The 60948-nt window shown below is 43.1% G+C and overlaps 3 protein-coding genes across 13 annotated transcripts; 1 reads left to right on the top strand and 2 right to left on the bottom strand.

Moving 5' to 3' along the window:
• Positions 1-2390: 2390 nt before the first annotated feature.
• LOC139413382 (death-inducer obliterator 1-like) lies at positions 2391-31219 on the top strand. Of its 11 annotated transcripts, none has more exons than XM_071160696.1 (16): positions 2420-2646; positions 6581-6694; positions 7578-7693; positions 7977-9207; positions 9466-9784; positions 10252-10458; positions 15203-15419; positions 18487-19009; positions 20881-21040; positions 21778-21894; positions 22114-22269; positions 22674-22827; positions 22994-23667; positions 24908-24997; positions 25103-25298; positions 26850-31219. In XM_071160696.1, exons 3-16 carry the CDS (start codon positions 7612-7614, stop codon positions 30545-30547), a joined length of 7824 nt encoding a protein of 2607 aa, XP_071016797.1. In that variant the 5' UTR covers positions 2420-2646; positions 6581-6694; positions 7578-7611; the 3' UTR covers positions 30548-31219. The 11 variants fall into 11 exon arrangements, with proteins under 11 accessions (XP_071016805.1, XP_071016797.1, XP_071016802.1 ...); XM_071160698.1 differs by lacking the exon at positions 2420-2646 and adding an exon at positions 3911-4030 and having other exon boundaries at positions 22114-22221; XM_071160694.1 differs by lacking the exon at positions 2420-2646 and adding an exon at positions 3911-4030.
• A 2-nt stretch (positions 31220-31221) lies between these two features.
• Positions 31222-37110, bottom strand: LOC139413383 (opioid growth factor receptor-like protein 1). The gene is made up of 8 exons (XM_071160706.1): positions 36453-37110; positions 33720-33785; positions 33537-33575; positions 33328-33382; positions 33166-33244; positions 33029-33095; positions 32734-32882; positions 31222-32560 (listed from the first exon to the last, which is right to left on the bottom strand). Exons 1-8 carry the CDS (start codon positions 36879-36881, stop codon positions 31939-31941), a joined length of 1506 nt encoding a protein of 501 aa, XP_071016807.1. The 5' UTR covers positions 36882-37110; the 3' UTR covers positions 31222-31938.
• A 6646-nt stretch (positions 37111-43756) lies between these two features.
• Positions 43757-45836, bottom strand: LOC139412604 (opioid growth factor receptor-like). The gene is made up of 9 exons (XM_071159305.1): positions 45811-45836; positions 45471-45537; positions 45288-45326; positions 45080-45134; positions 44918-44996; positions 44781-44847; positions 44486-44634; positions 43912-44318; positions 43757-43761 (listed from the first exon to the last, which is right to left on the bottom strand). Exons 1-9 carry the CDS (start codon positions 45834-45836, stop codon positions 43757-43759), a joined length of 894 nt encoding a protein of 297 aa, XP_071015406.1.
• Between the last annotated feature and the right edge of the window lie 15112 nt (positions 45837-60948).

Genomic DNA, 60948 nt, shown 5'->3' with positions numbered 1-60948 from the left:
TATTAATCACCAACATTTTTTGGGAGCTAGATATTTATTTATGGCAATCCTCTCTCCCTGCAATTTGACGAGTGCCCTGCACCTGATGCTATAGATGTACAGCAAATCTGCAATCTGTTCACAAGTGCTTTCTGGTCACAAATCTTTCGATACGGGCGTTTGCCTTTGCGCGCAAATGCTGTTGACTGGTCATTGGTCAACAATCAAGACAATCAACTTTTTGGTTCTGAAGCACAGATGAGATGATTTTGAGACAAAGGTATAAAATACAAATGGTAGGCTATATGTAGTTTATTAAAATATCTAAGAAAAACATTAATTTTCACACATGCGACCCGACAAAAGAACCACTATGCTAGCTCACCTGACCTGGGTTGATTGACAGTTTACTGGTCCAATCAGAGGGCCAAGTGTGCGTTTCACTAGCCAATCTGTTGCACGTTTTTTTGCAAGTCGATTCTGCAGCTAGTGTCTGGCTGCGTGGAGAGTAATCATGGAGACTGTTCCACAAAATGAGTGACAATGTTACAAAACCTAACCAGATCATTTAAAGTAATCAGTCTTAAGTTAAAGTCGAGTCCCAAGTTTTGAGGCTCCAATTTCAAGTCAAGTCTCAAGTTATTTAAATTTCTATCAAGTTAAGTCTTCATGAATATGCATATACATCTTTTTTTATTTAACTAGGCAAGTCAGTTAAGAACGAATTCTTACTTACAATGACGGCCTATCCCGGCCAAAAATCTCAAGACAACTCCTATATTAAGTGTTTTTTTTTTCTCAAAGTTACCTGGATAGACAGTATATCCGTACACGAATAACAACTAAGGTATTACGAAACTTCTATTTGATCAATAACCCATTTTTGGTTGACCACTCTCATTGACCTCCATACAAAAAGTATTTTCTCTGCAAAACAAGGAAAAAACTTCACCTGCTGGAAGGAGACAGATTTTCCTGCGAGTTGGGCTTCTCTCTTCCTCTTTGTCCACACCTCTGCCATTCAGTGCTTTCAGAGTGTTCATTGTCATTATGACAATTGCAAATAATACTTAAATGTAGGCTACATGTAGGCCTAATGAAAAATAATATATTAACTGATATTTAAAGGTAGCAATTAAACAACAAACGCTGTTTAGTCTGCGCATCTATTACAACATGTCATTGTCTCCTTGCTCAAGTGGTTTACAATTGATTTCCATTTTTGTAATGGTTGCCAATTCCTATGGATATTTTTTTTCACTGTGCTCATCTTTCTGTCTGTCCTGTGCAACTATTTGCAATGCATCAGTGCAATAATGTGATCATAACCGGCCAAAAGTGATAACACCAATGCACTTTTTCTCCACAACATTACCGGACATGCATTTTCTATGCTTCTTTCCTTGAATAGGCTATTAGGCCTACATTTTTAGACAAGAAAATGATTATCCCTCGGCTACAACAATGCAGTGCAATGAGGAATGTATTATTGTTATCAAGTGAGGTCACCATTATTGTTCATTGGCTGTAAACTGTAGTGATGTAGGGTAATTTGAACAGGGGTGCAACTTTCTATTTATTTTTTGTCCTCCCCCTCCCCAGTTTTATCATTGTACTGTGATACAAAATGTGGCATCCGGGGGCCGAGGGGTTCGTGCTGATTGTATGGAGATTGTGCAGCAGTGTGTAAGAGGGAGGTTACTAGGTGTGAGAAGTGTGCAGAACGGCATGAGACAAAAGAATGTGTAGCATTGGGGAAAGAAGTGGTATGTGTTAATTGTAGGGGTGCTCATGGGGCTGGGGATCAGAAATGTCCCGTAAGAGAGTGGCAGGTTGAGGTTTCCTGGGTTAGAGTAGTGCAGTAGTTGTCATATGCTGAGGCAGTGAAGAAAGTAGAGGAAGATGGGTCAAGGGGGAGGGATCCTGAGAGGAATGGTGTGAGTAGTAGATCTGTACCAGTACAGAGATAAACCAGCAAGTGATATATGTTTCAGTAAGATTGGACTGTACTGCAGGGATGGAACGTAAGTCACAAAAAAAATTAGATTGTGATGGCAGCTGCAGAGAGGTATTTGGGTGTGTGAGACTTTGTCAGAAGAGTAGCAGGGTGTGTTAAGTGGTGGTGTCCCATCCTTTCAAGTTGTTGGCCTGCGGTAGGACTAAATAGATGTAAATAGTGGAGTAGGGTGATGTTTATTTATTATTATGTATATTTTTTTTTTGTGAGTGTAGTGTTAAATGGTAGGGTATTTGTTTATTTATTTTTCAAGCAAAGTATAAGGGAGTTATACTCCAGTCTAGTAGGTGGCGGTAATGCAAAATGGATTGGATGCCAATAGCCGTTAAACCTCATCGAATAATACAATTTAGCATCGGTGTGTTTTAGGACCATGCAGACCCGTCGGGTAGGCTGTTTGGTGGTTTCAGCTGGCTGAATTACAGTGCACTCTGAATCATGAGCCCCACCGTCTGCACAGTTGAAACATGGACACGTATTTTACATTTCTTACAGTGGTTTGCGGACAAACGCGCTTAAAATGTATCTTACATAACCAAGTTTCACATGCGTAGGTAGTTTCTTTAAAACAGGACAGACATACTTTTATTTTTCTCCATTCACCCTGCGGGTCAGACGCCGGCCACAAACACACCAGGAATTCTCTTCAGGTAGGCTGCTCAACCTGAACATCCGTCTTCACCTTTGAGATGACTCCTTTGACGAGTGCTCTACTCCTAGATGCAAAGCACGAAACTTGACTACACTTTTCCCAGCTCATCGGCAGCTTCACAATTTGACAACTCAAAATGGGTCTCCCACATATGCATGCTTACTCAACCAACGCATCCCAACACAAAACAAGTATCATTCATACACGTATCCTCCATTCAAGTTTTAGGCAACTTCCTTTTTGATCCAGTTTTCGACAATACTGTTATCCATTCAGGACGTTCATCTAAACCAACTTTGCTCGACGCACTGCTTAATTCGAACTCATCATCCACTTCCACCATCTCTCCCCCGGAAAATGTTGCTATTGCTGCGTACAAAACAAACTGGCAACTCGGAAAGATACAGGTCAAATCATTACGTCAGCGACCTTCAGGTCGGAGCTCTAGAAAGAGGCCCGATTCAGTTAAGAACAAACTCGTATTTACAATGACTGCCAAAACCTGACGACGCTGAGCCAATTGTGCGCCGCCCTATGGGACTCAATCATGGCCGGATGTCATACCGCCTGGATTCGAACCAGGGACTGCAGTTACGCCTCTTGCAATGAAATGCAGTGCCTTAGACCGCTGCTCCACTCCGTTCTCGAGTTGTATGACCGTTCAAATAGATGTTTCCCAGTCACCTCGTTTTATTTCGAGTTCCAAATTGTTTGTACTTATGTTTTTATAGAGGATGAGTCGGTTAGTTAACACAACTACTTGTACATTTTTTGTTATAAAACGAAGAAAATATATTGGTGATGGGTGTACACCTCCTTCAAGCGTGTGATTGCTGTAACTGTCATGCTGATATTGGCTACCTAGAGGTAGCTACTTCCCACGCCATTGCTGGACAGTTGTCAACATATTTTGGTATTACTTGTCAAGCGGGAGCTAAGGGCACTTTGTCCTCGTTGTTGCCGTTCATGCCCTTCCCATTGAGTGGTAGACTGTATGTCTGTATCAATGTGTAGGCTGCTATCTTGAAATAAAGTAATGTGAGAGGAAAATGGCCACGTAACTACCATCGCCGACACGACCATGATACACAGTACGAAGCACTTCAAATCCGTAGGCACAACACCAGAGGTAAGTTTACTATCCACCAATAGTGAAGCCCAGTCAGTCAAGCGAAACGGTCTTGAGTGGCAAGAAACATACCCAATTAGCGGATTCACTTTACATACACCCATTCTTTTCGACACACCCACTCCCCGGTCGCCATTGGGCTGCAGTTACCCATACTTGAACTAGCGCGAGTCAACCAACACTACATGAAAATGGAGGACTGAACGTGGACCGTGCAAGAACATAACGTCGAGGTTTACAAGTGGGTCGAATTGTACGTTATTTATCCAAACGATACTTGGTTAGCATTATTTGTAAATTACAAGCTATGGTTCAATAATGTTTGTTTGAAAGTATTGGATAGCTAACTAGTTGAAAGCTAGCGTCAGCTATCTAGGCGAAGCGCATGGTTGTGGCCTAGCTTGTTCGGGTACGTTACGCGTTTTGTAGTGACGTCAGTTACGGGTGATACAGCACGCTAATTAGTTAACTATATGTTCGTAAAGGTATCGTTTAAAGCTAAATCATTGTTTGTGTGTGCATTAATAACGCATGTTGTCTTGTGGCACGAGTTAATGTTGAGGTCACTGGTGATAGTTAGCTAATCCCAGCAAATGTCTACTAACGGTAACGTTAGGTTAATTTACCGTGTGACTCTGACTAGTTGCGCCATCCACCACAAGTCTCGTCGTTAGCTAGCATGGTAGCATGCCGTTTGATTTACCCACCGCGACCTAGCTATAGTAGCTCGCAATCTATGGTGTCGAAGTTCTCAGTGCACGCAGACTCCTTGCGACGTATTGGCGTTTCTTCCGTGTGGCAGCCACATTACGACGGTCAGGATTCTGTGCGGCCTGAAGAGCTATCCGGCATCTAGTTAGCACAGTCGGAATGAAATTACGTTAGGTATTTGTTTAAATAACAATTCCACACGCTTTAGAATAACATTGTAACTCACCTAACGTTAGCTAGTTAACAATGTTGCATTGACCACCCCTCCCCCACACGACAACTGGGGTGGGTCTGGGAGTGTTTCCCCGCTTTCTCACGTGGCTGTGTGCGGTGACCATAGTCAGGGAACAATCTGTGGTGGACCTCTCTTTCTCTCACCCCAACATCGTAGTTCTTAAATAGTTTATGTTGAGTCACTGCTTCTTCAAATCCAGACATTTCAAATTCCATCTTGTTTTATTTTTTATAACGATGTTTCCAAATGGTATGGACGGTAGGAATGATCAGAAGGCCTGAAGTTACCTCTCTGCCTTTTGTTTGCGCCCCATCTATTGGTGAGTTGTAATAATGTGGTGGGCCATTTTGCACTGCGTTTGCAAACCATCAATGTGTTGCTTTGGAGAAAAATATACCGTTTCTATTCAAAGATGAGCAGTGAATATGAAAAAGATCAGACCAATTATTGAATGTTCAGTGAAAGTAAATGTCAATGTTTCCCTGCATGTGTGTTTGTCTGTCATTGAAACATGGATCAGGGTACACATTTAAAACTGAAGAACTGTTGTGTATTGTGCTACTTCGATTGAATCAAAAGCCAGCCCCAGAGCTGTACTAATGTAATCAAGTGGATTTTGACTTGACGTTTTTGGTGTGAAGTGTTTATTTGGTGTGGAAAGCGTTCAGTAGGATTTTACAATCTAGTTCACTGTGTCATTGTGCACATTATGGTGCAATGTTTCTTAATGTACCAATTCACAAAATAAAAATATGACCTACTTGTATTCCAAACAACCCCAACAAAAACTGCATAAATGGTGTCTCCATTTCTTGCCATAGTTGTATATCCCCAATCCCCCCTTTTCATTGGGATATTATCATGCTGCATTGATATATTTGAATCACTCTTGCTGTAGAAGGTTAGTACCCATGTTTTGGTTATGTTTGTAAAAATCCATGCTCTTACCACAATTCTACAATTGCAACAGTTGGTTCTATTTATTCTCAGACATGTTTTCAAGATTGTGGTGTTGTCAGTGGGATTCAGGCCAGACTGCTCTTCTGAAAGTTGTACATGTATAGCAAGCTGCTTTGATCATGGGGAACATGTTCCACTTTGTTTATTTGAATAGGTAAAAAGTTACTTTAGATACACTACTAGGAATGTTTTATTGAGCTGTGGATTGATACTTTAGCTAATTGTTTATCATGCTACAGAGTTATTGCTCAAAATAATGATTGAAATGCTACCTTTAGCTGTTTTCAGTTCAACTGCTCTGATTTTTAAGCAGGCCAGAATTATATTATTTTTTGGCAACATTTGTCACATACTGCATTCTGTTACTCAGGGGAAAGAGCATGCATGGTTTGTAACATGTAGATCTACTTGTTGTGTTTTGTGTGATTTGATAGTGTAAACTACAATGTGGGATTTATGTTAGTTGGGATTGGGACACATTTTTTGTTACTCTGAATGAAGTTAGGTGGGGCTGATAATGATTACCTAGCCTCTTTCTTGAGTACTCCCAAAATCTTTTCTGATAAGTTGACTTTGTCTACCTTACATTGAACATAATTTGCAGTTGCAACTATTATTTTGCAACCCATTTATTTAAATATATCTGATTGAAGGGAACTATCATGAGACTAAAGGAAGTCAATCTGATAATGGCAAATTGTCAGTGATGACATACTGTTTCAGCAGCGTCTTGAATTTTTAATCGGTGACCTATGATCTGAAGTCCCAGACATTGAACAAAGTTAGGAGTTGGCTGGGTGCCAATATGTTGTGATGTATTGTGCTTTTCAAGGCTGCATACTGTTGCAATTTCCAACCCCTCAAATACTTAACAGTTTTATTCTGACTTATCTACAGGTCCAAGATCCCACTACCAGGCCTGTGATGATTACTGATCAGAACCTGCTGTGTGCGGAATCTGAAATCATCAGATAAGCCCTCGGTCAGTGTCCCACCACTACAGATCAGCAGGTTGGCTCATTTTTTTTATTCTGTGAAAGGACAAATGCGATGTACTCATTTGACTTTTGTAAACCGTATTTGTAGTGTAGATGTTTCAACAGACTTGTTCCAGTAGTGGTGTTCTATTTTGTTTTTGTAAGAATCTGATGACATTGGAGTATTTTGCCTAATTAGTGAACTTCCTCCGATTTTCTGCGCTTCCAAAATTATTTCCAATAGTAGATATCTTTTGTTAGTGAGTTAGGATGTATCAATGAGCAGCAAAGTCCCAAAATATGGCTTTGTAAAACCTGTGCATTTACAAATATTGTTCTGTGGAGGGGTTTTAGAATATTCATAACTTTGTTACATGAAAATGCTCCTGCTGTGGTTTGGTCATCTGGGGTGGGCGAACTACGGGCCATATCCTGCCCACCAGCCGATTTGAAATGTGTCCTGCGGGGGATTTGGTTTTTAAAAAATGTGGAAATTGTAATGGACCCATTTATAAAGAACTGCCCTTCTCTGACCCGCAAATACATTTTGTCGAACAAATCGATAAAAAAAATAAAAATGTCAAATCTTAAGTGTCAAAATCCAAATGTGGCCCGAGCCAAAATGTATTGCCCACCCTGATATAGACTAACAACTGGAGCGTTATCATAACTACAGCAGCCAGCCTGCTGTAGCTTGTTTGTGGAAAGGAAGAAAATTGGTATGAGGACTGCACTCGCTGTCACAAACAAATCTGGGATTTTGTTTTGAAAGGGTTGTCTATGGATATAAAGAAAGTAGTTGATCATGACAGTGCTGCTCCAACCCCCCTCCCCAAAACAACCACGCACTTCAGTTAAATGGAGTTGAAGAGTAGCTGTCTCACAGTTCGTCTCTTGTGCTCTTCTCTTAACTGTAGATATTCTGTTTGAAAGTAGTGAGTGACTCCATCTATGGAGGAGAATGTGAGTCCTGAGCTCTCTCTAGCTCCTGAGCCAGAGCAGAGCCAGGACCCTATGGATAGCAGCTCTCAAGGTACCTTGGACTAGCTTCTTTTCCCCTTTTCAGTGAGGGGGGGGGGGGGGCGTCATGATTGTCTCACTTTAAAAGGCACTGCACTGCTGGATCCTCTGCAAATCATTTGTAGGTTGTTAATTAGGGTATAGGGTCAGGATTGCTAGAATCATGACCAGCACAAGGGATTTCACTATCCCCTTATACGCTTTGAATACCTAATTAGCTTTCTAGTCTTTTGATTGGCAAAATCTGCTACTTTACCTAAATGTATTGTCCCTTAATGTGTCATTTACATCAACAGCTATTCTTGAGGACTATAAAGCCGAGAAGGAGGACGGAGAAGATAAAGAAGACCAAGAGCATGGTAACAATGATACGCAGGAAAAGCTAGAGAACGCAGAGCAATCTGCTAAGACCACAAACGAGTTCAAGAAAACCTGGGGATTCCGACGGACCACCATAGCCAAGAGAGAAATGCCCGGAGACACTGCTGCTGAGAGCCAGGATGGCCATGCAGGGCCTGTACGTCGCAGTGGAAGGCAGGCAAAACGCACTGACAAACTGGAGGAGTTCCTGCTCACCACCAAGAGAGCGCGCACAGTAGGGAGGAGGAGTGCACCTGGCAGCATAGAGGCTGGGGATCCTCCCTCACAGACCCCTACAGATGCAGAGACGGCCTCCGAGGCCAGTTTTGACGGCAACGCAGAGGCCAAGTCTGTGGACGATAAGCCAGATTCTCCAGTGAGGAAGACGAGGAGCAGGAAGAAGACAACTCGGAAGGCTAAGGGCCGTGGCAGAAGCAGGGTTGGCTCTGTCAGTGATGATGGAAGCTCTGACAATGAGAAGTTTAGTGGCGATGCTCTCAAAGAGCTCCAGGAGGAGGAGGAGAAGGGTAGTGGGGATACACCCAAAGAGCTCCAGGAGGAAGAGGGTAGTGGAGATGCACCCAAAGAGCTCCAGGAAGAGGAGGGTAGCACAGATGTACCCAAAGAGCTCCAGGAAGAGGAGGGTAGTGGAGATGCACCCAAAGAGCTCCAGGAAGAGGGGGGTAGCGGAGATGCGCCCAAAGAGCTCCAGGAAGAGGAGGGCAGCGGAGATGCATCCAAAGAGCTCCAGGAGGAGAAGAACGGTAATGGAGATGCACCCAAAGAGCCACAGCCCGAGGAGAAGGAGCAGCAGGACAAGAAGACAACCAGCCCTGAGGAGGAAGAGAAGGATGACACAGTGCAGCCAGAGCAGGACTCTGTGAAGAAAGAAAAAGAGGAAGAGAAGGGAAAAAAGAGGTGCGTGGAGAAGCCCATAGACGCCAGTGGCGAGCGTGCCTCCAGGTCCAGGAGTCCTGCTAAGGCAGCTAGTAGGGGAACCACCCCCAACAAGAGAGACACCAAGTCCAGAGGAGGGATAAAGACCCGCAATGACCAGGAGGAAGATGAATCCCCATCGTCATCCTCGTCATCCAGTGACTCCGGCGACGATGAAGGATACGACCCTAATGCACTGTACTGCATCTGTCGACAGAAACACAACAAAAGGTATGCATTTGGATGTCTTTCAATTGGAAATCCAATGCCTCTAGTTCTTACAATTGCTCTATCTGATCCTTCATGGATTACCTCCGTTGCCCACCTACAAGGGGATGAGTGGTTAGTGATTAGTTGGCCGGAGTGATGTGCTTGACTTGTATTCTATGCTTTAGCAGCGACTTTGTTCCACATTGTTAACCCACTTTTGGACTAGCTATTTTTTCATATCTGTCTCTGTGCTCTGCTAAGTGTTCTGTGTGCACCCAGGTTCATGATCTGCTGCGACCGCTGTGAGGAGTGGTTCCATGGAGACTGTGTGGGCATCACTGAGGCTCGTGGACGTCTGATGGAGAGGAACGGGGAGGACTACGTCTGCCCCAACTGCACCACCAAGAAGAGCCAGACGGCCAAGCCCAATGGCAAACCCAAAGCAGCTGCCCCCGGGGCCCTCAAGGCCGAGCAGAGCCCCTCTGTGGCGGCTCCCTCAGCTGGGATGGAAGAAAGGGGTGACGACTTGGGGATCAAAGGGAGGATAGAGAAGACCACCAACCCCAGTGGGAAAAAGAAGATCAAGATCTTTCAGGCGGTAGGTTTCTGTTACTTTTCTCACAGCCCCGGTGGATGAAATCAACAGATGCTCAGGCTTATAATGTCATGCCAATAATGACTTACTTAAAGATGTCTGAGAGCACCATATTAGGGATGGGCGTGAGTACTCGATTCAAGGTCTGTATTTGATTATTAATAATTGAGTACAAGCACTCAATGTATATGCACAGATATAGAGAATGTCAAGTGTAGTGAAAAAAAAAAATTCGGTTGTGTATCATAAGAACCAGTAATTGGAACAACCAATGGTGTACCGCAAACTGTATTTCCATCAGCTTCTTAAATAATTGAGTATACGAACATACTTTCTTTGAAATGACCATCCCTACTCCATATGACAATTTGTATATTGTAATCCCTGACACTTTTGCCTGTACAAGAATCCGTCTGTGGCATTGTCTGTGTTGCACTGTGCACCTTTGTGACCTGTTTGAATTTCATCAGGCGGCAGAGGAGTCTAAGCTGCCCAAATGCATCGGGCCAGGCTGTGAGAAGACCGCCCTGAAGGACTCTGTCTACTGCGGCAGCGAGTGCATCCTGAGACACGCCGCCGCAGCCATGGCAGCCAAGTCAATTTCTGAACCCAAGCAGAAAGATCAAGACAAGGCTAAGGGACAGAAAAAAACACCTGGTGCCAGGGCAACGACCAAGGTAAACAAAGGGTTCATAAGATAACAACAATGTTTATATTTTCACCTATTGTTCTGGAGAGTTGAGAAACCTTTCACTGATCTTATTGGAACCAGTGCACTGGTTATTAATACAATGAGTGGAGCATAAATTAAGCGCAATATGTATTCCAATGTTTTTGAAATAAGTTTTCCAAATCTGCCCCAAAAATGTACACCAATTTCTTATATGAAATTCTATATTTCTTTCTGTGAAATTGTGACTCATTACCAATGACTAACAAGGCCAGGCTAGATTTTTTTTCTGAAATATCTGAGTAATTATAGTGAAATGACAAAATGTCTGTTTACTTGCTAGATTATTTTTTCCTGGGTCATTGTTAACATTCATGGGAAGGTTGGCAATTGATTGCATCAGCAGGAACTACAAAACAGAATTCTGTTATGAGGAACATCTTGCCGAGGAGGGATGGGGTGACGTTGCCCCAGGAGAAATGGTGCCGTCAGAAAGTTTTCATGCCTTTTGACTTATTCTACATTATGTTGCAGCCCGAATTAAAAAACACAAAAAATTTAAAAAAATATTTAAAAAAAACATCCAGCCCATCTACATACCGATACCCCATATTGACCAAGCGAAAACATGTTTTTAGAAATTTTGGCTAATTTATTGAAAATTAAATGGAGCTATCTAAGTATTCACACCCCTTTTGCTATCACCATCAAAATTTAGCTCAGTTAAAGACCTACACTGGTCCAAAAACCCTGTTTGGTTTTCCAAAATGGCCCGGGGGCTTTCCCATCCCTACCCGATATGCGTTCTAAAAATGTTTATTTAGAGATCCAGACTCTAGGACAACTAAACCCATTCGATATAGACCTGGTCGGGTCTGATCCAAGTGAGGGAAGCAACAGAAAAGTCAATTTTTAAGCTACTTTATTAGCCGGAGCTGATTAAGCTTGAGGTAGGAAGTGGTGACACGAGCACGGGCCTTGCTGTGTGTGTGTAGGCTACTGTGAGAGTGAGCAAGGGACACTGAGTGCAGGGAGGAGGGAGAGATGGCAACCACCAAGCCGACTTGATCTATAGTAGACTAATAGCTGCCATATCTAGGTTATTTCATTCAATATGATTACGTAGTACCTGCCTTGACTGCATCAAACTGTGAGAAGCTACTCCATTCAGAATATTTAAGTAGCAGCCTACATGTTGGCTCTTGGTTGTTGTAGCCTATCCTTCAACTTTTAATTCCATCTTCCATTGATTTTTAGGTATCTCATAACTTTTGCCACACAGGGAGGCTCTGACTAGCCTATTTTCATGACTTATGATTGGCCAACAACAAGCTACACTCTCCACTCTTGTGAAAAGCAAGCATAAATTATACAATATCGCTCTCTACTGCAGTGGTCACGTTTGGATATGTATGGGTCCCTCCTGACAAGCCAGTTAAAGTTACACTGACTTGTGACATTTATTTAGAATTCTGGCTCCGGACCCCCTCAGGTATTTGGGTAGAGGTGGATCCGTGACGACCTCTAGCACAGGTGCATCCAATTTCCTTTGATCAACTTGATTGGAGTCCACCTGTGGCCAATTAAATTCTTTGGACATGATTTAGAAAGAAACACACCTGTCTATATAAGATCCCACAGTTGACAGTGCATGTCAGAGCAGAAGCCATACCATGAAGTCCAAGGAGCTCTCCGAAGATCTCCAAGTTGGAATTGTGATGAGGCATATAGTATCTGGGGAAGGGTATAAAACAATTTCTAGATTGTTGAACTTTTCCAAGAGTAGTGGTCTCCATCGTTAGGAAATGGGAAAAATCTGGAACTACCCAGACTCTGCCTAGAGTTGGCCGTCCGACCAAACTGTGCAACCGGGCAATAAGGACCTTGGTCAGGGAGGTGACCAAGAACCCAATGAACAGAAATAGAGAGTGCCTTGGCTGAGATGGGATAACCTGGCAGAAGGACAACAGTGTCTGGTGAAGTGCTGTAATCTGGGCTCTATAGGTTAGTGGCCAGACGGAAGCCACTCCTGAGAAATAGGCACATGACTGCATGCCTGGAGTTTGCAGAAAGGCATGAGAAAGACTTGTAATTTAAGGCAAACGAGTCTGGTGTGATGAGACACATTTTACTCTGAATGCAAAGGGCTAAATCTGGAGAGGAGCAGGCACAGCTCATCACCTGTCTAACACAATCCATACTGTGAAGTATGGTGGTGGCAGCTTAGTTACAGTTCATATAAGGAAATCGCTCAATTCATATAAACTCATTAGGCCCAAATCTATGGATTACACATCACCTGGGAATACGGAAATGCATTGGTTGGTCACACAGTGCATTTGGAAAGTATTCAGACCCCTTGACGTTTTACACATTTTGTTACTTTAGTCTTATTCTAAAATGGATAAAATATTTTCCCCCCTCCTCAATTTACACACAATACCCCCACAATGACGAAGCAGGTTTTTAGAAATTTTAGCAAATGTATTACAAATAAACTGATCACATTTACATCGGTATTCAGACCCTTTACTCGGTACTTTGTTGAAGAACCGTTGGCAGCGATTACAACCTTGTGTCTTTGGTATGACGTTACAAGCTTGGTACACCTGTATTTGGGGAGTTTTTCCCATTCTCTGCAGATCCTCTCTAGCTCTGTCAGGTTGGATGGGGAGGTTCGCTGCACAGCTATTTTCAGGTCTCTCCAGAGATGCTCGATCGGGTTCAAGTCTGGGTTCTGGCTGGGCCACTCAAGGACATTCAGAGATGTGTCCCGAAGCCGCTCCTGCTCCGTTAATCTTTGCCTCAGTCCTGACTAGTCTCCCAGTCCCTGCTGCTGAAAAACAGGCCTTTCATCTTGCCACTCAACCATAAAGGCCCTGACCAAGACCCTTCTCCCCCGATTGCTCCGTTTGGCCGGGCGGCCAGCTCTAGGAAGGGTCTTGGTGGTTCCAAATGATAGAGGCCGCGGTGTTCTTAGGGACCTTCGATGCTGCAGAAATCTTTTGGTGCCCTTCCTTAGATCTGTGCATCGACACACTCCTGTCTTGGAGCTTTACGGACAGTTCATTCGACCTAATGGCTTGGTTTTTGCTCTGACATGCACTGTCAACTGTGGGACCTTTATTTAGACAGGTGTGTGCCTTTCCAAATGATGTCCAATCATTTGAATTTACAGCAGGTGGACTCCAAGTTGTAGAAACATCTCAAGGGTAATCAATGGAAACAGGATGCACCTGAGCTCAATTGTGAGTCTCATCGCAAAGGGCCTGAATACTTATGTAATTAAGGTATTTGATTTAACTTTTTATAAATTTGCAAACATTTCTAAACATGTTTTTGCTTTGTCATTATGGGGTAGTGTGTGTGTATTGAGGAAACATTTAGTTAATCCAGTTTAGAATAAGGCTGTAATGTAACAATGTGGAAAGGTCTAGGAGTCAGAATACTTTCTGTTGTGCACTGTGCCTTAAGAAAAAGGGCCGTGGATCAGAACCTGTCAGTATCTGGTGTGACCACCATTTTTATCATGCAGCCTGACACATCTCCTTTGCATAGAGTTGATCAGGCTGCTGATTGTGTTCTGTGGAATGTTTTCCCATCTTCGATGACTGTGCGAAGTTGCTGGTAATTGGCGGCAACTTGAACACGCTGTCGTACATGTCAATCCAGAGCGTTGCAAACATGCTCCATGTCTGGTGAGTATGCAGGCCATGGAAGAACTGGGACATTGAACTTCCAGGAATTGTGTACAGATCCTTGGGGGCTGTGCATTATCATGCTGAAGCGTGAGGTGATGGCAGCAGAGGAATGGCACGGCAATGGTCTCAGGATCTCATCACGGTATCTCTGCTTTCAAATTGCCATCGATAAAATTTTGTTTGTTCGTTGTCTGTAGCTTATGCCTGCCCATAACATAAACCCACCGCCACCATGGGGCACTCTTTACGGAGTCTTCCATCATCTCGGTGAAGTTGAAACTGGGATTCGTCCTTGAAGAGCACACTACTCCAGCGCACCGGTGAGCATTTGCACTCTGAATTCAGATCAAAACCTTGATGAGGACGACGAGCACACAGATGCGCTTCCCTGAGATGATTTCTGACAGTTTTTGCAGAAATTCGTTGTTTGTGCAAACCTATAGTTTTATCAGCTCTCCGGCTTGCTAGTCTCTGACCATCCCTCAGGTGAAGAAGCCGGATGTGGAGGTCCTGCGCTGGCATGGTTACACGTGGTCTACTGTTGTGAGGCCGGTTGGATGTACTACCAAAGTCTAAAAACAATAACGTTGGAGGTGGCTTATGGTAGAGAAATTGCATTTAAATTCTCTGCCAACAGCTCTGGTGGACATTCCTGCAGTCAGCATGCCAATTGCACGCTCCCTCAACTTGAGACATCTGTGGCATTGTGTTGTGTGACAGAACTGCACATTTTAGCGTGGCCTTTTTTGTCCCCCAGTACAAGGTGCACCTATGTAACAATCATGCTGATATGCCACACCCGTCAGGTGGATGGAATATCTTGGCAAATGATAAATGTTCACTAATAGGGATGTAAACAAATTTGTCTACAATTTTAGATTATTTTTTTTTGCGTATGGGACATTTCTAGGATCTTTTGTTTCAGCTGATTGGACCAACAGTTTAGATATTTTTGTTCAGTATACATCCTGCATTACACAAATCAAGTTTTGCTATGGAACCTTTCCTGTGCCCTGTTACTGATTTTTGACTGAATGTCTCTTCATGCAGAAGAGTTCCACCACCGGAAGGAAGACCAGCAAGAGGTCCACAGAGGAGTCGTCGTCTGACAGTGAGGATGACAAGAAGGATGGTGATGAAGAGCAGAATGCAGAGCAGCAGCCACCACCACCCACCATGTCGTCCTGGTCCAGCGACCATAATTACAATGCAGTAACGCCAGAAAAGACTACACCCATAGCACCACCAACAGTGTTAAACAAAACGTGTATGTATCTCTTTGACGGTCTTAATAATCCACTTTTAAACATTTTGTCGTCTCTCACTATAGGGGTTGTCAAGTGAGCCATCTGAATGTATTTGCATCGCTCTATTACGAGTTCTTAAACAAAACCACATTATTTTCCCATTGATAAATGTGGTTGCTGTTATGGCAACGTAATGCCTTCGATCAGTGGTGTCACATTTATTTCATGGAGGGCCTAGCTTTAGTTCATCAATCAAGTACAAGGGAGGAGCGAAAACCCGCAGACACTTGGGCCTCTTTGGAATGAGATTGACACACGTGCCTTAGATTAATGGCCCAGATCTTTGGGGAAAGCACTAATGAGAATGGGTCCCCAAATGTATTTGGAGTTTGAAAGTGTGTTTCATGGTTACTTAGTCAGGTATACAGAGTTACTGAGTGGGTAAGTACACATTTCTATGAAAGGATACAAACGTGACTATTTTAGGATTTATTTCTAAAGCTGTGTAAAAAAGAAAAAGAAAAACACACAAACGGTAACCATGAACAAAGCAATGATTGGGGATTATTTATGATAAATGAATCAAAGGTTACTGTATGCTGTGCGAATGTGTGTTGGCACTCATGTGGTGCGTGTGAGAATCTCCACGTGCTCCTCCAAACTGCTGTTCATCTAGAGGCAGTCCCTCTCGAGCAGGTAGGTCTCAGCATTTTTAAAAGTTTTTAATCCTGGATTTATACAGGGAACTATACAGAAATACAGCTCACACTGTTGATGAATTGAGCTATAAGTATTCGGTGCAACCAAGGAAGTATTCACGATTAGCATTGTGAATGGTGTGCTGTTTCTTTATTGAATGTCATGCATCCAAACTCCCTCTGGGGCACTGGCGATAAAATAAAAGGTGTTAAGACAGATTTTTTGGAAGCCTTGATTGATTATATGAGGGGTCTCGGATTACTTAGGATGTCCTGGCCAGTTTCTCTCGGACAGCATGTGACACAGATCTACACGCCACGAGAGGAAGTGAAAGTCTGAAGCGGACTGACTCGGACAGCTGGAACAGGAAATCTATTGTTTCTTCTACTGAGACAAGACCTGCTAAAGACACTGCCCAGAAGTCTTCAGCACAGAAGTATTAGATGACTAGAAGAAGAGTGGAACACCAGAGTCGTCATCAACTAAACATAAAGAGCAGGGTGGCAGACCATTATTACCTAAGTTCTACCACACTTCTGTTTTACTGATATGAAATTACTGAGACTTTTAGGGACAATTTAGTATTTTTTGCTATGAACTCAGCTTTGTTTCAAAGCTTTAGCCAGGTTTCTAATTTTGAGGGAAGTAATTAGACAGGTTATGTATAGTTTGGAATGCAAGTATTTTAAATGTGTGTATTTGCATTGGTAGTTCATGACTTCAGGAATCTGCTTAGCCATGTAATTACAGCTGCCTGTTCTTCAGATGTATGGGGAGAGATGCCATATGTTATTAACTCATGACCTGCTTGCATGTCTATATACATTCAGATCTCCAATATATTATTTGCGCACATACATTTTAATAGTTTGCCAAGTGTTTTTGTGAGCAAATCAGTCGCATTGAAATTTCTATTGTGGCCCGTTTGTCTAAACGGGTATTTTTTGAAATCTGTGTATATGAACATATTGGTGATTTTAAAAGAATGCAAGTGATAATTGTTGTACAGGTAAGAACAGGTTGAGTAGTTAGGGCTGGAGGTGAATGATGTGTGCCTTTGGCTCAACGAGCAATTGTGTAATTGGACATGGCAGTAGCATTTTCTGCTGATGGCACTCACAGGTATATCCGTTTTTAATGTACAGACATTTCTCATACTTTGGTAATGAGAAACAACGACGTGGCAGAAAATATCTGCTTTAACAAAGCTATGACTAATATCGATGTCCAAATTTTTACATATCAAGTCATACAAAAGCGATTGGTACTAGTATACTTGTCAGGCACAACTGGTGCCCCTGGGGAAAGATGTTGCATTGATCTTGAATTCAACTTAATATTCCTTGACAAATATTTTGTCTTTATTGAACGCTCATTAGATGTGTGTACAGCTGAAGGTAGATGGTATTGTTAGAACAACCCTAGCTCTGTGTGCTGGCCTCACAGCAATATGAATTTTCAGTGGTGAAAATATCAGATTTGGTGTGGGATGTCTGAAGATATGTAGAAGGAGATGAACGTTCAGACATTCTTTGCCCAAACATGGTAAGTTGAACTATTGGTTATTTTCTGGCCACTTGATACAGTGGGTCAACTAGTGGGATCTTCAAAGGGAGAGTTGCATCCTAATGGAATCTATTTTTAATTTTGTGTAAACCCCTGTACCCAGTGACTTTCCAGACAAGTGTTTTTTTTTAGGGCTTAATATCTGATGGGTTGTTGATCGGGGTCTAGTGCTGTAGCTCAGGAATGGATGTAAAATGGTATGCATTTTATGTGTTGCTTTTTTTTTGCTAATTTAGTACACAGTCGGGCCTAGGAGCGTTTAGTACGTCGGTCCCTTCTGATAACACTGAAGTGGTGTCTCGCCTACATTCTTCATGAAGAGGATCACCACCATTTGAACTAATGTTGAGACGATTGGAATTGCAGCACCCCAAAATGGGTCCCTTTTATCCAAATTCATTTTACATCAATTTTAGCCAGAGAATAAAAGATTTCCAAATTCTGTTTTATATTTATTGAAGCTATTTTATGTGCATGCTTATGGTTGGCTTTCTCCGTGTGTGGAAAGATGTATTTTAACCAGGTTTGTTTTGTGTTTGTCGAGGTATTTATCATTAGATCCAAAAGGGGGAGGAGGTCCCATCTTCAATATTTTGTTCTTTGGATGCATTCTGGTGTTTTTTTCTGGCAGTCTGTCAATAAGTGAATCTAAGATCACATTACATATGCCATCATTGTATATACTTATGTGTTCTTAACTGATTTGCTATTGAAATGTTTTACATTTTTCCCCCTGAATTCAATTGACTTGTCATATTTTTTCATGATGGGTCATAAACTGTTTCTACTTGTGTTTAATGCAAGCTGTTTTACGCTCCACAGCTCTTGTAGAGAAGGGGAGTGAAGAGGACCAGAGTGAGAAGGAATCAACCCCTTCTGAGAAGAAGTCACCTGCTTCTACAGCGCCGCTCAAAGGAGGAAAGAAGTCCCCCAGCCCCAGATTATTAAAGACATACACCAGACGCAATAAACCAGCAACTCCAGGAAGCAGTGCTAAGGCACCAAAGAAACAACCACCCCCCCCTCCTAACAAATCCAAGAAACCACCTCCACCGCCTGCTGTCCTGACCCCTTCTGCCCCAGGTTCTTTAGATGCCCCACGACATCACGTCACAGGAGCCCTGAGGGTTGGCAAGTCCAGCTTTACCATCCCCAAGAAGCAGGCCCAGCCCCAGCAAAGGGACTCCTCAGGTCGTAGTCCGTCCAGAGTCGCATCCTCAGCCCCTTCCACCCGACACCATGAGCCAGGCGCTTCTGCACCTTCCATGATGTGCCCGACAGCTCCGCCCAACAACCAGATGAGACAGAACATCCGCCGCTCGCTCACAGACATCCTCTACAAGAGGTGAGTATCCCAGAAGTCCTAGAACTAGACTGATCCAAGTTCCGAGAGAATGGCTTAAATTGTCTCTTGAACTTCATGCAAGGTCATTCATCTGATTTATGGTTTTAATGTAGATTTTTTAAGAGAATACTAAGAAGTTGTTGTAGGCCAATGGAAAATACAGTTGTCGGAAGGAAGTTTACATACACTTAGGTTCGAGTCATTAATACTAATTTTTTAACCACTCCACAAATTTCTTGTTAACAAACTATAGTTTTGGCAAGTCGGTTAGGACATCTACTTTGTGCATGACACAAGTCATTTTTCCAGCAATTGTTTACAGACAGATTATTTCACTTATAAATGTCACAATTCCAGTGGGTCTGAAGTTTACATACACTAAGTTGACTGTGCCTTTAAACAGCTTGGAAAATTCCAGAAAATTGTCATGGCTTTAGAAGCTTCTGATAGGCTAACTGACATAATTTGAGTCATTTGGTGGTGTACCTGTGGATGTATTTCAAGGCCTACCTTCAAACTCAGTGCCTCTTTGCTTGACATGGGAAAGTCAAAAGAAATCAGCCAAGACCTCAGAAAAACAATTGTAGACCTCCACAAGTCTGGTTCATCCTTGGGAGAAATTTCCAAATGCCTGAAGGTGCCACGTTCATCTGTACAAACAATAGTATGCAAGTATAAACACCATGGGACCGCGTAGCCGTCATACCGCTCAGGAAGGCGACACCTTCTGTCTCCTAGAGATGAACGTATGTTGGTGCGAAAAGTGCAAATCAATCCCAGAACAACAGCAAAGGGCCCTGTGAAGATGCTGGAGGAAACGGGTACAAAAGTATCTATAGCCACAGTAAAACAAGTCCTATATCGACATAACCTGAAAGGCCGCTCAGCAAGGAAGAGGCCACTGCTCCAAAACCGCCATAAAAATGCCAGACTACGATTTGCAACTGCACATGGGGACAAAGATCATACTTTTTGGAGAAATGTCCTCTGGTCTGATGAAACAAAAACAGAACTGTTTGGTCATAATGACCATCGTTATGTTTGGAGGGAAAAGGGGGAGGCTTGCAAGCTAAAGAACACTATCCCAACCGTGAAGCACAGAGGTGGCAGCATCATGTTGTGGGGGTGCTTTGCTGCAGGAGGGACTGATGCACTTCACAAAATAGATGGCATCAAGAAAAGGCAGGAAAATGGTGTGCATATATTGAAGCAACATCTCAATACATCATTCAGGAAGCTAAAGCTTTGTCACAAATGGGTCTTCCAAATGGACAATGACCCCAGGCATACTTCCAAAGTTGTGGCAAAATGGCTTAACGACAACAAAGTCAAGGTATTGGGAGTGGCCATCACAAAGCCCTGACCTCAATCCTAGTGTAAATTTGTGGGCAGAACTGAAAAGGTGTGTGTGAGCAAGGAGGCCTACAAACCTGACTCTGTTACACCAGCTCTGTCAGGAGGAATGGGCCAAAATTCACCCAACTTATTGTGGGAAGCTTGTGGAAGGCTACCCAAAACGTTTGACCCAAGTTAAACAATTTTAAAAGCTTTGCTACCAAATATTTATTAAGTGTATGTAAACTTCTGACCCACTGGGAATGTGATGCTGAAATAAATCACTCTCTACTATTATTCTGATATTTCACATTCTTAAAATTAAAGTGGCGATCCTAACTGACCTATGACAGGGAATTTTTACTAGGATTAAATGTCAGGAATTGTGAAACTTAGTTTAAATGTATTTGGCTAAGGTGTATGTGAACTTCTGACTTCAACTGTACATGTTCCCCACATCTTTACAACTACATTGTCTAGAATGTATAGCTCTAAAATGTGTGTGACCAATGCAATTTGATTTATTGTCCCACCAGGGTGAGTGACAGTGATGATTTGAACATGTCTGAGAACGACGTGGGAAAACTGGCGGTCAGCATTGAGAAGGAGATGTTCAACCTGTGCCTTTGCACAGACAGCAAGTACAAGAACAAGTACAGATCCCTCATGTTTAACCTGAAGGACCCCAAAAACAAGGTGAGTCCACAGGTGTCTGCAGAAGTGACTAGTCAAGCGATAAGTGGTGTAGACTAAACCAAATATGGTAAATGTTGGAAAGCCATGTACATGTAACTGCCAAAACAACGTAAATACCAACATAAAGTGTCTTAATAGGGCGTTGGGCCACCATGAACCAGAACAGCTTCAATGTGCATAGATTCTACAAGCATCTGGAACTCTATTGGTGGGATGCGACAGGAAATTCCTTTGTGTTTTGTTGTTGTTGTTGGAGAACGCAGTCTCGGGCGCCACTCCAGAGTCTCCTATAAGTGTTCAATTGGGTTGAGATCTGGTAATTGAGATGGTATATGGTTTACATTGTTTTCATGCTCATCAAACCATTGTGATCACTCGTGCCCTGTGGATGGGGGCATTGTCATCCTGTGGGGGTGTAACCATGGTATCCAAAATAACTGGGCCTGCCCAACATTTATACATGACCCTAAGCATGATGGGACATTTAATTGCTTAGGAATAGCTCAGGAACCATAACTGTGGAAGCACCTGCTTTCAATATATCCCTCATTCACTCAATTGTTTCCTTTTATTTTGGCTGTACATTTGAATGAGTATTTCTATATTATAGTATTGCGTTGTTGGTATGTGGGTGAATTGATCGTGAGTCATGAATTCAATTTAAATATTACTGAAATGTTTTATATTCACAAGCCATATGTGCTAGGTGAGTAAACGGTATGTTGTGCTTGTCTCAGGGCCTGTTCTACCGCGTGGTCTGGGGAGAGGTCAGTCCCTTCAGGCTGGTGAGGCTGAGTGCAGATGAGCTACTCTCCAAAGAGATCTCAGAGTGGAGGAAGCCTGACACCACTGAGGTAAGAAGGAACTCCTCTGTTGACCTATTAGAGATCATGATAATGAAACCAATAATTCTATAGACAGAGCAGTACTAGGAATGGTATTTATTGTGCAACTAAATATCACTACTAAAGAGACCATATAATTAGCCTAATCTTCACATATTGAACATATAGTGTCTAACAATATACAATAAGGCCTACATCCAAGTTGATGACCTCTGTTGTATCCCATAGGCTCCCAGTGCTAGATCCCAGACAGGGCAGTCCAAATCGGGTCGTAGGCTTGATTCTGGCCCCCTTGATGTGGACATGGAGGACGCTCCTCCAATGTCTGATGGAGACGTATGTAACTCTGGCACCTCTCCATCTCCTCGCATGGCTTTTTCTGCAGTAAGTGGTGGCTTTCTCATCTTTCACTTCCGCTTGCCTTTCATCTTCATTTTCCTTGCATAAGACAAATAACCATATTGTCCTGGGTGTTAACATGTGGGTAACATATTGTGGTTTTACAGTTTAATTCTCTTGCCGACCTGTCCCATACCTTTTTAAACTGTCGCTTTGTCCTACTGAAGCTCACTGCCACCCGCCCCGTGCATCACTCAAATCATGTTTCACACCCACTGTGCATCAATGTAGCTATTGTTTTAGAGATGATCTAATGATTAATGTGCTCAGAATATTTCTTCCATTCAGGACCTCATCATATTTGGCTATGGTTTGATGTGCTATTTGAGATTCCATTGTCAGTTTGTAGTGTTGACTGTCTCTCTGTTTTCATTTTACAATGTGTTCAGGAACTAGAGGAAGCTAGCTCCGCTCCCTTTTCTGGCTCTGTTCAGGTGGGGGTGAAAAGTGGCAGTTCCCTACCAGACATCTTCAGCATGATGCGGGACACCACAGCCGAACACAGGGCCCACCTCTTTGACCTCAACTGCAAAATCTGCACAGGTAAAAATAAATGATGCAAGAAACAGTGGCATAAAAACTTTACGCGTACCTGAATTCCCCTCACATATGACCCTCATATCTTCATTGTTATTACTCCATGCTTAACTTTGATTAGTGGATTTGAAGGTTTAGGAGGTTTAAGTAACATCTGTCTCCCCTCTTCCAGGCCAGAAGTCTGCAGACGATGAACCAGCCGCCAAGAAGGCCAAACTCTCCAAGAAGCCTGAAATGAGGCAAGAGGTGAGGCGCTTGTCCAGGTCCTCCTCAGGTGAAGGTGCCCCGGTCTCTTATCCCGGCAGTGAGACGCCAGTCCCTGAGCCCCTGCCCTACCAGGAGGACACAAGCATCCATTTTCCTCCGCCCCAGACCCCAGCCCCTATCACCGCACCAGCCGTCTCCTCTGTCAGCATCACCCGCAGAGATCCCCGCATGGCAAGACACAGCTCTGGAGTGACGGTCACCCACTCTGCCCCAGACGCATCCATGATAGCATCCATCTCAACAGATACCTATTCAAGACCCATTCCAACAGAGTCCTATTCAAGACCTTTCCCAGCAGATACTTATTCAAGACCAGCCGTCTCAGTAGAGCCCGCTCCTGTTGCAGTGATGGAGGTGGTGCCCAAGGGGCCTCTGCCCATGCCCCCGGCTCCTCCACCTTCCATCCCCAGGCCCATCGTGCAGAAAGCTGCCTCGTCAGAGACTCCTCCAGAGGGCGAGACCGCCATCTTCCTCCATGGCCAGGAGATGATGTGGAAAGGATTAGTCAACATGCACACCGTGGCCAAATTTGTCACTAAAGCATACCTAGTCTCAGGATCCTTTGAGCACCTGAAAGAGGTTGGTTATTCATTTGTTAGAAAATATTACTGGTAGTTGTAGTTTTTTTTATGTGAGCTAAGAAAAACCACAACGAAGACGACAACTGCTAAGATAACTGTTATATTTGATAATAGTGAAAGTCTCACTACATTTTGGCCTTCAGTGCCTTCAGAAAGTATTCACACCCCTTGACTTTTCAACATTTTGTTGTGTTACAGCCTCAATTTAAAATGGATTAAATTGAGATTGCGTGTCACTGGCCTACACACAATACCCCATAGTGTCATAGTGGAATTATGTTTTTAGACATTTTTACAAACTAATTCAAAATGAAGAGCTGAAATGTTTTGAGTAAGTATTCAACCCCTTTGTTATTTGAAGTCTAAGTTTAGGAGTCACATAAATTGCATGGACTCACTCTGTATGCAATAATAGTGTTTAACTAGGTTTTTGAATGACTACCTCACAAATTTTAACTTTATTTAACTAGGCAAGTCAGTTAATAAGAACAAATTCTTATTTACAATGATGGCCTAGGAACAGTGGGTTAACTGCCTTGTGACAGATTTTGAAGTAAAACTGCAAGAAATGTGACAAAGAAATTCACTTTATTTCCTGAATACAACGCATTATGGTTGGGGCAAGTCCAACACATCACTGAGTACCAACCTTCGTATTTTCAACCATGGCGTTGGCAGCATCATGTTATGGGTATGCTTGTCATTGTCAAGGACTGGGGAGAACAGAATAGAGCTAAGCACAGGCAAATCCTAGAGGAAAACCTGGTTAAATTTGCTTTCCAACAGACACTAGGTGACAAATTCACCTTTCAGCAGGACAGTAACTTTAAACACAAGGCCAAATATACACGGTTGCTTACCAAGATGTCATTGAATGTTCCTGAGTGGCCTAGTTACAGTTTTGTCTTGAAAATCTATGGCAAGACTTGAAAATGGCTGTCTAGCAATGATCAACAACCAACTTGACAGCTTGATGAATTTTGCAAAGAAGCTCATAGACTTATTTTCATTAAATTAGCTACAATTTCTACACGTTTTCACTTTGGCATATGGGATATTGTGTGTAGATGAAAATAAAGATTTAATCCATTTTGAATTCAGGCTGTAGTAACAAAATGTGGAATAAGTCTAGGGTTATGAATACTTTCTGACGGCACTGTACTTGTTTGAATTGTTTGTGAATATATGGTAATATCATCTGAGTTTAACACAAAGGTGACATTGTTAATCCTGTACAGGATCTGCCTGACACCATCCACATTGGAGGCCGAATCTCTCCCAGCACTGTGTGGGACTATGTGGGAAAACTGAAGACATCTCTGTCCAAGGTAAAGCTTCCACCACAATCTAATGTGCGGTATTTATACACAACCTACTTCCTGGTTGAGGACCCTAAAGTCACACCCCTCTCTTTGTTTTTGCCTCATCTCCAGGACCTGTGTCTGATCCGGTTCCATCCAGCCACAGAGGAAGAGGAGGTTGCCTACGTCTCTCTCTTCTCTTATTTCAGCAGTAGGAAGCGTTTTGGAGTGGTCGCCAACAACAACCGCCGGATCAAAGACCTGTACCTCATCCCCCTGAGCTCCAAGGACCCCCTGCCCTCCAAACTGTTACCTTTTGATGGGCCAGGTAAGCATCTGCAGGGAGACGCACAGAGGCCTCTGATAACCCTAACACCCAAACACTGGATTGAATATGATGTGCCAAAGTCTCTATACCTCAAGACAATTAAGTTAGGCTTAATGTCAGTCGATAGTTTTGTCCAGAGTGGTCACTATGTTCAGGATTTTATTAATTTACTTAGTTTTCCTCTGTGTGAAAGGAGAGCTTGTTTCATGAAGTTGATTTATGATATACCTTGTAGGGGGCGAGCATGTCCTTCTGCTGTTGCCTTCCTCCATAAACATCCCTCTGTACTTGTTCTATGCCCCCAGTGTACTCTCTGTGTGTATATCACCTTGTATCACACGTCGGTCTTAAATAAAGGATGTTGTGCATCACAGGTTGGTGCGGCCTTAGACGTCAGTCTCAGCCTGTTGTTTTTAAGGCTCAGCTTTTATTCTGTAGATACTCGTGTGAAATGTTTGGGTAATGATGGTGTTACTGAAAATGACATCTGCCACAGTGTGTTACATTTAAATGACTCCTCACTGCAACTTGGTGTACTGTGTTAGTGGATCTGCCTGCATCTCCAGTACCCACACATCATAACTAAATGGGCAGCACCTGACCTACACCTAGTCCATCCCATACCACCAACAATGCCTGGAAAGCCATGGTAAGTTATTATAAGAGATCCAGCTTGGAGAGCCTTGGACAGAGATGGTTCTACTCATGTTGGGGTTTTAAAGAAGATGAAGGACAAGAGAAGAATCTATGGATCTCAAACATTTACTGAATTGAAGAAACAAACACTTAGCCATCCATATAATTAGTTGTCAGCAGAGGTTGGATAAGTAGTGTCATAATTAAAAATGTTACATATAAGTTCAGTGGAATGCACTGTACAACACATATTGTCCGTTTTTATATAGAATAGTAAAGAATATGGAGATGTCCACTAATATTGACATGTGACTTCATGAGAATGCATGCTAATGACAATCTAGCAAGATGAGAAGCTTCGTGAAAGTTGCGTTTTTGTGTACCTGCAAAGTGTGATGTTAGATCAACAACAGCAACATGCAGTCTAATGCAGAGCACCGACAGTTCTCAAAGTATCATGGGGAGTTTAAGACTGCTCAGCAGTGTGATGACTAAGCACTCTTATAAAGGTTGTCTGTAGCTTACAATTCTTGTTTGTATTCTTTTGACACATGAATATTTTTAATTTAATGGTTATACTTGAAGCTGATTATACATGTGGCGTTTTGTGCTCATATTTTTTTCGTTAGAACAATTCGAAATGGAGAGTGAAGACCACAGCTTGTGGCTTTAAATCAACAGACCTTTTTGTGATCTGTGTGATTCCCGGTCTGTGAAATCCTGTTGTCGTCCATAGCATCTGGCATTTGAAACAAGCTCTCATTTCAGTTTCACTTCAAACAAATTATCTCTGGAAATGTTTGTAATTTAGCAGACAAATCTATCGGAGATATACAAGTATGTAAGTGGATAAACGATATGTTCTAGAATGCTTTTTATTCAATTTTCACTAATTGTTTTAACTTTGCCTTGTAGGACTTGAACCAGCGCGCCCTAACCTCCTGCTTGGGTTGGTGATTTGCCAGAAGGACAAGAAGCGTGCTGGAGCCTCTTTGGAGACTGAGGAGAAGCGTTCCAAGATCCAAATCAGAGACCTAGATGATACTGGCCTTCCAAAACCAACCACCACCATCAAAGCTGAAGTCAAAGCTGAGAAAGCCTTGCGGTACACCCAGGATCTTCCCTTTAGCACAACCCCCCCAGGTACACCTCCCCCTCTCAGCTCCTCAGAGACCTCCTCCACGTCCATGGCAGCCTTATCAGTACTGTCATTCCTGTCCTCTGTCAAAGCCCCTGCTACAGACAAAGAGTCACCTGCCTCAAGCTCTGCTGCATCATCTGCTGCCAATGCCACTCCCCTTCAGACCATCCTGAAGACTTTGTTTGGGAACAAGAGGCAAGACTCTGAGGCCTCCATGTCTCCCTCAGAGCATGGTGCTGTTGACATCTCAGCCGTGCCTGCTACTCTGCTAGATCCCATTGTTCAGCAATTTGGACAGATTTCTAAGGAGAAGCAGGTGGAGGAAGATGAGGATGACAGACCATACGACCCAGAGGAGGAATATGACCCAGGCATGGGCTATGGAGCACCCCAGAAGTCAGTTAAAGAACCTGAGGTCATCAAGCAGCCAGAGGCTACAGATGTGGATGATGTGGCTTATGACCCAGAGGATGACACCATCTTTGAGGAGGTCAAGACGGAGGGCCCTGGTCAAGCCAAGGCCACCGGGGATCTGACCAAACAGCAGAAAATGGTGGATCTCAACAAACAGATTGAGGAGCAGAAACAGCAGCTGGAGGAGCAGGAGGATTCCATCCACGAAAAAAAGTTGACCACAGGGACATCAGCTGCCTCGTTCTCAGTCACAGACGGTTTGATCTCACCATCCCTACTGGCCAACAGTCGGCTCCTGCAGCTGGGCAAAAAAGTTGAAGAGTTTGTGAAATCTTCTGCTGCTGCTCCTTTGATTAACCAGAGAAGGGACCCAAGGCAGAGTAGGGATCCCAGGAGGCTAACCTCAGACTCAATAGAAAAAGTGGAGATGCCTCCTGCCAAAGACACCCCGCCACCACCACAGACTGATGTCCAAGAACCAGAAACACCACTGCCCCAAGAAGAGGTTATAACAGATTCTCTTCCCTTTCTGGAATCAGACGCAACAGAGGTTTCCATTCCCCTCTTAGGTGAACATGTAGAACCTGCTACGGAGGTCAATTACATGGAGGAACAAACTGTTGAATCTGAGGAAGTCGACCCAACCAAGAGTGACTTGGACAAATACAGTATTTGGCCAAATGCAGACAGCATTTTAAAAACAGGGGAGATTTCTAGTTTTGAGAAGAACCGTCAAGAGCCTACCTCCTCTGGCTACTTCAACATGTCCACAAACAACAACTCCTTAGCTTCACCTACAATTAATGTACTGTCTCAGAATGTCACCCAGGATAGCTCCACCCTGGTGAACACTCAATCATCCCACATGTCACATGTGGGAACATCAAGCTACATGGACTACGGCGCTCCTCCTGACATTCTCCCAACAACCACCTTCCCACCCCAGCTTGTACCACCACCAATGCAGGGTCCACCCCCAATGCTTGGGCCACCACCCATGTCAGTTCCCCCACCCATGCAGAGTATTCCTTCCTTGTCAGGCCCTCTACCTATGCAGAGACCTCCTCCACCCATGCAAGTGGAGAGCAACCAGTCTCCGTACTCCCAATATGGGCCGCCTCCTGCTGCTTATCCTCCCTATCAGAACCAATGGGGAGGCTCTCAGCAGCAGTATGAGGCCCCCCCTGGTCCTCCACCCCAGACCATGATGCCACCCAGGGGACCCCCTCCATTCCAGCCGATGGGCCCGAGAGCCCCACCTCCCCAGATGTTCAATGCCCCCATGGGCTCCATGCCTCCCCAGCACATGGGGCAGCAAGGCCCCCCTCCAGGCCAGTTCATGGAGAGCCATGGCCTGCCCAGACCTAATTTTGACGGGCAAAACGGTTTAGCTCCACCAAGGATCAGTGGACTCCCTCCTCCATTCAACTTCCCTGGACCCAGAGCACCCCCTCCACCCTTCACAGGGCCTCCCCCAGGCCACTTTGACAACAGAGGACCTCCTCCATCCCACTTCCCTGGGCCCAGAGGTCCACCTTCTCATTTTGGGGATCATGGGTCCCAAGCCCACATGATTGACCCACCAAGAGGCCCTGTAGATCAGTACAACAATGTCAGTGTTGGGTCCTACCAGCAGGGCATGGACCATCACCAGGGTCAGACCCCTCCACACATGTACAAAGACAACCAGGCTCCCCCACAAGGCCCCTCTTACAGAGGACCTCCACACAACCAGTATGAGGGGCGGAGAGGCCCGCCTCCCAGTGGAGATATGGGTGGACAGCGCTTCCAGCCACCTAACCAGTTTCGGGGATCTATAGCACCCTCCCCACCACCACACAGGGGTTCTTATGATGACCAGGGACCCCCTCAGGACCACCGTGGGGCCCCACCACAGCATCTTGGAGGACCTGACCAGTATCGCCTTGACAGTCCAGGGGACTTAAGACCAGTTCGCCACAGTGGGCCTCTGCTCCCGACCCCACCAGAGGGGCCCATACTTCTACCAAACCGCATGGGGGGTCACAGCCCAGAGTCCCACAGGGATGACCACTGGCGACGACACTCGCCTGATATGAGGAGAAGGAGCAGCTCCACCAGAGAGGGCTCAGAACCTTGTGGTGGAGACAGGCCCAGTCGGTTTGAGGGGGGCCACAGAGACCGGGAGCCAATCCCTGGCTCCTCTCAGTTGTCTGAGGAAAGGCAAAGGGACCTGTCTGAGGACCGCAGGAGGGAGCGGGACAGAGAGGGGCCCCATGGAGCCAGGCCATGGGACAGGGGCCAGGACAAGCCCTGGAGCCGGGAGAGAGAGTGGGACAGAGGCAGGGAGAGAGACAGGGGAGAGAGGGAACGAAGCCGGGAGAGGGAGCGCAGCAGAGGGAGGGAGGGAGAGCGACATGGGGAACCCGAGGGTGACAAACGCAGGGAACCCGAGGGTGACAAACGCAGGGCGCCGGAGGGTGACAGACGCAGGGCGCCGGAGGGTGACAGACGCAGGGCGCCGGAGGGTGACAGACGCAGGGCGCCGGAGGGTGACAGACACAGGGCGCCGGAGGGGGACAGACACAGGGCGCCGGAGGGGGACAGACACAGGGCGCCGGAGGGGGACAGACACAGGGCGCCGGAGGGGGACAGACACAGGGCGCCGGAGGGGGACAGACACAGGGCGCCGGAGGGGGACAAGAGAAAGGACAGGGAGAGAGACCGAGACAGGGGCAGAGAGAAAGAGCCTGACAGGGGTAGGGAGAAAGAGCCTGACAGGAGAGACTACGACCGAGACAGACCCAGGATCAGAGACCGGGAGAGAGACCGCGACAGGAGAAGGGACAGGTCCAGGAGCAGAGACCGGGACAGAGGCAAGGAAAGAGAGTCTGACAGGAGAGACAACGACCGAGACAGAGCACGAGACCGAGATAGAGAGAGGGATAAAGACCGGGACCGGCGCGACAGGAGCAAGAGCAAAGAAAAGAGAGAAGACAAAAAAGAAACAAACAAATCTGATGTCCCAAAGGAGAGCGATAAACCTGCAGAGGTTGAAACTGATAAAAACACATCGTAATGTCTTACTTTTGAGGACAATTCACTGTAGTAAATCAATCACCCTGTAACTTTTACTTTCAGCACCATAACTAAATGTAAATAGACATTGGGAATGTGTTTCTACATGACAAAGGATTTCATGGTACAATACTCTTGTAGTTCGAAAGGTCGGACCATTTTTTGCCACTTCATATTTTATGAATGTTATCACATTTGAAACTAATATTGAGGTCATTTAAGTTCATCTGACTATGATACCATGTCATTTACATACAAGTACCTTTCTCCTGTCAAAGTACCTTTTCTAAGAAACACATGAAAGTAACTGATTAACTCCCTGACCTTTAATGTAAATATGAATGTATTTGTGTATATACCGGTATGTTTTTAATCACATTTTTCTAAGTAGAGAAATTATAAGCCATATATCTGGAATGGATAATGTGAGAATTTAGGAAACATTGATTGCTATAGTCTGAAGTCATTGGACAGTATGTGCTATATGTTCAGCAGTTACCACTGAATGGATGTACCTATAGTATTGCTAATTACAGTTGACATTAATTTTGTTTAAACTTGGCCAATTAAACCTTCTTTATGGCAATCTGTCATTAATGGGTTCTGTCTTTCCATTACATCTGACTTTAAAAAATGTAATGTTCAAAGACTGTAATAAACACCACATAGACTCCGTTTATCTATTTGTTTTATTAAAATCAAATGTATACAAATCATTAGGCACCCCTGGTGGTACATGGTTAGGCACTAAAGATATTTTAAGCAGTAGAAAGTATTTTGAAATTACCTTCTGAGGCAAGCATAGTCATTCAAAGCTGAACATTTACCCAAAACTCCATAACAAATTCCCCAAACTAAAAATATGCTATTACAAAATAAACCACTAACATAATCGTTGCGGGTTTGAAAACCGTAATCAATATTATAACATTTGTGTTGTTTTGAAAAATGTGGTTAACATCCCACTGATATTATACATGTGATCAGAAATCAGATATAATAAATTGATTCACTAACATTTGTTCATATAAATGGAAATGATTAGAATACATGGCATACATAATGTTCCTTTATTAGTGCATGACATGGTTGAATACTCTAATCAATCGTCACTTTTACGTCAAACACTGAATATTTCCTTTTGGCATCTTCTCTTCATTTTCCTTTGCTGGGCTTAGCAGTACCTCTTCGGTACGTTTCTTATTCAATTTACTATCACGGGATGTGCTAATATTGCCCTCTGAAACGTCAGTGCATGGTTCGCTCCCTTATTCTCCCCATCACCATAATTTTCATCTTTGCTGTCTGTTTTCCTCTAAATCTCCCCTGTCCCTCTCTGGTTGCTCATCTGTACTCTCATGACCATTGGTGTTAGTCATTCCCTCTGAAACATCATTGATCTGCTCCCTTATTTTTTCTTTCATCATGATCAGCGTTAGTCGTTCCCTCTGAAATGTTGATATGTTTGGGAAGTTCATGCTCTGTTGGCTTATCTGCAGCTCTCTTTCTCCAATTAATAGTATTTCCCTCGGGATGGCCACTGCTAGTTTGATAATCTGATTGCTTCAGAGAATCGATGGTGGGGTGTTGACTAGTGTTGGGGGTAGTTATAGAGCTACCTCTATCAGAAGCTTCATAACTGGATTGCGCAGTATCGATTTGCCGATAACTGGCAGTGTTGTCGTCAATGTCATCCTGTTTCAGATCAATTGGGTTATTATCATCTGGGAATGTCTCTCCCCTGAATATACTCTGGATTGTCTTGGGGCACCACACAAACTCATGTTTGGGCTCATAGTGTGCGTAGGCATACTTAACTAAATTCCTGCGCTCTTGCTTATCAATGACAGCGAAGATGAAGTAGTTGAGGGCACTTTCCTTCACATTGTACAGCTTGTCTTTGACAAGAGTCTGCTCTAGGAAGAAGCGGACCAGTGGGGCCTGGTAGTGGGGGAACCCCAGAGTGCCCAGGCACTTCAAGATGCGGGTGATGCGCAGGTTGTTGTGTGTGTTTCTGCCATGAACAAAAACACAAGAACAACAAACATACAAGGGTACTTACTGTTAATTAACCTCAAAAGCACTGTTATTCTCAGATGTTTAATTTGAAAGCTGAAATCTTAGCTATTATGTATTGCAATCACTATAAAATAATAAGTTAAATGACCAAAGGAAGAAATTTCTAACCTTTCCAGGTTGTCAAATCTCTCACGCCAGTTGTTCGCCAGTTTCACTTCCCCTGTTATGTCATTTGACAGCTCTATGCCGTAGAAGTCCAGCATGAGCTTGTAGGATGCAACCAGCCTCTGCTTTGCTGTGCCATCTTCAAGGAAAGCCTGAGGAGGAAGCGGATTGTCATTCAGAACGATTATGAACACATTTCCATTTGTCTCTAAGCCCCCAGTCAATAGATAATGTATGACATATGTAAATGCAGTATGCAGAGAACACTTTCCTTGCTCAAAGAAACTACTAGAAGTACCTCAATTTCCTTCTTGGTGAGTTCCTTGGCTTGATAATTCATTCCTGGTTCTTGAAGTGGGAACAACCTAAATAAAATGTTTGTGTATTAAACAAATATTTTAAACAATTTAACTTAGAAATGTAAAGGAAACTGACCATTGGATGTATGAGTGAACTTCTTCCAGTTTTGCATATTTCCTGTGCCATTTATTGTGAAAGTCCTCAATGAAGACACCTAATCAGAGCAAAGTTTACAGTTAAACATGTCCATGTCTTGTCAAATTGAAACTGCGCTGAAAGAAATAGTAAATAGTTTACCATCAGGGGAGGAGGGTATTTGTCCACGGTAGAACTGTAAATTAGGCATTTCATCCTGGGGGGGAAAGTAATGCAAATTCAGAAATTAGGATATTTCAGAGAGCTGTATTAAAACAGTACAATAATCTCAGAGGAATTGGCCAGTAAAATTCTGACTCAAATCATCCCGCTTTTCCATGTACTACATAAAGAGATGAGTACTTGCTTACTTGTTGTTGCCCGCCAAAGTACAAATTTGATTCTTGCCCCTGTGGAAACAAGAACAAAGGTCTAAAGACTATGTACAAACTATTGACTGATTGATAGTCAGCAGCAGCAACATACTATGATTGAGGTGGATATATTTTATAGCATAAAGTGTGTAAGATTGTGTGAAGAGAATAATAACTTACTGGATAATCATGCCTGTACTTCTGCATGTCCCTTGCTGCACTTCTGAATCTGTTAAACTTGTTTGACTGAAAACACATTCACTCCATGAGTTCACAAAATGGCAGATACTGGAAACACCTGACCAATACTGATACGCCCACGTGTCTGAGCTATATAAAGTAAAACAAACTTGGAGGGAAACTTTTACTAGCCGCAAAGGCCGGCTTGTATTCTACTTGGCTACTGACGGGCCTAGCAGACTTTGAGTCATATCTATTTTATGTATCTGGAAGTTATTAGATCACATAGATGTAATAAAAACATCATTAGACTTAAACCCTTGACTAAAGCTTTGCATGGTGAACAGACAAAGTCCTCAACTGGCATTAGTACCCGCAAAACCACAGTCTCAATGTCAGCAGTGAATCCGGGATGCTGGCCTTCTAGGCAGAGTTGCAAAGACAAAGCCATATCTCAGAATGGCCAATAAAAAGAAAAGTTTAAGATGGGCAAAAAAACACAGATCCTGGACAGAGGAACTCTGCCTAGAAGGCCAGCATCCCGGAGTCGCTTCTTCACTGTTGACATTGAGACTGGTGACTTGCGGGTACTATTTAATGAAGCTGCCAGTTGAGGACTTGTGAGGCGTCTGTTTCTCAAACTAGACACTCTAATGTACTTGTCCTCTTGCTCAGTTGTGCACCAGGGCCTCCCACTCCTCTTTCTATTCTGGTTAGAGTCAGTTTGGGCTATTTTGTGAAGGTAGTAGTACACAGCGTTGTACGGGATCTTCAGTTTCTTGGCAACTTCTAGCATGGAATAGCCTTCCTTTCTCAGAACAAGAATAGACTGATGAGCCTGTAATCGAACCCACAAATGCGGATGCTCCAGATACTGAACTAGTCTAAAGAAGGCCCATTTTATTGCTTCTTTAATCAGAGCAACAGCTTTCAGCTGTGCTAACATAATTGCAAAAGGGTTTTCTAATGATCACTTAGCCTTACAAAATGATAAACTTGGATTAGCTAACACAACGTGCCATTGGAACACAGATGGTTGCGGATAATGGGCCTCTGTACACCTATGTAGATATTCCATTAAAATCTGCCGTTTTTAGATACAATAGTCATTTACAACATTAACAACGTCTACACTGTATTTCTGATTAATTTTATGTTATATATTTTCTTTCAAAAACAAGGACATTTCTATGTGACCCCCCAAAAATGTGCACGTTATTCTTGAAAAAAAAGATTCAAGCCCTGTCATGTTTATCATTGCTAGTCAGTCCTTTTTAAGTCTTGCCATTGATTTTGAAGGCAATTTAATGCACAACTGTAACTAGGCCACTCAGGAACATTCAATGTTACCTTGGTAAGCATTTCCAGTATATTTGGCCTTGGGGTTTTAGGTTATTGTCCTGCTGAAAGATTCATTTGTCTCCCAGTTTCTGTTGGAAAGCAGACTGAACCAGGTTTTCCTCTAGGATTTTGTCTGTGGATAGCTCTATTCCGTTTCTTTTCATCCTAAAACTCCCTAGTCCTAGCCGATGACAAGCATACCCATAACATGATGCAGCCACCACCATGGTTGAAAATATGAAGAGTGGTACTCGGTGATGTGTTGTGTTGGATTTGCCCCAAACACAAAGCTTTGTATTCAGAACTTAAAGTTCATTTCTCTGGCACATTTTTTTTTCAGTTGTACTTTAATCCCTTATTGCAAACAGGATGCATATTTTGTAATATTTTTATGTACAAGCTTCCTTCTTCTTACTCTGTTTACTTTCATTTTTTGGAGTAACTACAATGTTGTTGATCCACCCTCAGTTTTCTCCTATCACAGCCATTATTTAACTGTTTTAAAGTCACCATTGGCCTCGGTGTGAGATCCCTGAGCAGTTTCCTTCCTCTCCGGAAACTGAGTTAGGAATGACGCCTGTGTCTTTGTAGTGGCTGGGTGTATTGATACACCATCCAAAGTGTAATTAATAACTTCACCATGCTCAAAGCAATGTTCAGTGTCTGCTCCTTTTTTTTGTTTACACATCTACCAATATGTGCCCCACTTTGAAAGGCACTGGAAAACCTCCCTGGTTGTTGTGATCCAATCTGTGTTTGAAATCCACTGCTCGACTGAGGGACATTACAGATAATTGTATGTGTGGAGTACAGAGATTAACTTGTCATTAAAAAATCATGTTAAACACTATTATTGTACACATAATGAGTCCATGCAACTTATGTGACTTGTTAAGCAAATGTTGACTTATTTTGGCTTGGTATATCAAAGGGATTAAATACTTATTGACACAAGAGATTTCATTTTTAATTAATTTATAAAAATGTCTAAAAACATAATTCCACTTTGACATTATGGGGGTATTGTGTGTAGGTCAGTGACACAAAATCTAAATGTAATCTATTTTAACTTCAGGCTGTAACCCAACAAAATGTGGAAAAAGTTAAGGGGTGTGAATACTTTCTGAAGGCACTGTATGAGAGAGCACATGTATGAGCCATTGAAGCAAGCATTTTATATAATACATATCTATCTGAAAATTCTGAAATATTGAGTTATAGATTGGGGAATTTTGTTTTAAATTTAAATGTTTTGGGGGGAAATTAAATATGCCAGTTGTATTTTATGGTGCCAATAAGAGACGTTTGATGATGAGCTACAGTATTCTGAAACTCATCTACTGAGAGACCTCACCAAAAACATTATCAGGGCCCAAGGGCCTGCATACGTACATGTTTGGTCCTTCTTTCACGTGTTTCTTCGCTTGGATGATCCTCCCATGTCGAGTCGTACATGCAGGAGTATTCATCGGTGTCTTCAATATAAAATGACCTGAGAACCGGAACCTCCACTTTTCCACTGGGAATGGATTCATGCTCCACTACTACACTTACTTGAGAGTCTTGACTCTCCACTTCATCTCTGGGAAGGGAATTCGGACTAGGATAACTTGGCATGATAAATCTCCAGATGCGTTCCAGCCAAGGCCAACAAGTTGGTATGAGCGACTTCCAGCGCAGGCCCATGTAGGCGAGAACTGGAACCAGTAATAAAGTGCGTTTGTGCCTAAACCGTTCCTTCCCGGGAAACATCCTAGACATGTGTCGTCTCAATTTAGTAGACAATTTCAGCGCTGCTCGCAGACCTGTTCCAATTATCATTCGAAGCCCACTAACTCCGGAGCGGCGCACAAGATAATGATGTAGGACTCCGCCGTAGCCTATACAAAATGTTCCAAGGTAACAAATATTCGTTTTATCACTAACTAAATGACGAGAGCCACCACGATATATTGCATTCGGATTCGAATAGTATGTTCATAATTTCACTTTCGTTTCTTCCTGTCACTATGTTCTATACTCAACGTAAATCGAAACACTGGCGAGACTTCCGGGAACGCTTGCGAAACAGACCAAGCAGACCGGGATTTGAATGAGAAGTCAATGAGAGAATCGAAAAATTCTTCCTTAGTAGTTAATTTTCTCGAAATCTAAAGGCATAATCTAGATTTCAGTTCATGGGTCCGTATAATTTTTGTGCAATTAATATTTCCTATCAGATGACAAGATAAAAAACGAATAAAAAATGTAATTGCTCGTTTATTTGATTTGAATCAGAAATCAAACAACGCATAAACGGTTTTGTTTGTATTGTCTAAAGGAAATATTAAAAAACGAGAAAATGAATAATTATTTGATTATTTATATGTTGTGTTTTTAACAGAAACAAAGGCTAAGTCTCAGCTGACTGAGAAAACATGTTGCAACAGATTTAGCTAATAGCTCATTTCCATGTGTAACCCCTAAAACATCAAGACACAGGGTGACATCTAGACATGGAATCATTATATACAAAACAGAAACCCATCATACAGTTAAACAAAACAACAAAAAACAGATAAGGATGTTGTGATGCAGTGTGCAAATCAAATCAACATGACATGACAAATGGCTGGTTTGGAGATTATGGTGTTATTTTCGTTAATAAAACCGAGTCTGCGAAATATATAGGCCTAGACTGCGTTTAACGTGAAATGTGGTCTATTAAAGGCTCTGCAGTGGCAGGGCAGAGCTGTTGCAAATAAAGTTTTCGAGGAAGTGAGGTTGTGTTTATGCTGGATCTCCCGCCCTTACCTACCGTCAACAAATCATGTCAATGGGGAGCTCAATATGCTCAATATGGAGCTCAATATGGAGCCCCCGCATTGATACAAAATTTGGGCGGCGCACAGTGATGCCGAACAGAGCTCAATTTGGCCCCTGCGTGCCTCCAGAGGCTCCGCGTTTGCGTCACAACTTCCATACGACGCATCTGACCACATTTTCAGATCAAGCATAAAATTACTTTTAGTGGTGTTTGATTTTGACGCAGGCTGCATCGATTTCAACACCAGGGAACTGGACAGCTCCCCCAAAGGAATCGTGAAAAAGCAAACATTGCCCAAACAACAACGCTCTTAACTGACACTATTACAGGTTAACTCAACGTGCTTGCTTGGGAAACGATTAAAAAGTTGAATTGTAAATAACGCATCTTCTACGACCATGAAATGCTTAATGCGGTAATCAGCAGTATTGCAACAATAACAAAGTGGACTCCTCACCCTTGGTTTGGTAAAAAGTCGAGGGATGGGGCTGGAAAAATGATACCATTCTCAAATTCATAGACAGAGCTATGGACGCCAGGACCATTCATGATATAAAAATTGTTTTTGTGACTATATACGTTTGTTCATTTTTTTAGTTTTCTAACGTTGGAGTAAAACAAGCTTATATTTTGGTTTCTGATGGGGTATGACAGTTGAACTAAGCTTATGATATAAGTTATATTCTTCAAGAATCAATGGGTACATATCTTTAAATTATAAATCCAAAAAATGTATGTAGCAACTACTGATTGCCCCTTGAAGTTACATCGCAACTGCGAAACTAGGCCCCTGATTTATCCGTCGGTCTCTCTTGGATTGTCACCTTCAGTGTTCTCCAGACAGTCCCGCGGAAAATTGCCAATATGGTTTTCAAAGTGTGAGGCAATGACGTAGGCTACGCTATGGTTTACAATGGTTATTTGTCCAATTATGTAGGCTATATGCCGTGGTTCGCCATATAAGATGGATAAAAGTAGCCTATGCCTACAAGTGGATATCGATCTACTTGAAACGCACTTTACTCTGCCTCTCTCTGAGCTGCTATTTCACTGACGACCAGCAACTATTTTCTAGAATTCCTAGCTTCCCGAATTTCCAGCGATTTTACTATTGCCCATATTCTGGGCGCAGGCCTAGGCCTATATGATCAAATGCGTCGGATAAATTACTTCCCAACGATTTCACAAATTTATATTTTTTCAGTAGCCTATTGTGAGGGAAATGGTTAATAGAAATAGGCCTATAGGCTACTGTGATTGGACAATAGCCCACTATTTGATTACGCTACAAATGAATAGGCCTACGATAGCATATATCTTATAATCGAGGACGGGGTTTATGCAGTATTCCATGGCGTCCGTCTCTATAGCCTACCAGTATCTGTTTCAAAGGCTACATAATCTCACTCACGCCAAATTGGAACATCGTCCATTTTAGCGAGGCTAGAAACTGTTGTCTACGAGGCTGTTGTCACCGGTAGTAGTGGAATACTGAGATTCGACGTGAATATCCGTGTCTGGGTGTTAGCAGGCAATGCGGAGGCTGGAGGGACAACGAAAAGTCAACAGCCTAACATACAAGTCAACAGCCTAAATAACTCACGCTGTATTCGTAGGTAGTTCGAAAATACCATGTCTCAACAGCAGAGCTGGAGAGCTTTGTATCATTTAGCCTTCCGTCTGGGCTCGGAAGAGCGGTCATGTTTCTCCTCCTCGGACAGTATGTGCTTGTATGTTCAGCAGTTAAGCACTGAATGGATGCATCTATAGTATTGCTAATTACAGTTGGCAGTCATTTTGTTTAAACTTCTTGGTCAATTAAACCTACTGTATGGCAATCTTTCTGTCATTTATGGATTGTCTTTCCCTTACATCTCAAACAAAAAAAATGTAATGTTCAGAGACTGTAATAAACACCACATAGACTCCGTTTATCTAAACTTTATTAAAATTACATTTCGAAGTCATATTTATGCAAATCATTAGGCTCCCCTGGTGGTACACATAGTTAGGCACTAAAGGTATTTTAAATATTTTAAACAGTAGAAAGTATTTTGAAATACCTTTTTAGGCAAGCATTCAAAGCTGAACATTTACCACCAAATCAAAATAACAAATTCCCCAAACTAAAAATATGCTATTACAAAATAAACCAATAACATAATCGTTGCAGGTTTGAAAAAAGTAATCAATAGTATATCATTTGTATTGTTTTGAAACGTGGATAACAACCCACTGATATACACTGCTCAAAAAAATAAAGGGAACACTTAAACAACACAATGTAACTCCAAGTCAATCACACTTCTGTGAAATCAAACTGTCCACTTAGGAAGCAACACTGATTGACAATAAATTTCACATGCTGTTGTGCAAATGGAATAGACAACAGGTGGAAATTATAGGCAATTAGCAAGACACCCCCAATAAAGGAGTGGTTCTGCAGGTGGGGACCACAGACCACTTCTCAGTTCCTATGCTTCCTGGCTGATGTTTTGGTCACTTTTGAATGCTGGCGGTGCTTTCACTCTAGTGGTAGCATGAGATGGAGTCTACAACCCACACAAGTGGCTCAGGTAGTGCAGCTCATCCAGGATGGCACATCAATGCGAGCTGTGGCAAGGTTTGCTGTGTCTGTCAGCGTAGTGTCCAGAGCATGGAGGCGCTACCAGGAGACAGGCCAGTACATCAGGAGACGTGGAGGAGGCCGTAGGAGGGCAACAACCCAGCGGCAGGACCGCTACCTCCGCCTTTGTGCAAGGAGTAGCAGGAGGAGCACTGCCAGAGCACTGCAAAATGACCTCCAGCAGGCCACAAATGTGCATGTGTCTGCTCAAACGGTCAGAAACAGCCTCCATGAGGGTGGTATGAGGGCCCGATGTCCACAGGTGGGGGTTGGGCTTACAGCCCAACACCGTGCAGGACGTTTTTCATTTGCCAGAGAACACCAAGATTGGCAAATTCGCCACTGGCGCCCTGTGCTCTTCACAGATGAAAGCAGGTTCACACTGAGCACATGTGACAGACGTGACAGTCTGGAGACGCCGTGGAGAACGTTCTGCTGCCTGCAACATCCTCCAGCATGACCGGTTTGGCGGAGGGTCAGTTATGGTGTGGGGTGGCATTTCTTTGGGGGGCAGCACAGCCCTCCATGTGCTCGCCAGAGGTAGCCTGACTGCCATTAGGTACCGAGATGAGATCCTCAGACCCCTTGTGAGACCATATGCTGGTGCGGTTGGCCCTGGGTTCCTCCTAATGCAAGACAATGCTAGACCTCATGTGGCTGGAGTGTGTCAGCAGTTCCTGCAAGAGGAAGGCATTGCTGCTATGGACTGGCCCGCCCGTTCCCCAGACCTGAATCCAATTGAGCACATCTGGGACATCATGTCTCGCTCCATCCACCAACGCCACATTGCACCACAGACTGTCTAGGAGTTGGCGGATGCTTTAGTCCAGGTCTGGGAGGAGATCCCTAAGGAGACCATCCGCCACCTCATCAGGAGCATGCCCAGGCGTTGTAGGGAGGTCATACAGGCACGTGGAGGCCACACACACTACTGAGCCTCATTTTGACTTGTTTTAAGGACATGACATCAAAGTTGGATCAGCCTGTATTGTGGTTTTCCACTTTAATTTTGAGTGTGACTCCAAATCCAGACCTCCATGGGTTGATAAATTTGATTTCCATTGATCATTTTTGTGTGATTTTGTTGTCAGCACATTCAACTATGTAAAGAAAAAAGTATTTAATAAGAATATTTCATTCATTCAGATCTAGGATGTGTTTTTTTAGTGTTCCCTTTATTTTTTTGAGCAGTGTATTATACATGTGATCAGAAATCAGATGTAATAAATTGATTCACTTTAAATAGCTTCTACACCCAATCCATAACACTCCTGAACAGCTAATCAAATGGCTACCCAGACCACTGCCACTCTCTGCTTTCCTGTCTGTAGCTACCCCACTCTTATGATCATTGGCATTAGTCTTTCCTTTCAAAACAATACCGCTTGGTTCACGATCTGCTCCCTTACCCGCAGCTCCCTTCTTTTTTATTTTATCATGATCAGCGTTAGTCATTCCCTCTGAAACATTGATACGTTCTGGAAGGTCATGCTCTGTTGGCTTATCTGCAGCTCTCTTTCTCTGATCATCAGTAATTCTCGTTGAATGATCGTCAGTAATTCTCTCTGAATGTCCACTGCTAGGTCGACAATCTGATTTCTTCGGAGAATCAATGGTGGGGTGCTGACTAGTGTTGGGGGTCGTTATAGAGCTACCTCTATCAGAAGCTCCATAACTGGATTGAGCAGTATCATTTTGCCTAATTGGTAGATCCTCATGGGATGAATCAGCATTGGTGTTTTGATTCCTTCCACCAGTAGACTTTGTGCCCTCACTAGTCCCTTTGTTTCTCAGAGTGTACCTCGTCGACAGATCAGGCACGTTATCACGAGGTATGGATACATTTTTATTGATTTCACCTTTATTTAACCAAGTTCTCATTTACAATTGCGACCTGGTCAAGATAAAGCAAAGCAGTTCGGCACATACAACACAGAGTTACACATGGAGTAAAACAAACATACAGTCAATAATACAGTAGAAAAATAAGTATGTATACAATGTCAGCAAATGAGGTGAGATAAGGGAGGTAAAGGCAAAAAAAGGACATGGTGGCGAAGTAAATACAATATAGCAAGTAAAACACTGGAATGGTTGATTTTCAGTGGAAGAATGTGCAAAGTAGAGATAGAAATAATGGTGTGCAAAATGAATAAATAGTTGTTTGGGCTAAATTATAGATGGGCTATGTACAGGTGCAGTAATCTGTGAGCTGGTGCTTAAAGCTAGTGAGGGAGATAAGTGTTTCCAGTTTCAGAGATTTTTGTAGTTCATTCCAGTCATTGGCAGCAGAGAACTGGAAGGAGAGGCGGCCAAAGGAAGAATTGGTTTTGGGGGTGACCAGAGAGATATACCTGCTGGAGAGTGTGCTACAGGTGGGTGCTGCTATGGTGACCAGCGAGCTGAGATAAGGGGGGACTTTACCTAGCAGGGTCTTGTAGATGACCTGGAGCCAGTGGGTTTGGTGACAAGTATGAAGCGAGGAGCCTGCCAACAAGAGCGTACAGGTCGCAGTGGTGGGTAGTAAATGGGGCTTTGGTGACAAAACGGATGGCACTGTGATAGGCTGCATCCAATTTATTGAGTAGGGTATTGGAGGCTATTTTGTAAATGACATCGCCAAAGTCGAGGATTGGTAGGATGGTCAGTTTTACGGGCAGGTGCAGGCAGCAATCGGTTGAAGAGCATGCATTTAGTTTTACTTGCATTTAAGAGCAATTGGAGGCCACGGAAGGAGAGTTGTATGGCATTGAAGCTCGTCTGGAGGGTTGTTAACAGTGTCCAAAGAAGGGCCAGAAGTATACAGAATGGTGTTGTCTGCGTAGAGGTGGATCAGAGACTCACCAGCAGCAAGAGCGACATTATTGATGTATACAGAGAAGAGAATCGGTCCAAGAATTGAACCCTGTATTGTTTCTTATCGATGGCGGTTAAGATATCGTTTACGACCTTGAGCGTGGCTGAGGTGCACCCATGACCAGCTCTGAAACCAGATTGCATAGCGGAGAAAGTATGGTGGGATTCGAAATGGTCTGTAATCTGTTTGTTGACTTGGCTTTCGAAGACCTTAGAAAGGCAGGGTAGGATAGATATAGGTCTGTAGGAGTTTGGGTCAAGAGTATCCTCCCCCTTTGAAGAGGGAGATGACAGCAGCTGCTTTCCAATCTTTGGGACCAATCTTAGCCACTGTAACAGTACTCTTCCTGTGTTGTGTTCAATCAATCATCGACACGAGCTTCAACTTGTAGCACCAGTCATGGAGCTTTATTCTGATAGAAACAGCACAAAATTGCACGTCATGCAATGCACAGCTCACCATCCAACTCTGCCCTCACGCAAGCTGGTTTGGTGCTTGTTCACTACATGTCTCAACCATGCATCGTTTGGCGACCCTAATCACATTACGTCACTAACCTCACCTGCCATTCCACTCCTATCCATTGGCTCATTCTTGTTAACATCGTGAGAGATAGACTGATAGCTGGCAGTGTTGTCGTCAATGTCATCCTGTTTCAGATCAATTGGGTTATTATCATCTGGGAATGTCCCTCCCCTGAATATACTCTGGATTGTCTTGGGGCACCACACAAACTCATGTTTGGGCTCATAGTGTGTGTAGGCATACTTAACTAAATTCCTGCGCTCTTGCTTATCAATGACAGCGAAGATGAAGTAGTTGAGGGCACGTTCCTTCACATTGTACAGCTTGTCTTTGACAAGAGTCTGCTCTAGGAAGAAGCGGACCAGTGGGGCCTGGTAGTGTGGGAACCCCAGAGTGCCCAGGCACTTCAAGATGCGGGTGATGCGCAGGTTGTTGTGTGTGTTTCTGCCATGAACAAAAACACAAGAACAACAAACATACAAGGGTACTGTTAACCTCAAAAGCACTGTTATTCTCAGATGTTTAATTTGAAAGCTGAAATCTTAGCTATTATGTATTGCAATCACTATAAAATAATAACAGTTAAATGACCAAAGGAAGAAATTTCTAACGTTTCCAGGTTGTCAAATCTCTCACGCCAGTTGTTCGCCAGTTTCACTTCCCCTGTTATGTCATTTGACAGCTCTATGCCGTAGAAGTCCAGCATGAGCTTGTAGGATGCAACCAGCCTCTGCTTTGCTGTGCCATCTTCAAGGAAAGCCTGAGGAGGAAGCGGATTGTCATTCAGAACGATTATGAACACATTTCCATTTGTCTCTAAGCCCCCAGTCAATAGATAATGTATGACATATGTAAATGCAGTATGCAGAGAACACTTTCCTTGCTCAAAGAAACCACTAGAAGTACCTCAATTTCCTTCTTGGTGAGTTCCTTGGCTTGATAATTCATTCCTGGTTCTTGAAGTGGGAACAACCTAAATAAAATGTTTGTGTATTAAACAAATATTTTAAACAATTTAACTTAGAAATGTAAAGGAAACTGACCATTGGATGTATGAGTGAACTTCTTCCAGTTTTGCATATTTCCTGTGCCATTTATTGTGAAAGTCCTCAATGAAGACACCTAATCAGAGCAAAGTTTACAGTTAAACATGTCCATGTCTTGTCAAATTGAAACTGCGCTGAAAGAAACAGTAAATAGTTTACCATCAGGGGAGGAGGGTATTTGTCCACAGTAGAACTGTAAATTAGGCATTTCATCCTGGGGGGAAAGTAATGCAAATTCAGAAATGAGGATATTTCAGAGAGCTGTTTTAAAACAGTACAATAATCTCAGAGGAATTGGCCAGTAAAATGATGACTCAAATCATCCCGCCTTTCCATGTACTACATAAAGAGATGAGTACTTGCTTACTTGTTGTTGCCCACCAATGTACAAATTTGATTCTTTCCCCTGTGGAAACAAGAACAAAGGTCTAAAGACTATGTACAAACTATTGACTGATTGATAGTCAGCAGCAGCAACATACTATGATTGAGGTGGATATATTTTATAGCATAAAGTGTGTAAGATTGTGTGAAGAGAATAATGACTTACTGGATAATGATGCCTGTACATTTGCATATCTCTTGCTGCACTTCTGAACCTGTTAAACTTTGTTTGACTGAAAACACATTCACTCCATGAGTTCACAAAATGGCAAATATGTCACGACTTCAACCGAAGTCGGTTCCTCTCCTTGTTTGGCAATGTTCGGCGGTCGGCATCACCGGTCTTCTAGCCATCGTCGATCCACTTTTAATTTTCCATTTGTTTTGTCTTGTTTTCCTACACACCTGGTTTTCATTTTCCTCATTAATTGTTGTGTATTTAACTCTCTGTTCCCCCCATGTCTTGTGTGGAATTGTTTGTTGTAAGTGCTTGTGCACATATTTACTGGTGCGGGTCGTGTTTTGTACCCATGTTTGTCATTTCTTTATGCCGTTGGTTTTGCTATTAAACTGCTCCGGCTATTACCTAGTTCTGCGTCTGACTTCCCTGCCACCAGTTACGCACCCCTTACAAAATACTGGAAGCACAATATTGATACGCCCACGTGTCTGAGCCATATAAAGTAAAACAAACTTGGAGGGAAACTTTTACTAGCTGCTTATTAATCATATCCATTTTAGATGAGATCCACCTCTCTACACACAACGACAAAGTGACGACAAAGTAAAAATATGTTTTTAGAAATGTTTGCAAATGTTTTGAAAATGAAATACAGACATATCTAAGTATTCAAATCCCTGAGTCAATTCATGTTAGAATCACCTTTGGCAGCAATTACAGTTGTGTCTTTCTGGGTAAGTAAGAGCTTTGCACACCTGGATTGAACAATATTTGCACAATATTCTTTAAAAATGATTCAAGCGCTGTCATGTTGATCATTGCTAAACAGACATTTTCAAGTCTTGCCATAGATTTTCCAGATGATTTAAATCAAAACTGTAACTAGTCCACTCAGCAACATTCAATGTCTCAGGAAAATTAAATGTCGTCTTGGTAAGCAACTCCAGTGTATATTTGGCCATGTATTTTAGGTTATTGTCCTGCTGAAAGATTCATTTGCCACCCAGTGTCTGTTGGAAAGCAGACTGAACCATGTTTTTCTGTAGGATTTTGCCTGTGCTGAGCTCTATTCCGTTTCTCATTCTAAAACTCCCTAGTCCTAGCCGATGTCAACCATACCCATAACATGATGCAACCACCACCGTGCTTGAAAATATGAAGAGTGATGTGTTGTGTTGGATTTATAAAAAAGCTTTGTATTCAGAACTTAAAAAAGAAAATTTTATCCCTGCTAGCTTGCTGCTAAAGAGTGGCTATAGTGGCTAACGCCCCTGCCATGAAGCTAGCACCAGTTAGTCGCGGGCCAGGCGCATCTCCCGGCTAGTAAACAGAATTACTACAGCTAAAATACCTCTTTCGCCATCTGGCCCGGACCCTTTGTCGACACAGCACCCCGCTGTACCACCACGACTGGTCCGCCGACGTAACTCCATCCGCTGTAACCTCCACCGGCCTTTGCCGGACGACGGCGCAGACGCTTCTACTTACCCCGGCCTGCTAACTTAAAACGCTGTGTCTCCAGCGTGCTAGCGTAGTAACGACTACCCCGCGGGTTCCCTGTTCCATCTATTGCTGTTCACTGGACCCTATGATCACTTGGCTACATAGCTGATAACTGCTGGACTGTTCATTAATCACTCAATTTAGTTTATTTTTTGTTTATCTTTCGGCCCCAGCCTTGAACTCAGGCCCTGTGTGTAGTTAACCAACCCTCTCTGCCCATATTCATTGCCAATTTACCTGTTGTTGTCTTAGCTGATAATCTGTTGTCTTACCCGTTGTTGTCTTAGCTAGCTCTCCCAATCAACACCTGTGATGGCTTTATGCCTCGCTTTATGTCTCTCTCAAATGTCAATATGCCTTGTACACTGCTTAGGATAGTTATAGTTGAGTTTACTGTTTTAGTTTACTGCGAGCCCCTAGTCCCACTCAACATGCCTCAGATACCTCCTTTGTCCCACCTCCCACACATGCGGTGACCTCACCCAGCATAACTAGCCCGTTCAGAGATGCAACCTCTCTTATCACTCGGGCCTGGGTTTACCTCCACTGTACCCGTACCCCACCATACCCCTGTCTGTACATTATGCCCTGAATCTATTCTACCACACCCAGAAATCTGCTCCTGTCCCCAACGCACTAGACGACCAGTTTTGATAGCCTTTGGCCATGCCCTCATCCTACTCCTCCTCTGTTCCTCGGGTGATGTGGAGGTTAACCCAGGCCATTATGTGTACATCTGGCCCTTCTTTGGACACTGTGTCCCCAGGCACTCTCATTTGTTGACTTCTGTAACCGAAAAAGCCTTGGTTTCATGCAAGTTAACATCAGAAGCCTCCTCCCTAAGTTTGTTTTACTCACTGCTTTAGCACACTCCGCCAACCCTGATGTCCTTGCCGTGTCTGAATCCTGGCTTAGGAAGGCCACCAAAAATTCTGAGATTTCCATACCCAACTACAACATTTTCAATCAAGATAGAACTGCCAAAGGGGGAGGAGTTAGCCTGCAGAGTTCTGTCATACTTTCCAGGTCTGTGCCCAAACAGTTCAAGCTTCTAATTAAAAAAATTCACTGCCTCACTGCCTGCATTCGCAATGGATCCGTGGTCAAATGACCACCCCTCATCACTGTCAAACGCTCCCTAAAACACTTCTGCGAGCAGACCTTTCTAATCGACCTGGCCCAGGTATCCTGGAAGGATATTGACCTCATCCCATAAGTCGAGGATACCTGGTCATTCTTTAAAAGTAATTTCCTCACCATCTTAAAAAAGCATGCCCCTTTAAAAAAAATGTAGGCCTCCCGGGCACTGCACTGCAGCGCTAGCTGTGCCACCAGAGACTCTGGGTTTGCGCCCAGGCTCTGTTGCAACCGGCCACGACCGGGAGGCCCGTGGGGCGACGCCCACTTGGCCTAGCATCCTCCGGGTTAGGGAGGGTTTGGCCGGTAGGGATATCCTTGTCTCATCACGCACCAGCGACTCCTGTGGCGGGCCGGGCGCAGTGCACGCTAACCAAGGTCGCCAGGTGCACAGTGTTTCCTCCACACATTGGTGCGGTTGGATGCGCGCTGTGTTAAGAAGCAGTGCGGCTTGGTTGTGTTTCGGAGGACGCATGACTTTCGACCTTCGTCTCTCCTGAGCCCGTACGGGAGTTGTAGCGGTGAGACAAGATAGTAGCTACTAACAATTGGATACCACGAAATTGGGATGAAAAAGGGGGTATTTTTTTATATTTTTATGTAGAACTAAGAACAGATATAGCCCTTGGTTCACTCCAGACATGACTGCCCTCGACCAGCACAAAATGATACTGTGGCAGACTGCACTAGCATCGAATAGTCCCCGCGATATGCAACTTTTCAAGGAAGTCTGGAACCAATACACGCAGTCAGTCAGGAAAGCAGAGGCTAGCTTTTTCAAACAGAAATCTGCATTTTGTAGCTCTGACTCCCAAAAGTTTTGGGACACTAAAGTCCATGGAGAATAAGAGCACCTCCTCCCAGCTGCCCACTGCACTGAGGCTAGGAAACACTGTCACCACCAATAAATCCATGATAATCAAGAATTTCAATAAGCATTTCTCCTTCACCCAAATCCAGATAGCAGATGTTCTGAAAGAGCTGCAAAACCTGGATTCATACAAATCAGCTGGGCTAGACAATCTGGACCCTCTCTTTCTAAAATTATCCGCCGCCATTGTTGCAACCCCTATTACCAGTCTGTTCAACCTCTTTTTTTGTATCGTCCAAGATCTCTAAATTTTGGAAAGCTGCCGCTGTCATCCCCTTCTTGTTATAGACCTATATCCATCCTGCCCTGCCTTTCTAAAGTCTTCGAAAGCCAAGTTAATAAACAGATCACTGACCATTTCGAATCCCACGTACCTTCTCCGCTGTGCAATCCGGTTTTCGAGCTGGTCACGGGCACACCTCAGCCACGCTCAAGGTACTGAATTATATCATAACCGCCATCGATAAAAGACAGTACTGTGCAGCCGTTTTCATCGACCTGGCCAAGGTTTTAGACTCTGTCATTCACCATATTCTTATCGCCAGACTCAACAGCCATGGTTTCTCAAATAACTGCCTTGCCTAGTTCACCAACTTCTTCTTAGAGAGAGTTCAGTGTGTCAAATCGGAGGGCCTGTTGTCCGGACCTCTGGCAATCTCTATGGGGATAGCACAGGTTTCAATTCTCGGGCTGACTCTTTTCTCTGTATATATCAACGATGTTGCTCTTGCTACGGGTGATTCCCTGATCCACCTCTACGCAGACGAAACCATTCTGTGTACATCTGGCCCTTCTTTGGACACTGTTAACTAACCTCCAAACGAGCTTCAATGCCATACAACACTCCTTCCGTGGCCTCCAACTGCTCTTAAATGCTAGTAAAACCAAATGTATGCTTTTCAACCGTTCGCTGCCCGCACCCGCCCGCCCGCCCGACTAGTCTCACTACTCTGGAAGGTTCTGACTTAGAATATGTAGACCATTACAAATACCTAAGTGTCTGGCTAGACTGTAAAATCTCCTTCCAGACTCATATTAAACATTGCCAATCCAAAATTACATTTAGAATTGTCTTCCTGTTTCGCAACAAAGCCTCCTTCACTCACACCGCCAAACACACCCTCGTAAAAATGACTTTGCTACCGATCCTCAACTTTGGCGATGTCATTTACAAAATATCTGCTAATACTCTACTCAGCAAACTGGATGCAGTCTATCACAGTGCCATCCATTTTGTCACCAAAGCCCCAGATACCACCCCCCCACTGCGACCTGTATGCTGTAGTCGGCTGGCCCTCGCTACATATTCATCGCCAGACCCACTGGCTCCAGGTCATCTATAAGCCTATGCTAGGTAAAGCTCCGCCTTATCTCAGCTCAATGGTCACGATAACAACACCCACCCGTAGCACGCGCTCCAGCGGGTATATCTCACTGATCATCCCCAAAGCCAACACCTCCTCTGGCTGCCTTTCCTTCCAGTTCTCTGCTGCCAATGACTGGAACGAATTGCATAAATCGCTGAAGCTGGAGACTTATATTTCCCTCACTAACTTTAAACATCAGCTATCTGAGCAGCTAACTGATCACTGCAGCTGTACATAGCCCATCTGTAAATAACCCACCCAATCTACCTACCTCATGCCCATATTGTTTTTATTTACTTTTTGCTCTTTTGCACACCAGTATTTCTACTTGCACTTCACCATCTGCTCATCTATCACTCCAGTGTTAATTTGCTAAATTGTAATTACTTTGCTACTATGGCCTATTTATTGCCTTACCTCCTCACACCATTTGCACACACTGTATATAGATGTTATTTTTTTCTAATGTGTTATTGACTGTACCCTTGCTTATCCCATGTGTAACTCTGTGTTGTTTGTGTCGCACGGCTTTGCTTTATCTTGGCCAGGTCGCAGTTGTAAATGAGAACATGTTCTCATCTAGCTTACCTGGTTAAATAAAGGTGAAATATTTAAAATAAAGTTAACCTGGGAGAAGAAGGGGAAGGAAATGACGAAGAGGCAGGAAACCCAGTGGGGATAAATGGGCCATAAATGGTGGAAGAGGAGGAACATGAAGCGCAGAGCGAGGGTCTGGAAAATTTAATGCCAATACGATTTTTCCTCCTATGTTAACACAGTAAAGGGGAATGTTTGGTACTGCTCAGCTGGAAGGCACCACACTACAGAACGCCAAACAGAATGTCAAGGTAATAGATGGTATACCTGCAATTCCTGCTAATGTACTCACCTTTCCCCATGTTTCTCATGGGAAAACATCTGTTATACCAGGTCACGAAGACTTCACAGTGGAGCAGCTGTTGGTTCCAACCCCGTTTCCCGTTTCGGCGGACAGTGCTGAACCTGGCCCATAGCCACATGATGGGAGGACATTTATGGAGAGAAGAAAAACAGGAATGGGTGTTACAATGCTTCTTCTGGCCAGGGGTGTATACGGATGTGATACGGTATTTCCAAGGGTGTCCTGACTGTCAGAGAACCTCACCCCTTCCTGATTTACGAAATCCCTTAATCCCATTGCAAGTGATAGACAAACCATTCGATAGAATTGCTATGGATTTAATTGGACCACTACCACGGTCTGCAAAAGGTTTTCAACATATACTGGTTGTAGTGGATTATGCCACCAGGTATCCCGAGACTATTCCCCTGCATAGTGCCTTCACCAAGAGCATCGCGAGAGAGCTGCTACAGATGCTCTCCAGGGTAGGCTTTTTTGGTCACTACATGATTCCATATGTGTTATTTCATAGTTTTGATGTCTACACTATTATTCTACAATGTGGAAAATAGTAAAACAACAAAAAACACTTCAATTAGTAGATGTTCAAAAAAGTGTATATACATTACCAGTCAAAAGTTTGGATACTCCAACTCAGGACTGTTTTGCTAGCACAGACTGGAATATGTTCTGGGATTCATCCAATGCCATTAAGGAGTATACCACCTCAGTCACCGGCTTACTCAATGAGTGCTTCGAGACGACGTCCCCACAATGACCGCAGGTACATTTCCCAACCAGAAGCCATGGATTACAGGCAACATCTGCACCGGGCTAAAGGCTAGAGCTGCCACTTTCAAGGAGCGGGACACTAATCCAGATGCTTATAAGAAATCACGCTATGGCCTCAGATGAACCATCAAACAGGCAAAGCGTCAATACAAGACTAAGACTGAATCTTACAACACCAGCTCTGATGCTTGTCAGATGTGGCAGGGCTTGAAAACTATTACAAACTACAAAGGGAAACCCAGCCATGAGCTGCCCTGTGAAAAAGGCTTTCATCTAGCATCTTATGCTTTCGCCGAAAAGCCTTTTTGCCCTGTGTTTGGTCCTGCAGCAAGCGTTTAATGCCATAGCGTTAGTCCATCACATGAGGCATCTCCAGACAGACCACACTGCCCAGCCCCTGTAGAAGACACCTGCTGCTGGCTGAGGAGGAACACAAAGATCAGTGGCTCACAGCAGGACCCATATTAGGATGACATGTAGTGGAACAGCAAAACAAGTGTCTCACTTACTAAAACTATGATAGTTAGTAATGTCATGACGTTGCCCTCTTTGGGTACAGCGAGCACCATCCCCCTCTCTCTGCACCATCCCCCTCTCTCTCTCGCTCCTACACCCAGGCTGCTGTTAGGCAGGTCATAAATTCCTGGAGGAGATTCTTCCTCATAGCCAGACAGTATAGAGAGTGAGTTTTCATAGAGATAACAAAGGAACTTCTTCCACCTCACAGAACTTGAGAACTGAACTAAATTCATGTTCTGGAGAATGTATAAACTGTCGGTGAAGCAGCCAGCTATGAACTGGTCCATTTGGTACAATTTTGTGAAACTCTTGAGAGACAAGACAGCCACATTACCATAACCCTGTTTATACAAGAGTCTCAGTTGTGAGGCTTGCATCTAATTGTTGTATAAAATGAATGAGTAAAGATGAAACTATTTGTGAAATTATGTAATGTGATTTTAACTTGTTATGGCTGCAATCCCAATACCGGGATCGATATGACAACTACCAGTGAAAATAGAGGGCGCCAAATTCAAACCACAGAAATCTCATAATTACAATTCCTAAAACATACGTGCCATTTTAAAGCTATTCTCATTGATAATCCCACCAAAGTGTCCGATTTCAAATAGGCTTTTCAGCGAAAGCACCACAAACGATTGTTAGGTCTCCACCAAACCACAATAAGCACAGCCATTTTCCAGCGAAATATAGCATTCACAAAAAACAGAAATAAAGATAATTCAAGGTTAGTGATTCATTTTATCTTCATCAGATGACACTCATAGGACTTCATGTTACACAATACATGCATGTTTTGTTTAAAAAAGTTCATATTTATATTAAAAAAAAGAGTTTACATTGGCTATTTAGATTCACTAGTTCCAAAAACATCAAGTGATTTTGCATTGCCACATCGTTTCAACAGAAATACTCATCATAGATGGAGATGATAATACAAGTTATACACATGGAATTATAGATATACCTCTCCTTAATGCAACCGCTGTGTCAGATTTCAAAAAAGGTTTACGGAAAAGCAACACATGCAATAATCTGAGACGGCGCACAGAACAGAAGCCAAATTAGCCGCCATGTTGGAGTCAACAGAAACCAGAAAATACATGATAAATGTTTCCTTACCTTTTGATGAACTTCAACAGAATGCAGTCCTAGGAATCCCAGGTCTGCAATAAATGCTTGATTTGTTCGAAAATGTCCGTTATTTATGTCCAATTAGCTACTTTGGTTAGCGCGTTTGGTAAACAATTCCAAAGTCACAAAGCGCGTCCACTATAACATGACGAAATGTCCAAAAGTTCCATAACAGTCAGTAGAAACATGTCAAATCTTTTCGAAAGAATCAATCTTTCGAATGTTGTTTACATATATCTTGAATAACGTTCCAATCTGAGAATTAGAATGACTTCAAATGAGCGGTGGAACGCAGGTGCTTCCCCTGTGAACGCATATTGAATGCATGGTCAACTCGTGGCAGTGGTGACTATTTCCTGTGTCATTCGACCCCCCCTTTACATTAGAATCATCAGACAAAGTTCTATTGACTGTTGACATCTAGTGGAAGGCGTAGGAATTGAAAACTCATCCATATCTCGCTGTAATTTCAATGAGAGCTTGGTTGAAGATCTGCCAACCCCAGAAGAAGAAAAAACAGGAAGTGGAATTTCTCAGGTTTTTGCCTGTTATACTCAGAGACATAATTCAAACAATTTTAGAAACGTCAGACTGTTTTCTATCCAATATTAATAATAATATGCATATATTAGCAACTGAGACTGAGGAGCTGGCCGTTTACAATGGGTACCTTTTCATCCAAGGTACTCAATACTGCCACTGCAGCCATAAAAAGTTAAACTGTTTAATGAAGGAAAACTCCAAAGGGAATTGGAGTTATCTAAATCATAGACCCGCCCCTTGAGCACAGACATTGATCTGGCGTCATGGGACAGCCCCTTTCTGCTCTTCCGAATATAACACCCACCTTTGGAATTTATCTTCAGACCATGCTTCTCCCAATTACAAGAGGGCTAAGGTTTGAGCCCATTGCTGAATTCTTAACCATACCACGTGGTTAAACTCTCGACAGAATAAGAACAAATCTTTGATACTAATTACTAGTCTGCAGCTAGGAATTCGGTATCTTTGAACGCAAAGACTGACAACAGCCAAAACATCTATTCTCTAACAACATTGCTGAATGTTACTCTGAACTATCCATTCTAACCATGGCAGAGAGAGAGAGAGCGAGAGGGCGGAAAAACTCTCCAACAGAAACAAACTTTCCAACAGAGATCATGATGACACACTGAGCGTAAATACAGTGCCTTGCGAAAGTATTCGGCCCCCTTGAACTTTGCGACCTTTTGCCACATTTCAGGCTTCAAACATAAAGATATAAAACTGTATTTTTTTGTGAAGAATCAACAACAAGTGGGACACAATCATGAAGTGGAACGACATTGGATATTTCAAACTGTTTTAACAAATCAAAAACTGAAAAATTGGGCGTGCAAAATTATTCAGCCCCTTAAGTTAATACTTTGTAGCGCCACCTTTTGCTGCGATTACAGCTGTAAGTCGCTTGGGGTATGTCTCTATCAGTTTTGCACATCGAGAGACTGAATTTTTTTCCCATTCCTCCTTGCAAAACAGCTCGAGCTCAGTGAGGTTGGATGGAGAGCATTTGTGAACAGCAGTTTTCAGTTCTTTCCACAGATTCTCGATTGGATTCAGGTCTGGACTTTGACTTGGCCATTCTAACACCTGGATATGTTTATTTTTTAACCATCCCATTGTAGATTTTGCTTTATGTTTTGGATCATTGTCTTGTTGGAAGACAAATCTCCGTCCCAGTCTCAGGTCTTTTGCAGACTCCATCAGATTTTCTTCCAGAATGGTCCTGTATTTGGCTCCATCCATCTTCCCATCAATTTTAACCATCTTCCCTGTCCCTGCTGAAGAAAAGCAGGCCCAAACCATGATGCTGCCACCACCATGTTTGACAGTGGGGATGGTGTGTTCAGCTGTGTTGCTTTTACGCCAAACATAACATTTTGCATTGTTGCCAAAAAGTTCAATTTTGGTTTCATCTGACCAGAGCACCTTCTTCCACATGTTTGGTGTGTCTCCCAGGTGGCTTGTGGCAAACTTTAAACAACACTTTTTATGGATATCTTTAAGAAATGGCTTTCTTCTTGCCACTCTTCCATAAAGGCCAGATTTGTGCAATATACGACTGATTGTTGTCCTATGGACAGAGTCTCCCACCTCAGCTGTAGATCTCTGCAGTTCATCCAGAGTGATCATGGGCCTCTTGGCTGCATCTCTGATCAGTCTTCTCCTTGTATGAGCTGAAAGTTTAGAGGGACGGCCAGGTCTTGGTAGATTTGCAGTGGTCTGATACTCCTTCCATTTCAATATTATCGCTTGCACAGTGCTCCTTGGGATGTTTAAAGCTTGGGAAATCTTTTTGTATCCAAATCCGGCTTTAAACTTCTTCACAACAGTATCTCGGACCTGCCTGGTGTGTTCCTTGTTCTTCATGATGCTCTCTGCGCTTTTAACGGACCTCTGAGACTATCACAGTGCAGGTGCATTTATACGGAGACTTGATTACACACAGGTGGATTGTATTTATCATCATTAGTCATTTAGGTCAACATTGGATCATTCAGAGATCCTCACTGAACTTCTGGAGAGAGTTTGCTGCACTGAAAGTAAAGGGGCTGAATAATTTTGCACGCCCAATTTTTCCATTTTTGATTTGTTAAAAAAGTTTGAAATATCCAATAAATGTCGTTCCACTTCATGATTGTGTCCCACTTGTTGTTGATTCTTCACAAAAAAATACAGTTTTATATCTTTATGTTTGAAGCCTGAAATGTGGCAAAAGGTCGCAAAGTTCAAGGGGGCCGAATACTTTCGCAAGGCACTGTATATATATTGATTGCAATTATTCCCTAATGAGTGAGTGTTCATGTGCAAAGGATTAGCATTTCAATTGTTATAATTATCAACTTTGTAGTGTCTTTTATCTCAGTCGACCCCCACTTCCATTTTGTTTACCATGCCGCGATGCCGGTTTAGCCCACTAGGGCACATCTGCTATAATTTCCTTGTAACTATATCTACTGTTTGTTTGTGCATTTCTGTGATTGTTTAATTAGTTAATAAATAAATGATTTTAGACAATTGATGTATGGATGACTCATAGTGAAGACTGGGTTCGTGCAGATAACCAACAATTTACGATGTTTGGAATGAGACTAACGTGAGGTAAAGAATAATTCCTTAATTAGAAGACTAATTGATCAGATATTAAAATATCTGAAAGTTATATTAGGAAAATTATAATTTTGTAATCTGAATATTTTCCTTGGTGCCCCGACTTTCTAGGTAATTACAGTTACATGAGTAAGTTAGTTTAATCACGTAATAATAATTACATAGAATTTTTGATAAAAATAAGTCTTCAATTTAATGATGCCAAAGACACAACAGTAAAGATCCTTGATATGCAAGATCACAGTGTGTCTAGTCCTGAACTCTCCCCGTCTCTCTGTTTCAGAGTCTCTAGTTGAGGGGAGCTGCTCACAGAGTTTGGACCGGCAGGGCATGACTGTACCTACCGTTGCTATCCAACTTGCTGCATATGATCCCCCGGCACCTGGAGTGTAGCCAACCAGTCCAGAGAAACTCCCCAGTCTGGCCCGGAACACAGAGTTGTTGTTCCAGCGCCCTGCCACCAGATGGGGCAGGCATGTTAAGAACTCAGGATGGCGAGGAGGGAAGAGGGACTCAATGATAACATTGCCAATGGATAAGGTCACCTGCCCTAGATTGGGTTGAGAGTAGAGGATGAGCTGAGAGAGGAGAGGAGAAGAGGGGAAAGGAGAGCTGAATGAGCGGTGTCATACATACCCAGCGTATGTCTGGGTGATATTATTTTGGAAGTGGGACAGAGCTTGGACAGTGTATTTACTGTGTATTTACTCACACTACTCAAAAATGTCTCTGCTTTTTTAAATCTCTGTATTTCTGTACATGTTTTTTTATAGTCATTATCCTTCCCCCTTGACAACATATAGAGGATTGATCCCCTGATGTTACCTGCATGATCAGAGGACAGGCAGACTAGATTAGATTAGATAGGTCCTCATGCATGTTGACTGGCACAGGTGTTTTTATAACATGAGGAGTCTACTGCAGAACTATGTGTGTGTGGTACCACCCATTGTGGAAAAGTTTCTGTACAGCAGATATTGTAGCTAATACCTAGCGAGGACCGTTCCTTGAAAAACGAATAGTCTCAGTTAACCCACACAGGTCTCAGTTAACTCAGTTTTACTCCTTGATGTTTAAACCACATTCTAACCGGAAAGGGCAATATGATTCTGTTGATAAATTCTATTTTCAGGGAGAGTTTCAGCCTGGCTTTGAACTGGTCAAAACTTAATCCATTTAAGTTATTAAGACCATGGCGGATGTAATGAGCTCAGACCTCTTGCTTAAGAGCAGGAAATAGATGTGTGCGAATACAAAGCTAAATGTACATATGTATTCACCGTGTAAATATAACCAACTAACATTCCCCTTTGGATCAGCCTTCCATGGATCTTTTCTTCATTCTTATTGGGGTTGACTTTTCAAGCCATTGCATGTGTACTGTGGTGGTTAAATTCCTTACTATCAAATGAGGAGAGACAAATTTATCCTTATTAGGTCTTTTATAGACAAAATACACCCTTTTCGACCTACATGACGAACAACAGATATATAGAATGGGTCACAAGGTTAAGATTTGTATGAAAGATACCTATTCTATTCGGTTGCATAAAACAACCACTTGAGGCAATAAAAGTATTATAACATAATCTTGCAATTTTCCACGATAGTACAGAGAGAACTTAGTCCAAATGTCTCGTCTCACTTCATCATTACATCTGTCACTCTCGCTCTCATCATTAGGTCACGTTAAATTGTTTATACTTGTTCATACTTTTCATAACCTATGGCACATAGAAAAGTGAGATGTTATGTTTTTCACTCGACTACTCTTTTTTTTTCTTAAGGTTTTTGCACCACCCTATTTTTATTATTATTCCATTTAAATGTCAATTTTAATGTACGAGAAATAGCTTGACCTGGCAAACTTTGGGGTCTAATATGTTGAGATAAGTGGCCGATGAAAAGTCTGGCATGGATGTATACCCTAACCTGTGATCTGTGGAAGAGGCGATATTTAGTGAGAAATTGTCAGCTGTAACCCATTCGGCTGAGGTTTTCAGCCCTCCATCAAAATATTACAAGTCATATGAGCAAAAAATAACTTTTGGGGTCAAAGATGTTGAGAAAAGCGCCACTGCAGAGTCTGACATGAAATAACATGCCTAAACCTAACCTGTGAAAAATATCCTACCCAATTCAGTAGTGGTCTTCATTGAGGTGCACAGCTATAGCTGGAGTCTGAAGTTTACATACACCTTAGCCAAATACATTTAAATTCAGTTTTTCACAATTCCTGACATTTAATCCTAGTAAAAAGTCCATGTCTTAGGTCAGTTAGGAGCACCACTTTATTTTAAGAATGTGAAATGTCAGAATAATAGTAGAGAGAATGATTTATTTCAGCTTTTATTTATTTCATCACATTCCCAGTGGGTCAGAAGTTTACTTACGCTCAATTAGTATTTGGTAGTGTAACCGATGTGAAATGGCTAGCTAGTTAGCGGGGTGTGCGCTAATAGAGTTTCAATCGGTGACGTCACTCACTCTCAGACGTTGAAGTAGTTGTTCCCCTTGCTCTGCAAGGGCCGCAGCTTTTGTGGAGCGATGGGTAACGATGTTTTCTGGGAGGCAGTTGTTGATGTGTGCAGATGGTCCCTGGTTCGAGCCCAGGTAGGGGCGAGGAGAGGGACTGTAGCTATACTCTTACAGTAAGTAGCATTGTCTTTAAATTGTTTAACTTGGGTCAAACGTTTCGGGTAGCCTTCCACAACCTTCCCACAATAATGAGGTCAGGGCTTTGTGATGGCCGCTCCAATACCTTGACTTTGTTGTCCTTAAGCCATTTTGCCACAACTTTGGAAGTATGCTTGGGGTCATTGTCCGTTTGGAAGACCCATTTGCGACCAAGCTTTAACTTCCTGACTGATGTCTTGAGATGTTGCTTCAATATATCAAAATACTTTTACTTCCTCATGATGCCATGTATTTTGTGAAGTGCACCAGTCCCTCCTGCAGCAAAGCAGCCCCACAACATGATGCTGCCACCCCTGTGCTTCGCGGTTGGGATGGTGTTCTTCGACTTGCAAGCCTCCCCCTTTTCCCTCCAAACATAACGTTGGTCATTATTGCCAAACAGTTCTATTTTTGTTTCATCAGACCAGAGGACATTTCTCCAAAAAAGTATGATCTTTGTCCCCATGTGCAGTTGCAAACCGTAGTCTGGCTTTTTATGTCGGTTTTGGAGCAGTGGCTTTTTCCTTGCTGAGCGGCCTGTCAGGTTATGTGGATATAGGACTTGTTTTACTGTGGCTATAGATACTTTTGTACCCGTTTCCTCCAGCATCTTCACAAGGTCCTTTGCTGTTGTTCTGGTATTGATTTGCACTTTCGCAACGAAGTACGTTCATCTCCAGGAGACAGAACGAGTCTCCTTCCTGAGCGGTATGACGGTTGCGTGGTCCCATGGTGCTTATACTTGCATACTATTGTTTGTACAGATGAACGTGTGTCACGTTCTGACCTTAGTTCCTTTGTTATGTCTTTGTTTTAGTATGGTCAGGGCATGAGTTGGGTGGGTTGTCTATGTTCGTTTTTCTATCATTTTGGATTTCTATGTTCGGCCTAGTATGGTTCTCAATCAGAGGCCGCTGTCAATCGTTGTCCCTGATTGAGAATCATACTTAGGTAGCCTGGTTTCACTTTTGAGTTGTGGGTGTTTGTCTTCGGTGTCAGTGTTTGTTACCACACGGGACTGTTTTGTTTATTCACGTTTATTGTTTTGTTCCAGTGTTCTGTTGTGTTTGATTAAACATTATGGACACTTACCACTCTGCATTGGTCCTCCAATCCTTCTCGCTACTCCTCCTCAGAAGAGGAGGACAAGATCCGTTACAACGTGGTACCTTCAGGCGTTCAGAAATTGCTCCCAAGGATGAACCAGACATGTGGACGTTTACAATTGTTTTTCTGAGGTCTTGGCTGATTTCTTTTGATTTTCCCATTATGTTTGAAGGTGTACCTTGAAATACATCCACAGGTATACCTCCAATTGACTCAAATTATGTCAATTAGCCTATCAGAAGCTTCTAAAGCCATGACATAATTTTGGGGAATTTTCCAAGCTGTTTAAAGGCAGTCAACTTAATGCATGTAAACCTCCGACCC

Source organism: Oncorhynchus clarkii, chromosome 7 (assembly GCF_045791955.1).
Source record: "Oncorhynchus clarkii lewisi isolate Uvic-CL-2024 chromosome 7, UVic_Ocla_1.0, whole genome shotgun sequence".
NCBI lineage: Eukaryota > Metazoa > Chordata > Actinopteri > Salmoniformes > Salmonidae > Oncorhynchus > Oncorhynchus clarkii.
This window is presented reverse-complemented; position numbering and strand designations above follow the sequence as displayed.

What these genes read in the sequence shown, in the direction of transcription:
- LOC139413382 (XM_071160696.1), top strand. Translation starts at nt 7,612, where the DNA reads ATGGAGGAGAATGTGAGTCCTGAGCTCTCTCTAGCTCCTGAGCCAGAG. An exon ending in AGATCAAGATCTTTCAGGCG is followed by an intron (nt 9,785 to 10,251) that starts GTAGGTTTCTGT and finishes GAATTTCATCAG; the next exon opens with GCGGCAGAGGAGTCTAAGCT. An exon ending in CTCGCATGGCTTTTTCTGCA is followed by an intron (nt 22,270 to 22,673) that starts GTAAGTGGTGGC and finishes CAATGTGTTCAG; the next exon opens with GAACTAGAGGAAGCTAGCTC.
- LOC139413383 (XM_071160706.1), bottom strand. Translation starts at nt 36,881, where the DNA reads ATGATAATTGGAACAGGTCTGCGAGCAGCGCTGAAATTGTCTACTAAA. An exon ending in GTTCACTCATACATCCAATG is followed by an intron (nt 33,096 to 33,165) that starts GTCAGTTTCCTT and finishes CATTTTATTTAG; the next exon opens with GTTGTTCCCACTTCAAGAAC. An exon ending in AGATTTGACAACCTGGAAAG is followed by an intron (nt 32,561 to 32,733) that starts GTTAGAAATTTC and finishes TGTTCATGGCAG; the next exon opens with AAACACACACAACAACCTGC.
- LOC139412604 (XM_071159305.1), bottom strand. Translation starts at nt 45,836, where the DNA reads ATGGGTACAAAACACGACCCGCACCA. An exon ending in GTTCACTCATACATCCAATG is followed by an intron (nt 44,848 to 44,917) that starts GTCAGTTTCCTT and finishes CATTTTATTTAG; the next exon opens with GTTGTTCCCACTTCAAGAAC. An exon ending in AGATTTGACAACCTGGAAAC is followed by an intron (nt 44,319 to 44,485) that starts GTTAGAAATTTC and finishes TGTTCATGGCAG; the next exon opens with AAACACACACAACAACCTGC.